This window comes from Pipistrellus hanaki, assembly GCF_964339955.1.
Source record: "Pipistrellus hanaki genome assembly, chromosome: 16".
Classification (NCBI taxonomy): Eukaryota; Metazoa; Chordata; class Mammalia; order Chiroptera; family Vespertilionidae; genus Pipistrellus; species Pipistrellus hanaki.
Window position 1 is genome coordinate 45,040,392 of NC_140518.1, and position 69,953 is coordinate 45,110,344.

General features: G+C 46.1%; 1 protein-coding gene across 3 annotated transcripts; it reads right to left on the reverse strand.

Annotated features, from left to right (window-relative positions):
• Positions 1-18,774: 18,774 nt before the first annotated feature.
• On the reverse strand, positions 18,775-46,479 carry PMP22 (peripheral myelin protein 22). 3 transcript variants are annotated; one of them, XM_084861452.1, is made up of 6 exons: positions 46,311-46,475; positions 43,411-43,636; positions 41,675-41,786; positions 40,368-40,467; positions 27,781-27,921; positions 18,775-20,074 (listed from the first exon to the last, which is right to left on the reverse strand). In XM_084861452.1, exons 3-6 carry the CDS (start codon positions 41,750-41,752, stop codon positions 19,911-19,913), a joined length of 483 nt encoding a protein of 160 aa, XP_084717578.1. In that variant the 5' UTR covers positions 41,753-41,786; positions 43,411-43,636; positions 46,311-46,475; the 3' UTR covers positions 18,775-19,910. The 3 variants fall into 3 exon arrangements, with proteins under 3 accessions (XP_084717578.1, XP_084717580.1, XP_084717579.1); XM_084861454.1 differs by lacking the exon at positions 43,411-43,636 and having other exon boundaries at positions 46,311-46,479; XM_084861453.1 differs by lacking the exon at positions 46,311-46,475 and having other exon boundaries at positions 43,407-43,580.
• Between the last annotated feature and the right edge of the window lie 23,474 nt (positions 46,480-69,953).

The following is a 69,953-nucleotide window of genomic DNA, read 5'->3' on the forward strand; positions in this document are numbered from 1 at the left end:
TCATATCCATCAACCTCAGCCAATGTTTTGTTTTCTTTTGTTGTCTGGACTTAGGCCTGTTAAAAAGAACAAAATTTAACTGAACAAGTTTTAAAGACCTTACTGATTTTATTCAATACTTTATGAATCAGATAGCATCCCATCTATAATAATAAAAAGGTAATATGGTAATTTCACCAGATGTCATTCCAGATGTCCTTCCTCACAAAGCTGGGACTAGAGAGAAGCCAGCCCTGGTCCCAGGTCCAGGTGCCTGCAGGCAGCCTGAGGGAAGTCAGGCTAGTCCCAAGTACTATCCAGTGGTTGGAGGAGGGAAGCCCAGGTTTCAGGTGCCAGAGGAAAGCCAGTGCCAGCAGCCGGGAGGAAGGAAGGCCTACTCTTGCATGAATTTTCATGCATCGGGTCTCTAGTCTAAAGATAAGAGCTCTGAGGAGCTGTCCTATGTGAAAGACAGTTATGGGCAGAAGGGAACAGGACATGAAGTTGTACTGGCAAAAAAATGTGGGTCTCTCAGGCAAGTGACCTCACTAGTCCTGGCCATGCTATTTCTGATCGACTTTTGGTTCCATTTCTGAGAGACCCCAAACTGTAATTTGGTCTTCATTTGTTGATAAGGGACTTAATACAAGTGACTCCATTTGGGGCTTGAAAGTGCCTCTTCTGCCCTGGCATCCCCCTCCAGCTCTGAGAATCTCCTCCTCTAAGATTCATCAAGAATTACCATTTTTCAACATCACCTCCAACCTCAAATAGCTTCTCATTCTTCCTTTCCCACCTATGTTTGATGGCTTTTCTATTGTAAGCAGAGAAAAGACTTGTATTTCATTGCCAATTCTTCCACACTCCAGTAGATAGTATACATTTCATGTCTGATCCTCACAGCCACGGTTCTAAGAAGTCAAAGCTTTGTTCTTTTTTACTGAAGAGCCATGGCTTTTAAATCTGCATTTGAGATATCTTTATAAAGGCTTTTCAGAGCTCAAAACCCAGTGCATTCTTTGTTCTCCCAGAATCCATATTTATAGAGTCCCATGGCTGTATGGCTGTTGGATGGTGATAGCAGTGGCAGTGTCTGCACTAAGAGGGACTACAGAGTAAGTGGTATTGGCATTCTTAAAGGCCAATAAATTAACATGTTTATTTTTTTTCTTTCAAGTACAGAATGAATAAAAGACATAGGAATCAGATGAACATATGTATTAGCTTGATTACTGATTAAAAACAAACAAACAAACAAAAAACACCAAAAACCTGGATTGGATGATGTGAACTAGATAACCAAGTGAGCTTAATCACCTGAATTTAACAATTTTGCCCCCTGGTCCTTGGCCTGGATGAAGCCTAGAGGTGCTCCCTGTGATATTATCCTGTGGAGAAGCTGAGGAGGCTCGTATCTGAGCACAGCCTGGTTCCCAAGAGATCCGGCAGGCCCAGCATCCTCTTCAGCACTCACCATTCAAGTAAGTCATTTCTCCTTCCTCAAGAAGAAGAGATTGAGAAGGGGATGAAGTTGTGGAAATGTTCCTTAAAACATAAAAGAAATTGGAAAAACAGCCCATTAAATACCCAAGTATTATTTGTTATTTACCAAAACATTATTTAGTATCCTAATAAACTTCTGAATTTAATTTGCTAATCTATTTCAATATTTTTGCATCTGTATTCAGAGGTTAGATTGCTGTCTGCTTATATTCTTTGTGCAATCCTTTTCACGTTGTACCCAGACATTGTGGCACCATGATGTACCTTATGCCCTCCATTTGCCCTTTCAGAGAAACCTCCATCTTTCACCTTTTCTCTGCCCTCGAAGGCTGGCTACACAGACCGTACGACTTCTAGTTGGGTTTGGCCAACGAGGGACCCAGGAAGAAAATTGAAGGGTGGAAGGAAAATGAGGTGAGGGCATCCTTTCTCCCAGCTCTTTCCTGAACTGTTGAGGGAAGCTGTCTGGGACCCTCTAGAAAATATCCCACTAGGTTCTGACAACTAGGCTTTTCCCTGCCCCTTCAAACCATGAGTTGGTAACAGGACTGCAGCACCACCCTTCCCAAACCTGTATTAAACACTTCAAGTTGCCTTACGTGAGAGTGACATCACTTACCTGCTGAGGAACTGGCTGATGTCTGTGGTTAATTTAATGTTGTAAAATGAACTGGAGAGTCTTCTGTTTTGATCTGTGCTCTGAAACACATTAGATGTAGCAAGAATTTTCTAGTCTTTGAAGGTCAGGGAACTAATTTTTAGTGCCCTCTTGGCCTAGTATTTGAGGGATGGCATACATTTTTTAACAAATGTTGAATTTTTTTCTCAAATTTATTACTTTATTTAGGTTTCTTCTTCTTTCGTCAAGTTTGATAATTAATATTTCCTAAAAAAAATCTACTTCTTTCAGCTTAAATATATGAGCATGAAATTTTTACACCCGTCTTTACCTGTCTTAATCTGCTCAGAACCTGTGGTCACCTTCCCTGTCTCACTCCTAATGTTTTTCTTATTGTTTTGACTGTGTGTATGTGTGTGTGTGTGTGTGTGTGTGGGGGGGGGGGGTTGTGTGTGTATATTTTCTTATTTAAAAGTTAATTAATTTATTTTAAAAAATACTCTTTGCAGCTCACAAAATCGATGTAATCACTTACCAACAAGTTGGACTCTAGAGTTCGAAAGGCACCACCACAGAGAACTTGTGAACATGAGCCAGTTGACATGTGTGAGGATATTCAAAGCAGATCTGGTGAAAACTGGAAAAAACACAGGCCCAACAACTGCAATAAAACTGGCCAGAAGAATGGCTAATAAACTATGACACATTCACAACAGACTATTATTCAAATGCCAATGAATAAGATGCAGCTATTAAAATTTACCTCAAAGAATCTCAAAAACACAATGAAGAGCAAATTGCAGAAGACTTCTTACCATATGAGTCTATGTTCACAATTGTGAAGGATATATACATATTTGATAAAATTGTTCAGATAAGCAAGAGAATAATAAGCAGAATTCAGGAAAACAATTATTTGGAATAAATAATGGGGAAAATAATAGGAGAAAACAAAGAGCTTCTGGGTAACGTTCTATTTCTTAGCAAAGGATTTACAAGTGTGGTGTGGTTTTTTTTCATAATTTTCATGATAACAAATATGCAATTCATGTACTTTTTATATTCACATAGTTCACTTAAAAATATAGTGATAAACTTTTATAACTGTTCCATGAATATTTGTTGAATAGTCTCTGTTTGAAGTAAAGAAAGTTCTACATCTTATAATGTATCTCTTTGAAATTTTGGCTATCTGACTTATCTACGGTTTTTAAACACTTACTCTAGGATTGTAAATTTCTCATTGTGCTTTTAACTATTCTTGCTTTATATATTTCATTGTGATGCCATTTGGCACATAACATTTTATCATGTCATTATCTTTTTTGCTCAGTGATTCTTTTATAAACAACAAAAAGAAACACAACACTTCTTTTTCCTTTATTGCCCTTTGACCGGATTTTAACTCCATCTGGTAGGAACATTCTTGCTCTGCTTTATTCTATTTACACGACCTCATCTCTTACTTTAATCTTTATGTGTCATTGTTTACTTTGCAGTTGTTTTCTTTTCCTTTAGTACATAATGTTGTTCTTACAGATTATTTGGATGTTACACAAACTTTTATTATTCTGCTGGTAGCAACTTCTAAGTAATTTTCTACATATCACTTAATGTTATTCAAAATTTTAAAAGAATTTATTTTTTTGCTGTTTACTAACATTGAAATGGTTCATTCTTGAAGAAGGTAAGAAATGCAATTTGTGTTTACTTTTCCCCTTCCCTCCAGATCCACATATCTCAGTCTGTGATGATCCTAATGTTTTAGGTGATATTTTTTCTAGTAAATTTAATTTCTAAATTATGTAGCTTCTCATTGATAACTTACTTTTCACACTTTTGCAGTTTTATAATAATTGGTTTACCTATTTTCCTGTTCTCATTTCATTTGTATTACTTCTCCCCCATTATAAAATTCCTTATTATTATTCACTATCCCACTGAGTTGTAAAAATAGTACTTGACAATCTTTTTAGAAAATGTATAGGAACAGTATTGTTGGTATGTATAATATGTGACATTACATTGATGGGAATTATTTGGTTCATAAGCATTGTCCTTTAAAACTTTCTAAAACTTTTAATGTTGCTGAGAAGGTTGATGACACACATACTTTTTCCTTCAGAATTAATGAGAACTTTTCTTTTAGAAAAATTCATATAGGCTATTTTCTAAACTTCAAAATTAAAAATTTCAACAGGATATATCTATATATTGGTCCTTTTTTTGACAATTCTGTCTGCTACATTGGAGGTTGTATCCCAGGCCCATCTGTAAAAACAAGTTGATGTCTCTACGCTCAACAGGAGGAGTGATGCTGTGCTCATGGACATGCTCACACGTGGTTTGAATTGGTAGCTGTTGCTGACTTCACAGATTCATTCTGGTGAGGTTGCTGATTATTAAGGGTTGAATTGTGTTACACCCCAAAATTCACTCACTGAAGCCCTAACTCTCAGTCCTTCAGAATGAGACTACATTTAAAAATAAGGCCTTTAAAAGAATGATTAAGTTAAAATGAGGGAATTAGGCTGAGTCCTAATCCATTACCACTGATGTTTTTATAAGTGACGATTAGGATACCAGAGAGAAACTAAGGATGCTCTGTACACACAAAAGACCATGAAGACAGCCACCTGCAAGCCAAGGAGAGAAGCCTCAGAAGAAACAAACCCTGCTAATACCTTGATCTTGTACATCCAGACCCAAAAATGCAAGAAATAAATTTCTGTTGTTTAGTCCACCCAGTTTTCAGTATTTTATTATAGTAGCCCTAGGAAACTAATACATTTATATTATCCAATATTTTTGTGGCCTGCTAGAACTTGCTAAAATGGTTGTAGTTGTTTAAAACCAAGAACACTGATTCCACACATATTATGTAACTAGAGGCCCAGTGCACAAATGTGTGCACTGGTGGGGTCCCTCAGCCTAGCCTGCCTCTTGCAATCTGGGATCCCTCAGGGGATGTCAGACTGCTGGTTTCAGCCCTAGGGCTGGCCTGCACGGATCGGGCTGAAACCAGCAGTTCAATATCCCTTGAGGGATGTAGTAGTAGGGCTGGGCATTGCACCACTCCCACTTGATAGAGGTGGGAGAGGTTTGCACCACTTCAGCTGCCCTTGACAGCCCTGAGCCCAGCTTCTGGTGCCCATCTGGTGCTGAGTGGCACTCCCACTGTGAGAGCATACTGACCACCATGGGGCAGCTCCTGTGTTGAGCGTCTGTCCCCTGGTGGTCAGTGCATATCATAGCAATCAGTCAACTGGTCATTTGGTTGTTCAGTGTTTGGTTGCGGGGCTTTTATATATATAGGTTGTAAAAATGGTATCCCTTTCTGATATGACTGAGTGATTTTTTTAAATATATATTTTGTATTGATTTTAAATAGAAAGGGAGGGGGAGAGATAGAAACATCAATGATGAGAGAGAATCATTGGTTGGCTGCCTCCTATACATCCCCTACTGGGATCCAGCCCACAACCCAGGCATGTGCTCTGACCAGGAATTGAACAATGACCTGGTTCATAGGTCAACTGGGCCATGACAGCTGGATGCTGAATAATTTTTTATTAGACCAATTCTCCTGTTGATTACAGACATAAATTCTGGACAAAATTTTAAAAATAAATATTTTAAAACATATTTTAAGGCACTGGAGAGAGACTAAAAGTAGGCATGTTCTGGAAGGGACTTGACATTTGACAAATCGGAATAACACTGGATGTTTCCCATTTTTAAAACGTTTAGTCTGAAAACAGGCCCCAACTTCACCATGTGGAGATGGCCAAAGCTTTAATGAAAAACCTGCCTCAAAAGCGAAAAGAGTTTGGCAGAAAGAGCTGGAAGCGTTTGAGGAAACCACAACCACTAGAAAGTTAGGAAGGAACTTTAGGAAGGACAGAGTCAGAGGAGAGGGCCACAAATTCTGTGTATATACTTGGATTAAATTTCAGGCTAATTTCTGAACTGCACATGTATGGACAGATTCCAACTAGCTTACCAAGAATAAAATAACCGAACTGAAATTTGAGCTATTGTCCAAGGGACACAATCTGTACTTTTAGTCCTACCAAATAAATTGCCCACTAAAATGAGCAAACAGAAATCAATCCTTTTCAGAGGAATATAAAAAAATTCAAGAGTTTTTACAATACAATACTTGTAATGTCCAGAATACATTTAAAAATATTTGACATAAATGAAGAAGAAAATGTGAGTTATTCTTGAGACAAAACAATCAATAGATATTACTCCAAGATGACCTAGGTGTATGAGTTAGAATTTTAAAACCCCAGTATAACTATGCCCTTGGGAGTAAATGAAAATACACTTACAATGCATTTAGAGATAGTATTTTTTTTAGCAGAAACATATTAACAGTAATAACAGAACCTAATGGAAATTCTACAACTAAAAATATATTTAAGATAATTATATGGACACATACATAAGGATACATGGAAGTCTGAAGTAAGAAAAGAAAATGAGCAATTGCTTCCATAAGAAAGTATTCTCTTTCAGTCTAGGTGGTGTGTAGCCCAGAACATGGGAGAGAGCACTATGGCCCATGACCCCAAGAAGGATGCCAGAGACTTCATGAGGAGATAAACCAAAGAGGTGGGATAGATCTATTGAATCCACAGGTGATAATTGCCACCAAAGTTAATTATTTTGCCAAATAAAGGTTTTTAAAGTTTGCTTTCTACCATCACCATCTTTTTACTTAAAAAAAGAAACATACAACTGAGAAGCATATAATTTCAATTCTTCCCCCCAAAAGGTATAGTTGGAAGTCTTATATTAATATGTCAAAAGGGGGAGTAGTAGAGAGAAGAATATATCTAAAAAATACCAATGCAATAAAACTACAACTCCAAATGTCATTTGGTGGTACTGTATCATATGCAAATTGTTTCCTGACACAAGCCTTTCCATTTGAAATCTGTATTTTACATTATGATGTGTTTTGTTACTTTATTTTTATTTTAATACAGTTAAAATGCAAAAATCACTTCATGCCATTTTTTTTTAATGAAACAATGTCTTTCATGTTATTTCACTTAATTTAGTATATTCTGAATTAACAAAGAATTCTCAAGGAGAAAAACTCAACCTCTTCTTGAACTATTTTACCTCTCAGCAGGAAAGAAAGCAGGTGACAGCAGGAATGGTTCAGATGGGAAGGGCTGCAGGAAGGGGGCTGAAGATGCTCCCCAGTCAGTGGCTTCTCACCTGTGGTCCAGCGTGGCTCTGAGCCAAAGGAGGTTATTGTCCTGTTGACAACTTTTATATAAGTTACTGTGGTAAAATATTTAGTACCCACTGACCTGGTGTCCTGAGGAAATAGGATGCACAGCTGGCTGCTGACTTGATCAGTAAGATATCTACCTGGCACCCAAGTTTGCATCCTGGATTTCAGCTGGGCCAACTCTAACACTGATGAGTTAGAGTTCAAAGACTTTTGGTTCAGTACTTCATAGTTTTCTCAGGACCCTCCATGGGCTACTTCAATCTTTCCTGCCTCCTAGGCTTAACTGAGGTCCTAATTTTCTAGCATCAGCCAGGTCCACTTGTCTGCTCAAAAAACCGATAGTGTAAAATTTATATTGCAAGAAATCTTCTGAAACAGATGGCTGTTTAATAGGGAAAAAATATATGTAAACTCTCCTAGACCAGAACCCTGTAGCACTAATCTATTTTTTTCTTTATTTTCATGTCTTCAAATTCATGCCTTCTAAATTTGATGATTTTCAGCACAAATCAAAATGTTTACTGCCTTCAAGTTTTAAATTTGACAATGGTTTCATCCTTAGGCAATCTTGAATTGTTTTCATAACTCACATTTTATAGATGCAATGTCATCATGAATCTTATTAAAATACCAGTTGGAAGAGATTTTTTTCCCCTAAGTTCTCTTCATTTTATAGAGTAATTTTGTTTCAAAGGAGAGATTTGCTTTATATCATATTGCTTCTTTTCTTGAACAACTATGTCCTTTCAATGATTGTGATTTATGTGGGCTTTTTTTCTTCCAACCTGTCAAAGCATATTGATCTAGTATTTAGAACAGAGATGATTTTTCCAGGAATTTCCTTTTTAATCTTTAGCCCTTCTGGGAAAAGGAAACTGCTTAACTTTATTCTACTATCACTTTGTCAGATCAGAGACCCAAGAGTGTGAAAAAATAAGGGAGTTTTCTCCCTTATAGGATTCCTCTTTCAGTTTATTGTGAGTAGTTGGAAGTTTTGTGACCAACAATCCCAAGCCCTCAAAAACACCACTCTTGCCGAAACCAGTTTGGCTCAATGGATAGAGCGTCAACTTGCAGACTGAAAGGTCCCAGGTTCGATTCCAGTCAGGGGCATGTACCTGGGTTGCAGGCATATCCCCAGTAGGAGGTGTGCAGGAGACAGCTGATCAATGATTCTCTCTCATCGATGTTTCTAACTCTCTATCCCTCTCCTTTCCATTCTGTAAAAAATCAATAAAATATATTAAAAACAAAACAAAACAACAACAACAACAAAACACCACTCTTTTGTCAGGACCCACGTGGTAGCTCCGCTGCATCCTGTTGGCCAGGACTGCGCCAGGGACATGGCTGGAGAGAGCACCATGGGGCTCTTTCTGCAGTGTGATCCTCCAAGCCAGGTGCCCCTCCCTGAACGTGTAGCTGAAGTTAGCGTCCAAGCCCATCCCCTGTGACCACCAAACCCAGTGTCCATCCTCTTTACCAGCCATCTCTCATCTAAGTTAGAAGGTATCAAAGAGGTTTGCACTTACTTCTTTTTTTTTTTTATTACTTTATTGATTAAGGATCACATATTTGTCCTCATCCCAAATCCCTCCCCATTCCCATCCCAAATCCCTCCCCATGCATGCCCCCACTCCCTGTTGTCCGTGACCACTGGTTAGGCTAGTATGAGTGCACACAAGTCCTTTGGTTGACCTCTATCCCTTATCCCCTCCTCCTCTCCTACCTTCCCTCTGAGATCCGACAGTCTGATCGATGCTTCCCTGTCTCTGGGTCTGTTCTTGTTCATCAGTCTATGTTGTTCATAATTTCCCCTAGATGAGTGAGCTCATGTGATATCAGAGATATACTTATAAGAACTGAAAATGAGACAAGCAATAATGGTTATGCTGAGAGGCAAATGAATCAGTCTATAGTGAGTTTCTTTCTGGGCCAACAGTTCTTTTGAACCCCATTTTTTAAAAAAATATATTTTATTGATTTTTTACAGAGAGGAAGGGAGAGAGATAGAGAGCTAGAAACATCAATGAGAGAGAAACATCGACCAGCTGCCTCCTGCACACCCTCTACTGGGGATGTGCCCGCAACCAACGTACATGCCCCTGACCGGAATCCAACCCGGGACCTTCCAGTCCAGAGACCGACACTCTACCACTGAACCAAACTGGTTTCGGCTGAGCCCCATTTTCTATGTCAAACAGTGATATTTCAGTTCTGGATGATGGACAAATGGTGGTGATGCAGGTCCGACCCTCTCTGGTTTGGTCCTGGGGATCCTTCAGTGACACACAGCTGCTGTCTGCTTGTATGGTTAGGCATCATCAGCGTCTTCCATCTCTGGACTGTTTCTCTTCTGTCTTCATGGCTGGAGCACGCCTGTCAATTCCTCTCTGTTGCAGGAATCCACATGGTCTCGGAGTTGTTTTCTAAAAAGATACAAACATATTCTCTACCAAAAGTTAATAAAGGGATATTTTCTATAAATTTGACTTGTGATCGCAAGTCAAGGATGGCAAAAAGGATTGCACTTACTTTTTAAATGAGCTTTCTTCACAAGTAAACCAGATTAGTGGAATATTCTCTTAAAACAATTGGATATTGAGCAAATGTACTTTGAGGTTTCCAGTATATGGTTTCATGCTATGTAGGTACAATTTTTTCCTTATTTTTAAGTAAATTTGATAATTAAAAAATTGAGGCTTAAGGATGCACATAATTAAATATATGTGATCCAATCGTCATCTTTACTCAATTATAATCTTTTAAAGTGCATATGTGAATTTGTCTGACCCTTTCCTTAGGAAACCACATCTTCATCCTTTGTCCATGTGGCTTAGTGCAGCTAACCCCATTCCCACTACTACAGAAGTGGACCTGTGATGCAGGCCTGGCCAATTAGATTTTTAGTCCCATCCACATTGGTCCAGAGACTGACACATGATCCATGCTTGTCCATTCAGAGTCCTCCCCAGACCTTTGTCTTGCAGGAGTTTTCAACAGGATGCTCCTCTTCTTCTTGCATCTGGGGGGCTCCAGAACCATATGGGCTGGGAGCGCTGGAGGCCGTCCTGTAGCCATGTGGAGGAAGCCCATCTGAGAAACGTCCAACCACAGGCAAGAACTTCCAGGGATAAGGAGAGAGGCGGCATCCTGAGGATGATAACTCTGTTACCATGTGTGCCTGTGTTGAGAAACTGCAATCTTCCTCCATTGTCTCCTTGGCTCTCACTGACCACCATCGTTACACTTCTGACACCGTGTGTGAGGGTTTCCCCCACTAAGCAATTCTCTGTGATTGCAGCTGGTGTCCTACAATTTAACTCCCTTCTGACTCTGTCCACCTGGAGATAGCCTCAGACACCAGACACCCCGGCTTCAGATGCCATTTGTAAGTTGTAGGTTCCCAGGTTACCCCCAGCACAAATCTGACTTGGCTACAAATCAGAGGTTCCCATGACTCCCTCTTCAGGCTCAATTAATTTGCTAGAGCAGCTCATAGAACTCAGAGAAATGCTTACAGTTACCAGTTTATTAAAGGATATGATAAAGAATATAGATGGACAGATAGAGGAAAAGAGCCAAATGATCTTGGAGGGTCCCAAGCACAGGAGTTTCTCTCTCTCCATGGAGTTGGGATGGGTCACCTCCTGGACTGGATGTGCTCACCAACCTGGAAGTTCACTGAACCCTCTACAGTTGGGATTTTATGGAACACCACATACAGACATGATCAATTATTAACTCCATTCCCAGCCCCTCTCCCTTCCCTGGAGAATAGAAGGTGAAACTAAAACTTCCAAGCTTCTAATCTAATAGGGTATGGTCTTTCCTGTGACCAGCACCCATCCTGGAGCCATTCAGGAGCCCATCCAGAGTTGCCTCAGTGGAACAAAGGACCTTCCTATCTCTCAGGAAATTACCAGGGTTTTAGGAGCCCTGTGCCCCGGGGGCAGGGGACAATATACACCAAGTGGCCAGATTATGATGATCGCTGAACCCATAATAATCTGGCCATTCAGTGTATACACTATATAATAAAAGGCTAATATGCAAATTGTCCCCTCGACCAGGAGTTTGACCAGCAGGCACAGACAGGCTGGCCAACCGCCCATGTCCCCTCTCCCCTGGCCAGGCTGCCCGGACCCCACCCATGCACGAATTCATGCACCAGCCACTTATATATATATTTATGCATCGGCCATTAATATATACATATCTATTCATGCACCGGCCGGCCACTAATATATAATATAGCTGGTCAAACTCCTGGTCGAGGGGACAATTTGCATATTAGCCTTTTATTATATAGTGTATACACTGAATGGCCAGATTATTATGGGTTCAGCGATCATCATAATCTGGCCACTTGGTGTATAATTTTCATTATCTCATAGTTCCTGATGCCAGATCTGTGTCCTTGGATTTTCCAGTAACAAATGCTAATAGATCCCCTGTCTTATTTAAGCTGCCCTCCATCTAAGATTCTGACAGTCACAGTCAAAGTAGTCTGACCATTAAATAAGTTGATTTCTCTTACCATCACTAAGCATTTTCATAAAATAACCTTTCTTTATATTCTATCTGATTTATTTGAATTATATGCCCTATTCCATACGTCCTACTCTAGCTATCAATCACTCACTATGAATAAACAAGATAATGAGAATAGAGGGCTGAATGAAATTAATATTTACTTAGCACATATTAGGTGTCAGGGACCTAATTTAATTTTGCAATCATCTTTTGCTATTATATTTAATTCTCACAAATTCTCACAGTGACTCTGGAGGATGATGTATATTCACTGTTTTACAGATAAACATCATCCCCCCCCCACACACACACAGTTTCTAAAATGAATTCTAAAGCCCTTTTGCCACCATTACTTGCCCTCCTTCTCTCCCTCTTCCACCACTTAATTTGCATCACAAGAATGAAAATATAGTGAAGTCATATTAACACAATAGGATTAAAATAATGCACAGCCACATTTGGGTTTCATGAAAATCCAACTTTTATAGCATTTTCTTCTTAATTTTGACACACTTTTTTTTAAAATCTTAAAACCTTTATATTGGGATGTCTGAAATTGATGTCATATCTAATGGATGCTCTTCTTTTTCTTGAGAAGATTTTATTAAAGCAATGGCATATCCTCCATTAGAGGCATGTGGGAATTAGGGGGGTAAAGTAATGAACCTTCCTATACTGTTCTGTTGTGGGATAAAGAAGGCAAATTTGATTACTTCCCTTGCTCAGCTGACTTGCCTAGATTAGATCCTTAATAACAATTTACTTCACTGAATAGATAAAAATGAAGAAACCATGATTCAAGATTGTGTGTGTGTGTGTGTATGTGTGTGTGTGTGTGAGAGAGAGAGAGAGAGAGAGAGAGAGAGAGAGAGAGAGAGAGAGAGAGAGAGAGAGAGACTTGCCCTTGGTCATCAGAAGCAGAATTTAAGTTTTCTAGTGTCTAGCGAAAATAGTGTGAGTCTTTCCTGAGCCTCTGCCTGCCAGTCTTCCTGGCAAAGCATCAACATGAACCCCAGATCTGAACAGGGTCAATTCCAAGGTGAGAGTTTAGAAATCAGATAGAGGAGCTAGTAAGTTTGCTCACAGCTCTGGGTCCTTGAGGCAAAGTCATAATCATGGGTCAGGCCTGTGACCTAGATGATGACTCTCAAGCAGATCACCAGGCAGATAGGAGGGAGGACAGAAGGCTCCACTCTGGAGAGCCAGATCTCTTGATCTTCTGGGAGATAATACTTTTAATTTTCATGAGCACAAGACTACACCCCAAACCAGAAGGGGTTTGCCTAATCCATCATGCTCTCCGGCCACACAATGGGACCCCTGACAAGCAGAACATCAGGAGTAAGAGAAATGGACATCATGAATGCTCATGAATTGCAAATGCTTCTTCATTAAGGGATGCTATCTTGCTTGGGACCATCTGCTTGATATAACTGGGCCCAGGTCCTCAGGCCAGAAACATCTGCCACTTTAATAATTTCACCTCTTAATTAAAGTACAACCAAAAGGAGGCCAAACATAGCTATGACCCTGGACACATTAGATATAGCCACGCAGAGCAGAGAACACATCTGCCTTGGTCCAGCATCAATAGGAACACATAGGTATGCAGTTCATTCAATAGATGTGATAAAACACATTTGAGCGAGTGAACCTGCTTCCCCCATTGTCTTTATGCATCACATCAAAGACATTTTGTCTTCAAATTTAATTGATCTTCCACTGGTAGGGCCTCCTGACCAGTTGTCTTTTAGTTGCTCTGCCCTGAGGCATCTTGGTCAAGCAGTTAATGACCTATAAATAAACACTTTAATGCACTAGTAGAGATGCTATTTAAAGAAACCCTGAACTAATTCTTTTGTACCACAAAGAATTCTTTTGTAATGCAAATAGCCCCCCTTAATTGACCTGTTTTGTAAGTTCAGATTTTCATATCAATTTCACATGCAGCATCAAAGAAACAATGTGTGGCAACACTCCAGCACTGCACAGGAAGGCACCAAATAAATGGCGGGTCACACTATTATTTCTCACTTTGGGATGCAACCGCTCATTTTGAACTTTGATCAAATTGTAAGTATGCCACAGAGATTCTGGGTATGCATCTCTCTACCCCATTCTATTTGTCTGTAACCTTTCTAAGAGCATAGATGCTTAAATGTCTTCTGTTTTTTTTTCATATAGCTATCCTACACTGAGTTCTGTACCCTGGCAGTGGATGCTGGCAATGTGGTTAAGTGAGAAATAGGACCCACTCAACAAGTATTTATTAAGCATTGTTTTATGCCCTTAGAATGCAGCCATAAACACACCAAGGTAATGACTTTAGAGAGCTTTGTTCAAATGAAATAGAGAACCAAATACACACATATCTATACTAATAAAAGGGTAATATGCTAATTAGACCAGGAGACCTTCCTAGGGAGACCTTCCAGACAAAGCCATGGTGGTGGGGCTGAGGTAGAGGAGTTAGGAGTGATCAGGCTGGCAGGGGAGGGCAGTTGGGGGCAAGCAGGCTGGCAGGGGGAGCAATTGAGGGTGAGCAGGCCAGAAGGGGGGGCAGTTGCGGTGAGCAGGCTGGTGGGGGGTCCTGGTGAGGGAAAGCAGGCAGGTGGGGGCGAGCAGACTGGCAAGGGGGGCTGTTGGGGTTGATCAGGCCAGCAGGCAGAGTGGTTAGGGGCAATCAGGCAGGCAGGCAGATGAGCAACTAGGAGCCATCGATCCTAGATTGTGAGAGGGATGTCCCACTGCCAGTTTAGGACCACAGGGATTGGGCCCAAACTGGCAGTTGGGCATTCCCTAAAGGGTCCCAGATTGGAGAGGGTTCAGGCCAGGCTGAGGGACATCCCTCCTGTGGATGAATTTTGTGCACCCAGTCACTAGTATGAATAAATAAAATGTCAGTAGTAAATGTTAACTATGAAGAAGAATGAAGCAGGTGGAGAAACTATTTTAAACTGTCTTTCTCAAGGAACATCTCTCTTCAGAGGTGACAGCATAAAGCTGGGAGATGCTGGAGAATGCCATGAAGTAGGCAGAATAACCGCAAGTGGAGGGGCCCTGAGGGAGAAGGGTGTTTGGTATTTTGGGGAACAGTAAGATCCATGGGACAGAATGATTAAAAGCAATGGTGATAGAAAGCGAAGTTCAAGAGGCATGTAGGGCCCAGGTCACATACAGCTTGATAAATGGTAGAGACTTAGTCCTAAGAGGTGTTTGTATAATGTAAAAGGATGATGCCAAGCTCCATTGACTATAAAAGGCAGGACTTGTCATATTTTGTTCAGCCCTTTATTTTCTGGAGGGAAAGGATGAAGCAAAGATTCTGAAAAGCATCACAGCCTCACAAGCCTCTAAACATCCACTAAGTTCCTAAAGCCACAAATGTGTCAGTGAGGACCCTAAGGCCCAAGGTCCTCATTTGAGAGTTGTAACCTGAATAAATTCTGGTATTCTCTATGATCCAGGTTCAAGAAAGTATCTACCAATGAACAGTATATAAAAAGTTATTCAAAAAACCCTGGCCAGTATGGGTCAATTTATTGGACATTGTTCTATTGTCTGTGTCCATGGGTTATGCATATATGCATACAAGTCCTTTGGTTGATCTCTTCCATCCCATCCACCCAGCCCCACTCTTCCTCTGAGATTTCGCAGTCTGTTCTATGCTTCTATGTCTCTGGATCTGTTTTGTTCATCAATTTATTTTGTCCATTAGATGCCACATATGAGAGTGATCATGTGATAGTTGTCTTTTCCTGACCAGCTTATTTCACTTAGCATGATGCTCTCCAGATCACTCCATCCTGTCTTACAGGGTAAGAGATCCTCCTCTTTTACTGCTGCTCAGTATTTCCTGGTGCAAATGTACCACAGCTTTTTACTCACTCACTGTGATGGTGTTTGATGTGTCAACTTGGCTACAATAAACTACAAGGACAGAAGGTAGAACAGTAGTCTTTTTGTAACATATATATATACACCTTCTCCCAGTTATTTAATCAAACACTAATAAGGTGCTACAGTAAAAGATTTTGCAGATGTGATGAATGTTCTTAATCAGGTGGCTCAAGAAAGATTACTGCAGTGATCCTGATTCAATCAGTGAAAGCCCTTTAAGGAAGGGCTTAGGCAGTCCCCGAGCCAGACTTCAAACAGCAATTGAGTCTAGAACTGTTTTTTCTCTCTCTCTTTTTAATATACTTCATTGATTTTTTTACAGAGAAGAAGAGAGAGGGATAGAGAGTTAGAAACATTGATGAGAGAGAAACATTGATCAGCTGCCTCTTGCACACCCCCTACTGAGGATGTGCCCACAACCAATGTACATGCCCTTGACTGGAATCAAACCTGGGACCTTTTAGTTGATGTTCTATCCACTGAGCCAAACCGGTTTCGGCAAGAACTGTTTTCTCTTCATAAAAAATCTTTATTTTTGAAAGTATTGCATATGTCCCTCTTTCCCCCTCCCATTTACCCCCACCCCCTGCCTTTACCATCCTATTGCCTGTGTCCATGGCTTATGCATATATGCACTCAAGTTCTTTGGTTGATCATCTCCCACCCAGCCACTCTGGATTCTCTCCACACAGCTCTAGTCCACCCTGCCCTCCCTCTGTGGAAGCCCAAGGTGAATGACTGCACATGAAATTTTGTGCATTGGCCCTTTAAGAGGATGCCTGCATTTCCAGTCTTCTCTCCCTGGCAGACAGCAACCCCACTGCTTTTCACAGCCAGATGTTATGTTATTATACCTTTCTCAGTTCTGGTGCTCTGAGCTGGAAAGCCCAGCTTTAAGATTAGACCCCAGAGTTCTCAGTGGCAACCTCCCACAGCTGATCTCTCTTTGGAACTTCAGCTGATGCTTGTGGGAGTCCCGCCAGCCCTCTCAAGCTTCTGCATTTTCTACCAATCTCTATAGGGTCTCTACTTTCCGTTAGCAGAGATTTGTTCTATGGCCTTGCAGGTAACATATCTTGGAGGACAAATCTGTGTACATGTGAGCAGAATATATCTTCTGTGGTTGTTAGGTAGAATGTTCTACGGATTTCTGTTAAATCCAATTGTTTCAGAGGGCTTTTCAAGTATTTTATTTCTTTGTTGATTTTCTGTTCAGTTGTTTACCACATGAATGGAGTATTTAGGTCTCCAACACTTATTTGTCTATTTCCCCTTCATTTCTGTCAGTTTTTGCTTTATATATTTTGGTATACTAATAGTAGGTGCATAAATGTTGATAACTGTTACACCTTCCTAGTGTATCGAGCTTTTTATCATTATGAAATGTCCTTCTTTATGGTCCATAAAAGAAAGTCTATGAAGTACAAGTTCAGTCAGTCCTAATGTTATTGCACTTCACAGATGTTGTCTTTGCTTACAAATTAAAGGCAAAAGCCTCACCAGCAGAGTGGTGGACTTGATGTATTGCAGTGGTCAGGCACTGACCCACTGTCCCTGAGGTATGCCTGAACACATTTGCAAAGCATGAGCTTGGAAGTAAGATTCCCAGCTTCTCAGTCACTTGTGTCTCACATGCATTTAGTGGCCGTCTGTGCCACTGACCAAATCAGTCGGAGTCAGAGGCAGAGTGTGCCGGTCACCATGGAGACCCTCAGAAGGAAGAAGCCCCAAATCATACATGTCCAAGGGCAGGGGAGCATGAGGAGACTGCCAGGGCTTCCTTCAAGGTCCTTGCTGTTCAGGTGTGACCAGCAGCACCACAGGCTCTACCTGGAAACACAGAACCCCAACCCCCACCCCAGACCTACAGAGCCAGGCTCTGTACTTCACAGGTGCTACCTTAGCTCATAAAAATCTCATAATCAGTAGGAGTCATAGAGGCTGTCACCCTGACTGTACACTGCATCACCGGCAGGGAGGGTGCCCCCCAGACACAGGGATCAGAATCTGGAGTGGGCCCAGCATGGGGATTCTAATGTGCAGCCCAATCCTGAGATTACCCAGAACAATCATCTTTGCCCACGCCTCTATGGTAACATTTGTAATAAACACTAATTTATAGGGTACTTTCTATCCACCATCATGCCAAGTATCTCACACTCACTATCTCCTTTTAGCCTCTACAATATCATCAACATGACTTGGCATCTGCATTTAAGAAACATGTCCAACCTCAGACAGCTGGTAAGGGGCAAAGGGCAGACTGAAACCCAGGCTGCCTAATGCCTATGTTCTTCATTATAATGCTTGTGCCTCTAACTAAAATGTGACCTTTTGAGATTGAGAATTATATTATTTTTCTCTTGACCTCTGGCTCAACATAGGTGCTCAATAAATTTTTAAGAGAATCAAATGCATCATTAACCTGGTATATCGCAGATGCACAATAAAAGGTCAATGGGCAAAAGCAGGAGACACAGCCCAGAACCCGGAGGATGACATGGTCACCCTTTCTCTCCCTCAGGACAGTGTTAGGAGCTCAGCTGATGCCAACCAATGTTTTATCTGAGTCTGACCTCAACTCACCATCATGCAGACTTTCCTCCATATCACGCCGCCCTTCTTTCTCAAGGGTAGGGATCTGAGCTGCTCATGCTAACATTCCTCACTAGGTGAGCGCATGAGTAGCGCTGTGGTCCCCATGTCAGCCATCAGAGAGCAGAGTACGAGAGAGGGCTGACTAAGGGTACTCCAGTCCATTCATCATTGCCATTTCCGCTGAAGTTCTGGGCTCTGTGCAATCAGCAGACACTGCTCAGGCTCTGGAAGGCCTGAACAAAGCTATGCTTTGGGGACTAAACTGCAGCGTTGATCATCTGCTCAACTTCCTTTCCACTGCAGTGCTCCCCTCTACCCTGACATACACCTCACACTCACACTCACATTCACACCCAGGTCCCCACAAAACCCCAAGAGAGACCAGTGAGTTACTCTGATGTTTATTTTAATGCATCTTAGTCCACACAATTGATATAAAATCAGAAAAAGCAAAGCAAAAACAAAGAGGTCTGGAGTCTTAGCATCAGAAGGGCACCATATATACATCTACAGTTGGTGGCCAATACAAGTCATTGCCAGACAGTCCTTGGAGACAGAGAACAGCCTAGACCCAGTGGAGGCAAGTGTCTAGAGACTGGTCCTGACCCTCTGACCGCAGGAACATGTGGGCGTGATAAAGCTGTGTTTATGACTTATTATCAGAGTAATGATAGCAGCCCAGCCAGGTACAAAGGCAGTTATAAACCATTTATATTACACAGAATTATTCAGTCTCCATTCTACTTTATGGTGTAAAATTGTTAATTGAATTTCCAGTGAGTAGTTTAGAAGATTAGTGATAATAAGGAATGGTAAATACATAGCACCATTTCATAGGTTTTTTTTTTGTCACTGATTTCTCATCTAGACATGTGACCAGGACACCCACTTCAGGGGCAAGCATTCCAAAGCCACAGCCGTGATTTTGCCAAGGGCTCCAGTTTGAGGGTTTCGTCCACATGCGTAAGGCCGGGTGTGGGCGTGGGCAGTGTGTGCCTCTGTGAGAACACAGGTCACCACTGTGAGAGGGCTTCTGGCCATTGGGGCTTTCTACCCACACTTTGGTTTTCTAAATGAGGTGGAGTGGGAGGGAGGTATCGTCTTTCAAATGAAAGGGAAGGGGCGAGATGGAGTTATTTTATTTCTGGGTAAAACAAAACAACAAAACAAAAAAACAAAACAATAATACTGAGCTTGATTATAAGGTTAGGATGTAAAGTCCCTTAGCTATTTCTTTAAGGTTTCAACACAAGGCTGATGGTCAACATATAAAGCAAACAATACTATGTACATATATGTAAAAAGTGTTATAAATAGGTTTTATAAACCGTAGATATTATATACATCTTCAATCAACACTAACCCCACCCCCCAACTGCACTCTGTTTGGTTTGGTTTGAGTTTGGGTTTTTGGCTAGCTTTTTGGGTTTTTCTGTTGTTTTCTTTTTTTTTTTCTTTTCTTTTTTTAGGTTTCTTTCCTCCCTCCCCTGTGTCTGCCCAGAGCCTGATGAACTGGGCACCTCAGTCGCGTTTCCGTAAGATCACATAGATGAACCCGCTGAGCAGAGCCAGGGGGAAGGCCACCCAGGCCAAGATGTAGGTGAATCCGTAGGTGTAACCAGTGTTGTCGTGCCATTCTGTGTGTTTCACTGTGTAGATGGATGCTGCGCTCATCACACACAGACCTGGGGAAAGAAAGGGACAATCTGAGTGAGTGAGGGAGACATCACAGGGGTACCCCTCTCTACTCCCGACTACAGGGTCCACAGAACCTGGGCACCTTGCCCACACTACTCACTGCCCTGATCACTCACACACACACACACACACACACACACACACACACCAGGCCCCCACGTGGGCTGCAGGGAGGCAGAGACCGCTACATGCGGAGAGCATGTAGGACTTTGGAAGAACCTGCTACCGGGTCCAGGAGTGACAGCAGGAGGCTTGAAGATACAGGGACACGAGAAACAGTCAGCACTCCACTTCCAAGCTACGTGACCCAGGCCATCCATCATCTTTGCCATCTTTTTTGCCCCATTTCTCTTGCTTTAACTGTCAACCAATTCCCAGTTTCCACAGAGTGGTCAGCGAGAATTTGGGTTGCAGATAAACCTGCCTATCTCCTTACAAGGGTGGTTTGGCAGGGGAGCTCCTGGAAACCTGTGACACTCTGGAAATGAGGGGGCGTTTCCTGGAGCCAATGAAAGTGCAGTGACACTTCATTGTTATCAGACTTGTGTCATGGCAACAGTGTTGGGCTCCAGGCAGAGCACAGGGGCAGGACTCCAGGCTAATCCCCTCAGCAGGACTGTCATTAAGACATTAAGTAGACAGAACATACAGAGATGAAAAGTGAGGTGACCAGGAGGAAGGACAGGACATGAAGAGGACACAAGCTGCAAGGGGAGGAGACTATCAAGGGCAAGCTCATTGCACCGGGCCCCTTTCAACAGTTCTTGGATCCTCCAAGTGTGGATTTGAAGCCAAAAGAGGGTACAACGATGTCACATACACAGGTAGGCCAGGCCACCCTCTCTGGCCACCACTGAGGCCCTTGGGTGTGGGAAGGAGAAGAAAATGTCCACCTTGGTCCTCGTGAAGCAGGTAAGTTCAAATGCTATCGCCCATGCCCACCATGGCAGTCAGAAACCCCTGTGGGGAGGGATCCAGTGACATCAGCACCCCAGCCTGGAGCTGCACAAAGCCTGCTCTGTTTGCCCCTGAAAGCAGGGTCTTTGAAAGGCTCTGAGTGACTCTATTATGAATGCAGCAGGCCGTGTGGGATTCCTGCGGTTCCAAAACTCCCGATAGTCTGGACCACCTACATCTAACCTCACTGCTATTTGATGGGACACTGCAACTTTGTTTGAACACAGTGCAAAATTGGAATTTGTCACATTCACTACCCTGATAATATTGTCCTCTGTAAGTCAGAGCAGAACACTCCTACTCTACTGGCCCCCGTAGAGAAAGCCAAACAATAGTCTTAGAACTACAGTGGGATCAGATCCAGGATCCTGCTACCTACGGAAAGTCTGAGAGGCAGCGAGGACATTTGTGTCAGAAGGGGGAACTGAAGCTGGCAAGTCTGTGTTAGAGATACAGTTTTGATCTGCTGGGGACACACTATTAGCCTTGAGGTCCATGAACCTCAGTGATCTCACATCATGCTCCATGACTCACTTCTCTAAAGTGCTAATTCTTATCTTTAAAAAATATTGAAGTTGCCTCTTGTGCTCTAACCTAGCTACCCAATGAGGGCAGGGCTATAAAAAGAAGCATGGCCAAAGGAGAGAGGGAGGTTAAAGAGAATGCTGAGAGGCCACGACAATGCATATTGTGTTGGTAAAGCTTCCAAATGGGGTGTGTCTAACCAGCACTGGTGTGGAAAATTCAATCATAGCCATGTGGACCAGCTGTGCATAGACTTCACTGGCAAAGAAAACATCAAAGAGAAAACATTCCATCAGTGACCAAGAGGGATAGAAAGAGGCAGGATTCACAAGTGTGTTGCCTAACTAGATGGTTTACTTTATGACATTTACCCAAGTGGAATCTCAGAAGTAAATGAATTTAAGTTTTGCTTTAAAAAGCAACAAGCTTAGATACTTACAAAGTCTAAGAGAGGATACACACTTCATAATTATTGTTGTCAGTAGACTGGAATTTTAGGGAATACATTATTACAAGGCTTTCTGTTCATAAAACTAATATTGATAGTTGTGTCCTGGAATCGAGAGCAGTTAATGCCATAAAATAGTTCCTAAAAGTCACACATTGCTCCCCATAAGCAGACTATGACTCAATTTCTCAGTAGCCAGTACATGGAAATTAATTTCTGAAAGTCCCCCAGGTGAAGGTCAGTGAAAGTCCCCCATGGGGAAGGTCAGTGAGGTCCCCGTGGTGAAGATAAGGGAGATCCCATGGTGAAGGTAAGTGAAGCTCCAGCTCTGCTTTCCCCACAGGTGACAGTCTGTGCTTTGGCAGTAACATGCCCTGCAAGGGTCCTGAATCTGAGGGCATAGGCCGTTTTTAAGTGGAAGGACACAGAACCTGTCCAAACAACACAAAAATGCTGCCCATTCACAAGTTCACAGGAGTTTCTACCTGTCTCAGAATGGTTGGCTCTGAACAACTCCCAGAAACTTCTTCCTTGAGAGTCCCCCTGAAGAGGAGATCTCAAGCCTCCTTTAGTGATGAGAGTAGCTGCAGCAATTAGAGCCCAAAACTTTGGGAGGGAGCAACCAAGGGGCCGAATGCAAAGGGATAAAGAAATGGTGTGAATTCTCTAAACTTCCTTATCTTTATTCTGATTGGTTCAAGAAACATACAGTGAGTACCTATTGTGTGTATGCACTGTTCTAGAGCATCTAGATAAAGAGACCCAGCCCCCACCTTCATGGGGTGAGCATCGTTCAAAAACAGACTTATCAGTAGAAACCTCCAATATTGTCTGATGTGACTTCAAGGGAGGGTGAGAGAAATGCACCTGAGGCTCTGAGAGCATGGATGGGCGCTGAGCTCAAAATAGGGACTGGAGAACCTGACAGGGAGACAGTGCTTGACCTGGGACTATGGGATGTGTAAGATTTAGCCAGGTGAAGAAAGGTGGAAGGGAATTCAGGAAGATCATGAGCAACACAAGGAAAACAGAGAGCTTGAGAGAAACCACCAGTAGGTGATGATAAGAGTGTCCCATGATACAGGAGGAGCAATGCAAGATGAAGCCGGAGAGCTCATAAAGCCAGGACAGAGGGGGCTTCAATGGCATGTTGAAGTTGTGGAGGGAAGTACTTCTTCAGCAGAGGAGAAAGGATACTCAGATGTGTGTTTTAGAAAGATCATCCCAACAGCCATGTGGAAAATAGATGTAGGGGTGGGGACAGAAAGTTGCATGAATTGGCTCTTGCACAGCTGCAGTGCTGTTAGTGAGTAAAAGATAAGAAGTGGACACAATATCTATGAATGCTATCTGCTGACAGGATGGACTGGGTATGGAGCAAGGAGAGGGGGCTCTGGCATGACTGGTGGATTAACTTAAGTAACTGGGAAAACATTAATGGCATGAAAGCCGAGGGAATAAACAGTTTCAAATAGTGAATAGAAAACAGCACAGAAAGGATTGGAGGAATTCAGCCAATGACTTAAAAGTGGACCTTGGTAACCTGTGCAAAGCAGCTCGTTTGAGAGCCTGCAGCAGAAGCCAGAGTGAGACCAGCTGGAGAGTGAACGCCAGGTGAGACCCGGAGCCGGTGGGGAAGGTGCCTCGTGGTGTTGGTGTAAGTGAGTGAGGGCCTTTGTCTCACCAGCCCCATCCTCAGGGTGTTAGGGTGGGGCAGGAAGAGGCTGGGTGGTCTGTCCTGCTGAAAGCTTTGACTCTATGTCTGATCTACACAAGTCTTCTCTGTGCAGCTGGCCCAGTTGCCATTTCAGCAGTCACTTGAGCCCTGCAACCTAGGACGTTGCCCCCCGCATCCTAGGTTTGGGGCATAGCCAGTGCAGCATCTGGAATGATTCTCTCATAAGGAGGGTGCTGAATGTGGTACCCAACTGAAGCTGCCTTTGATCCACACTCTTATTCATCTTTCAAATTATTTCATCCTAAAGCCCTATATCTGTACCTATATCAACCTGACAGGAAACAAAACAAGGAGCAAGTAAAACCCACTCAGGAGTCTCCTTCTCCCATGTTTTCTGTTCCTTTTAATGACAATGAACAGTAACTACACATTTGACCTGAGTTTGATTCTGCCTACAGAACACAGTCATGAGTCATCCAGCGAGTAGGTTATTCTGGGCCTTCCTTTATGTGGTGTGCACAGAGCCTATGGCTGGTGTAAGGAGTGAAATCAATAAAAACATGCATAGCTCCTTGACAGGTCTGTATCTACAGGATGTTCTTGATGTTTCCCCATCTAGCGCAACCCAACGCAACCCAGCTAGGGCAAGGGTAACTTCTATCTGGGACCAGGTGACTACAGGCTCTGCAAATGAGAATGACACCAAAACCCAGACACAGGATCAGCACGGCTTTTCTCTAAGAAGGAGGGAGGAAGAATCAGTGGCTTCTGAACAGGAGGAGCTGTCTGTGAAGAAATGTCCCAGAAGAACTGGCAGTGGGATTAGAAGCTGTTGAAAGGCTACACCCTGTGGTTCTGACCCTGGAGGAACCTCAGAGTCACCCAGGGAACGGCCCCACCCAAGAGCTCTTAAGTAGGACTCCCCAGGGATGAAATCTGAGCAAGGGAATTTTTAAAAGGTAAATCTGTTGTGCAGCTAAGCTCGAAAAGCACTTAACTAGGTAAAGATGCCTCTTGATGTGTCTTTAGGAAGCAGCCAACCTAAGCAGTATGTAATCAAGGAAAGACAGCTCTTAAATGTGAGATGTGTGGCTTATTATGGAATAGAGAAAGGATGACGCAGCAAAGCAGGTAGACCTATAACCACCCTCAGAGCTGTAATCTGGAGCAAGGCAGACACAGCTCCCAAATTTGAGTCAGCCCAAGAGCTCCTCACACCTTTCACTACCTTCCCCGCACCCTTAGGTGCCCGATCTATAAAGATCATAGCTAACCCTGCCCCCGTCCCCCAAGAGAAGCTATGCAGAGACAATCCAGCCTGCACCTGTCACCTGGGAGTCTGCTGGCTTCCGCTTAAAATGCTTTCAGCTTTGAGGATGCTTCTACCCTGTGTGGACCCTACCTACTGTGGCAGGAACACTTCGATTCACATTCCATGATTGTGGGCTACTTGCTTCCCCCTCCCGCCCTCCTTTCCCCTTTCTGTTTTTTGTCTGTTTCAGCTTTCCTGATCTGTTCCTCGACATCAAGCTGTAACTTCTCAGGCTGTCCCCAGTTCTCAACTCCAACAACCTTTCCTACTTTCCTCTCTATTGCTGGTTTCTTAACTGTGAATTGGGAAAGGCATGTGACAACGTTGATTTAAAGTTGTCACGCATTAAGAGTCAGGAAGTCAAATCCCTAATCAGTTCAGTTCTCAATTTTAATGGAAAGACCCTACAGCAGGTTCAAGTGCAACATTTCAGAGACCTGAGGTTCCTAGAAGACAAACTTACAGGTCCTGTTGGCTGGAGTTAGGACTTACAACTTACAACTGCTATTTTGGCTCAACATTTCTAATTCAAGATATGGATAGCTAAACTGACAAACTCATAACTGAAAACCTGGTCTTGTGAGAGATAAGCAGCCAGATTTGAAGGGGAAAAAGGAAGAACAACTTAGTGCTTTTAAATTCAGAGGTTTTTATAGAGTTTTAACAAGGCTTGCATTGGGTTCAGAGGTGAATCAAAGCAGTGAAGCAAGTACGGACAATAAATACACTTCGGAAAATGAGAAAACCTCAACTCTTAAGAGCTTTTTTGCGGAACAAAATACTTTAAAACAATGCAGGGCCAGCATTTGCGACTTCATGGTCATTAACTCTGACCTTATCAGGACTGGCTGCAGAGGCATTGTCACAGGATTTAAAACCGAGCCAGCTCAGCGGGAGAGGACAGGCTGCCAGCTCAGAGGGGCCCCTGCAACAGTGGTGGGGCCCTTCTCAGCCAGTGCTTTCAGTCTAAGCAGTTCTGAAGGTGTAGGCTCTTACTCATCACAGATGCCTGGGGCCTTAAGAATAATAAATGATGCAAATTTGCATGGATTCTCCATTGTAAATCGGTCAGGAGAAAATAATGCAGAAAGAGTTTCTAGCTTGGACTTTGTGCTCCTTGGCAATGTTGGTGTATTGTGCGTCTCTAAATGTAAGGAGGCGCCTACCTGTAGTCAGTCCCTGTGGTCTGAAGGAGTGGAAGCATTCAGCTGATTCTCCCCCAAGGCCAGCTTATTCATCAGCAGAGCACAAGCTTACAGATCAAATATAAATATTTTTGAAACTTCTGCTTCCTAGGTCTATATTACTTTATCTTGAGGACACATCCGTTGGTACAGTGGGTATAATCATCGTTTGAATACCCATCAAACTTAAATGGTGAATCAAAGGAATCCCAGACCATGAAATTGCAAATCGCCTCTGGAAACAGAGTGAGTAATGATAACTCTGCTGCTAGCATGCCTACAGACGATCTTACTGCAAGTTAGTAATTTCACCAAGCTGCGCCAATCCAAGAGCTTGGCTTGGTATAATAAAACTGTGCAAGTGCAAAGCACGATTTGGTTTTGAAACCCTAATATTGTGCATATTGAAGCATTATATTTAAGTATTTAATGGGAAGTGGATCTCCAGGTTACTTGATTTTTCCAGTAACTCTCTGGCTTTTAGAAAAGGTCATCAACATTCAACCTCAGGCTGTGTCTGCCCATACAGCCCCATGCAAGCTGTTATATCCACCCATCCATTCATCCACCCAGAATGCATGGGCTGTTTCCAACTCTCCACGTGACTGCTCCTGAGCACAAGCTGGTGACTCAGCACTGGGGACATTCTCACAAACAACCAGAACAAGATGCCATTTGCCTACTAGGATGGCTAGAATCTAGAACATCTCACAGCAGCCAGATGTCCTCTGGTTTACTAACTTGGGCTACAGATCCCACTGCATTTGTCTCTTCTTCCTCTCCGTGTCCCACTGACTCAGTCAATTGGCAGTCACTGAACAAAAGGATGAATTGGTAGAGTAAGACACTGTTTAGAAAAGAGAGACAAAGTCGGAGGATTCGCCCTTCACACTAGAGGCTTCCAGGACTCTCGCATCGGACAAGCTGTCCAGTGGGGGAACTTGAAGGCAGTTTAGGGTGGAGATAAAGATCTTGTGTGTTGTCAGGGACCCCTGTTTGGGAAATGATGGCAGGTTATACAATGGTGACAAAATGAAGACACCTGAAATGACAACAGGAAATCAAGCCCAGGGGAACCAAGAAGCTGGAGTGAAGGAGAGCAGAAGTTTGGTAGCGTGGCTTCATTGCTGCGCAGAGTAAGAGATACACCCAAGAATGCCATGGCTGTTCTCAACAGCATGTCAGGGCCATTCTCTAGGCTGAGGCAGGATAGCTCCCTGGGGCATAAGCTAATCTCTAGGAACCCATCCTCAGGACTGGCCTCTGCTGTATTGATCCCCTCAGCATAGAACTCTGATCGTGGGTCCATACCGCAGCTTTCTTCCTGGTGACAGGGTTAGGTCAAGAAACTTCATTCCAGAACCCTAACTCCTATTTTCTATGGACACCATTCTATGGAAAAGTGGGCAGTTCCCTATTCTAAGGTATATTCACAGGTGTGCACACACATAAACACATGCACACACATCTGTACCTTATGAAAACCATTCCATGAGCAGACTCAGAAAACATCAATCACTCCTGGGCCACGCCTTCCTACTAAATGATCAGGCCCAGCTCCTGCATGCACGTCACATGTCACCACTTACCAGCAAGAATCTGGAAGATCCCAGTGAGGTAAAACCGGCCCCCTTTGGTGATGGTGAAGAGCTGGTAGAAGAACAGGAAAAGGGACAGCACACTGAAGATGATGGACAGGATCATGGTGGCCTGGACAGACTGCAGCCATTCTGGAGGGAAGAGACACGGGGTTAGCACCACCAGCATGGCCAAGGGAGGGCCTTGTCATGAGGAGCATGGAGCCTGGTGCACCATGACTCTTGAGAGGCACAGTCCTCCCAGGCTGCACAAGCCCTCTTTTATGAGCAAAATTGGACAATTCACTTTTGTCCTCTTAAAAGTCAATTGTGGACATTTTAGGAAAGGGCTGTAAGACAATATCTACAGTCCTACCATTTGCAGTTAAATTCAAATTAAAATGTGTTAAGTTGCCTTCCAGTCTTTCTGCCAAATGTATTACTTACATATATGTATGTATGTATGTATGTATGTATGTATGTATGTATTAAAGAGGGTCTGAGCCTCACCCACTGCCTTCTCTCTTCTCAACTTCAGAGGTTTTTGAAGGGCTTACTGGAATCCCTACATTACAAGAATAGCTATATTTTCTATTTGAACAGTAAACCACTGTTCAAAATGTTAGCAGTCCCCAAAGAATATAGGTATCTGGGGGATAGAAGGGAATAAGGAAATGGTAGAAAATTGGAAGAAAACGCTGATGGAGAATAGCTATGAAGATCCATTTGCTCAGCCAAGCTGTATCTGTTCTTGGCCAATCTTGACCCTTATCAGTAACCTCAGCGCAGAGCTGCTTGTGCTCAAATCACATGTACAGGGGACATGGATTACACTTCCTCATCTTTATGGAACCCCCTCGCCTTAGATCAAATCTCCAGGCTTCTATCTGAAATTCAGGCAAGAAAGAGTTCTGGAGTCCACCCTCTACTGCGAATAATGTCATCTCAGCAACTGAGGAGTGGACACATCTGGATCTGCACTCCAGAGGGAAGCCCAGGGCATCTACCTAGCAGAGCTGCACTGGGCCTCACCCACCTATCACCTGTGTTCTTCCTTCCAAGTGCCAAAGACGTGCTGGGCAGCACGGCTCTAACCAAGCAAATGCAACTGAAGGAGGCCTGGGTTTATCCTCTCTGCTCAATAACTGGCCACTATGCAGTGGCTCAGAAAAAAATACTAATGCGGAACACAGCATCACAGCTATGAGATGTGGAGGGTTTATAACCCTAACTGGATATAAACCCAGTTTAGGTTGCAAGTCATAGCTCATGGTGAATTTTAAAGGTGCTGGACAGATTAACTGTTACTGCAGCTTCCCATGAGATTTTCCGGACACAGGGGAAGCTTTAGATTGGAAGGAACAGGAGAGGTCGACTCCTTCAGCTCCTTTGTCCTGAAAGACAGGGATGTCCGGGGACGTCTGGATGAGCCCATCGGCACAGCCAAACCCTGAAGGCCTGACTGCAGCTTGACGTTCTTTTCACTGTGACAGAACATGTGCTTTTTCATTTTTTCAATTTCTTTGTCAAGTAAGGTAAGAAGCTGATGTGGAATGGGTTCTGAGCCATCCTGGCTTCATTTTTCTATATCCCTAAAGAAATGCTTGTCTAGATCCAGCACAGTGGTTCTCCTGATGAACCGCTGGCAATAAAGCTAATGTTGCCTTCACATTATTATTTTTAAGTAAACTAATTACCCAGCACTCCAGTAGGTGAAGCTAGAAACCTAAAGAAATCTGAGATGAGATGAAGATTCACAACTAAAACCCCCAGCTTTGCTGGGGGTTCCTCACAGGCACCTGCAGAAGGAGCGTGGCTGGTGAAGACCACATCCTGGGTTTCCTCTCCAGGTCTGAGATCTCACCTAAGTCTTTACCTCCACTGCCAGGACAATGGGAACTTCTACCAGATCTCATATTGAGAGAAAACTCAAAATCTCCTATATGGTTTTGTTAAATCTACATGATTAGGGAAGACTAAATAATGTAACTAAATCCTTTTTGAAACTTCGTTTACCAATAATTTGAACTTTAGTCCCATCTCCATTACAAAAGAGATATTTTGTCAACAGTTGTTTCTCAAATCAGATCAGAATGAGTAGATCAGGAAGTTTTTATTCAATAAGCTTTTGTTGAGTCAGGCCCTTCGGTTGGTTAACCCCCTGGGGACTAAAGTTTTTAAGAGGAAGATTTTAAACCAGAATCATAATAAGTAAAACACATAAAGTATGTCCAATTACATCATCAATTACAATATATGTGAACGGATTCAAGTAATTCATTATACGATGTAGAATTTCATTTTGAATTACACCATTCTTATGTATAGTCTTATGAGGTACACCTAAATCAAACAAGTCAAAAATCAAATATTTTCAAAAGAAGCACCAGGAAAATATTAATAAAAAAAACCTAGGTAGCCCTAGCTGGTTTGACTCAGCGGATACAGCATCAATCTGAGGCTAAAGAGTCTGCGATTTGATTCCAGCCAAGGGCACATGCCTGGGTTGTGGGCTTGATCCCCAGTGCGGGGTGTGCAGGAGGCAGCTGATCAATGATCCCATCTCATCATTGATGTTTCTATCTCTCTCCCTCTCCTTTCCTCTCCGAAATCAATAAAAATATGTTAACAAAAAAGAATAAGGTGTACACCCAATATTATGTCATTATGTAAATACACATCAAATAACTACATTTGTATACATAGGTACACATTCATAAATGTGTGTGTTCATTGGAAAAGGAAGGAATGAAGTGCTAAACTCCTATCAATGGTTACCCCCATGAACTGGAGCTAGAACAAAGGACAATTTGGTTTAGAAGGCCTTTTATTTGACCTATATCTTTTATTTTTAATAAGGAGATTATTTTCATGTAATATGTAAACAATTAAAACCAATTTAAAAGATGACACAGTAGAGAAGACATGACAGTCAATAAGAAGTTAGAATTCCAACACTCAAAGTGCTAGTGGAGCCCTGGGCAGGACTGGGTCCACCTGCGAGGAGTGAAGGGGTTTTCCTTTCTTAGCCCGTTGGCCATTCAAAGCTGCTGATGGGCAGAGGGGTAAACAGAGTGCCAGGAGGAAGCACGCCAATCTGCCCAGGAGGCTGGCTAAAGATCCCAAAGCACGGTTGGTACTGTCCCAAAGAGAAGCCCATGATGCCCCGAGGTGATTCTGAGGTCTACAGGACTTCTCTCCACAACCTGAACCACTCAGGGGAACTGGCCCGGACCAGCACGACAGTGATGAAAGAGCTGAAGCCACATGCTCCAGGCACGCAGGTGCCTAGGCCCAGGTGAGGATATGGGAGCCCCGACTCTCCCGGGCTGTCACCCGCTCTGGTTAGAACAGGGGTGGGTCTGTTATTTAGCTCTGCTGACCACGCTTTTAATTTGTAGGCTACCATGTGCCAACTTCTGCAATAGCCCAACAGATCAGATGAACAGAAGATAATTATTGGTTGGATGCAATGGAACATTGCAATGGCAAACCTACCGTGAGGCCAATTCCAAGGGGCAGACACCTCCCTAAGGCCCAGGACAAGTTCACAGTCACTACCAGAGACACAGTCAGTGCCCACTGCCACCACCTCCTCCCCCCGGCCTCCAGGGCCTCGTAAACATGGTGAGATTCCCAGTGGCAGCCTTTTCTCTCCATCCTTGGTGCTGGGCACAGGAATGAAAAGCCCTAAAACTCTTTGCAGACCTACTGTTCTCATGTGAGGACCAGGTGAAAGAGTACTAATGGCTCTGGACATGGGCCGCAGCGGCAGGCAGAGCCAGCTCCCCAGGAGACAGAGGGAAGGTTGAGTGGCTCCATGATCAAAGCTCACTTCAAGGTCAGATTCCTGCCGTGGGCAGCTAAGCAACGAAGGAAGTGCATCTGCCCCCTCAGCTGTATTCTTAGCCCAGGCCCTGCAGTCCAGTAAGTCATGGGCCCAGAAAGGATGAAGCCCTTTCATTTTATTTATTTATTTTTTTATCCTTACCTGAGGATATGTTTATTGACTTGAGAGAAAGAGAGAGAGAGAGAGAGAGAGAGAGAGAGAGAGAGAGAGAGAGAGAGAGAGAGAGAGAGAATCATTGATGTGAGACAGAAACATAGATTGATTATTCCTCATACACGCCCTGACCCGGGATTGAACTCACAACCTGGATATGTGCCCTGACCAGGAATGGAACTCACAGCCTTTTGGTACATGGGATGGCACACCAACCACCTGAGCCACCAGCCAGGGTGGATGAAGCAGCACCTGTAAATGTGCATTCACCTGGGTCCTCTGTACTCCCATTGCCAGCACAGAGCCACCCCGTCTTGTCCCGACTCCGCTTGAGTCCCCTTCCTGTCACTTCAGAAAAGCTCTCTGACCCAGTTGGGAGACCAGTTGGAACATAAATTGAAGAGGCCACAGGAGAAACCAGCTGCAAGGAAAGAGGCCATCGGAGGGGGCAAACCCAACTGCCAGAGGCAGCACCACACAGCAGCATGCTGCTCAGCTGATCTCAAAGGCTCGGGACTCACAAGCTTGACCGCTGCCCTCACACCTCCCAGCCCACAGCTTCTCGAAGAGAATGTCATTCCAGAAATAGTCAAGAGGCCTCCATCCTCAACAATGTGGCCTTTGCGCTTGGCTTCGCCCACCCTCTGGAACATGCGGGGCCCAGCAGGTCCTCCCCCAGGACCCCAGCAACCCCCTCCTCCCTACCCCCAATCCAGACCAGCTGCTGGATAGAAATAGGGTTCAGACCTCCAGTCAGCTGTGCTTTGGCCCCTGCAGATGGCGAGCCCCAGTGGAACACAGACATGGATCTGGAGCTCAGAGCGAGGAGGAAGCCACATGAGCACGGGCCTATTAACTAGGGCAAAACCTATGGCTGGCAGCTAGTGGGCACAAACTGCTCGCACAGGGGTTTCGGCTAAACCTGACACAACCATTCAATAAACTGCACTCCCAGGCAAGAGGCTCCTTGGAACTACATAGGCACACTATTTTCCAGCATCTAATTTATAGGAAGCACAATACAGCCACTGAGGTACCTGAAGGACCTGAAAGTCAAGGCCCCTTTTACTCCCTGGTTAAAAAACCCCAGCTGCAGAAGGCTCCGCTTAGGACATATTTCCCAAATAATTGTGGTGGGAAGACTTAAAAAAAAGAAAAGAAAAATGAGGGAGTGGGTTCCTTGGTCAAGTATTTAGCCTCCCTCCATGGACATGACAATGAACAATAAAATGTAAAGCAGCGTTGGGGGAGGGACTGCTTAACTTTCAAATTTTGGTTATCAGAGAACAGCTCAGTTGGAAATGCTGGGTTTGGCCCTCGAAAATGATGGCGAAGAGAAGAAAGACACTTTTAATGGCCTGACCATGAGAGGTTTTAATGGAGAATGTACTTAGAGAATGACTGGGTTCTTTTCAACGTCTTTGGGTTTAAAAGGCATTCTCCATGTAAAAATAATCTAAGCCCGCTGTCCTTTTTAGTCCTAAAGTATAAACAAGGGCCAAGCACCGTGCACACTAAGAGCTAGACCAATATGGCCCACGTCACAGTGTCCCACTGACATGCCCGTCCCCAGCTCACTCCCTGCTCTCCTCTGCACGCCTCCTCCGGTCCTACTCCAAATCCAAGGCCCACTCAAAGGCTGCCCACTCAGGATCCCCCTGTCACCACTGCACCCTGCATGTGAAGAGGTGCTGGGCTGCATGTGAGGTGGCACCCACCGCAGGTCCTCCTCCTCCAGGCCCACTCCATCAGGCAGCCAGGGCCCTGCCCCAGCATGCACTCAGGCAGAATAGTCCCAATGCCCAGGCTACTGGGTTTCACAAGACAACACCCTGGAGGTGCTGAGAAGTTCGACGCTCTATCTGAAAACAAGTGCATAAACGATGCTACTGCCTTTCTTTACATTTAAAATTCACAAAAGATAGGGAGGGTGAGGGATAGGGAGGATGGGTGCGGCAAAGGGAAAGAGATTCCTCGGATCCTCTAGGCATCCACAAGGCAACCCCCACCTAGCCTCAGAGCAGAAGTGACCTGAGATCAGAGGATCTGGGATCGGAGGTGACCCTCACACAGCGGGACTCCATCTCCCCGGCACCAGAGAGCCCCTGACAGAGTGAAGCATCATCCAGAGAAAGGAAGGCCCAGGAGATAAAACCGTGGTCTCCAAATAACTGAAGGAACAGTCCAGGGACCCTAAAGGAATTTAGACTCATTAAGGACAAGCCCTGCAACTGAGGAAAACCCAAGCTAGCACATCACCATGAACAGAGACCACCAGAAGCAGATGGACAACCAAGTAATTTCTTAACTGACACATCGCATGGCATTCCTCCCACATCACAGCCACATCTTCCCAATCTCACCTGCCAACCCCTTCCTGGACCCCGCTCTCTCTGCCCCTCCTCTCCTGTTCTCCCCCGTAATTTTATTCCCCACCGTGACGGGGAACACCCGTGTGGACTAAGAGCCCCACCTCTGAATGTCCAGCCCAGACCTCTGCCATGAGCTAAGGACGTCTAAATCCAAGTGCTTTGATCACATTCCACACAGTCTGCGTAATAGTCAGAATGAGCTTTCGAAACTCACTCACATCCAGCAACTGCTCTGTTTCAAGCCCTTCAGCGGTGTCTAGCTGTGCTCAGTAACACGGTCTTGAAGCCCAGCGACCAGCCCTCTCGCCCCTTTCTCCACCAGCACACGCAGCCCCCGGCCAGCCCATCGCCGGTGGACACATCGCCTTGCCTGCCCAGGCCCTCGGCCCTTCCCACAACCTCCTGCAGTTTCCCTCTGTGCCCTTCAGGGGACTGTCTCCTCTGGCTTTTAAGTCTCAATCCACAGGCCCAGGAGAGGAGGAGGCTTTCTCCCAGGGGGCGACTTTCTGCTTCACACCCGCTTTGTCTCCTGCAAAGCACTCTCCCCATCACAGTATTTACTTCTCTGTCTTCCCCAACTAGCGGTGAGCTCCCCAAGAACAGGGTCTTCGGGCTCTGTGTGCCTGGTTCAAAGAATAAGTGGGTAAGCCACATTGTCAGCTCTTCAAATGCAAGGGGCTCCCTTGACAGGGAGTGAGCTCCCCATCACCGGTAGGATGAACACCACAGGCACCCAGCAGAGGGGTCAGAGCTAGGTGGGACAGGGCGAAGGGATGGGTCCCGAGACCTCCTGGGGCCCTGCCAACGCTGGGCTTCTGTGTGTGCCAACGACTGCCCACAAGGGAGGCTTCCTCCCAGGCAGCTTCTCTCACCAAAAACCAACGCCCGCTACCTCAGGCTGCGTCCCGGCCAGTCCCTGCTCCTGAAATAGTATAAGGGATGCTTTCTGGACTCGGCTGAAACCCTAGGCATGCGATCTGCATTTTTTAAAAAGCAAACTCTGTGAGAACATTCCAAATTAGCTCCTTGCTGCTGGCACCTGGGGAGCAGTGGGGGCGGGGGGAGAGGGGGACGTCACATGATGACGCCGCACCCCACCCCGGGCCGCTGCTGCCGGCTTCGGCAGCCCACAAGGGCCTGTAAAATTACGCGGACAGAGGCTGTGGGCTGGCCCAGGGAGCCACAAAGATGCTAAATTGCCAAACATGGACCCATAAATGCAGAGGGCCTCCGTGTTTTCTAAACTCTGACCGAAAGCTGAGCCACAGACAAGGAAATGGTCTAATGCCCTTGACGGAACGACAAGGCCACTGTCGGGGTAAACAAGAGGACCCGGGGCTGTGGGCACAGACCACAGGAGACCACTGCGCCCTGGAGGGGGAGTGCCAACACTGGCACTCCCCCTTTTCCTAATTTTCCATCCAAATCACTGGACTACTGCTGCCCTGAATGAGGGAACTAATGCTTTTGTCTCATGATTCTACTTTGTAAGATTTCTGACACATTCCGCCTTATAAATGCTCTGGACTGTTGTTCTAAGCTGGAATGAAACAGACATCGGTAGAATACATGTAAGACAGAGCAGGTCACATGAAATCGCAGAAACTAGAAATGGATCCATATGCACCAGACTCCTGACTTGGGTCTAAGGACTGAGGGGCTGGCCCGCTACCCTTCTCCTCGCTCTGTTCCTGCCATTCTGCCTCTGTTCCTCAACCCTGCCAGGCTCCTTCCCTCCCAGTGACCTTGCCCTTGATGGTCCCTCCGCCAGGAACTTCTCTGAGATGTCCATGTGCCAACTCCCGGTCATCCTCAAGGGGTCACTCCTCCAGGAGTTCCCCTCTCCACCCACTCCGCCTGACCACATTGCCCTCTCTCGTTCTCTTTTTGTAGTTCCTACAATTACCCATGTTTGTTTACTGTTTCACCCAGGAAAACATGAGTTCTTACTTGTATCCACAATGTCTACAATGGTACCTGAGCACAGTAGGTATTCAATGAGTCGTTCTGAATGAAAGAACAGAGGAAGGGGCTCCTGAGGCAGGGAGTTCATGACAAGGACCTCAGAGAAGGCTGAGATTCCAAGGGGTGTGTGTGGGCGGAGGAGGGGGGGGGCGTGGGGAAGAGAGCCGAAGAGCTTTCACGGGAAACAGGAACAGGTGAGGTTTCTACAGGCCTCAGCACGGACTGTCCCCAGGACGTTGGGATCAATAAGGGGACTCTGACAGGGTTTAACTCGAGAATGCTATGATTAGGTTTGGTTTCCTAATATTAGCCTGGATTCAATATGAAAAAAATGAATTATAAGGGAGCAAGAAAGGTTAGGAGTTCAGAGGCTGTGACAGCAACTCTGACAGGTGAGGGGGGCCACTCACATGGGAGGGTGAGTGGCCATGGTTCCTGTGATGACTGAGAACAGAGTCAAGGCGGACTCAATGTTCAGCTTGTGGGCAGAGGGGCAGCATCCACCAAAATACTAGACATGTCAAAGGGCAGACGGGGTGGAGGGCAGTGAACACTGCCTGGCTGGGCTGCCTCTGAGGCCTCCCGTGGAGCTGCTATGAGGGTCGGGGGTTCAGGAAACAGTTCCGGACTGGAAGGAGACAAAGGTTCAAAGACACCATGAATAAGACTGCATTAGTGACCACGGAGGTGAGAGAGATGAATATGGAGGGATTCTGCATTCCTGATAGGGGTCCTGTGGAAGGGGGGTGCTCCTGACGAAGCCCCAGATATAGCCGAGATGGACATTTGAAGAATCCCACATCTGCTCTGAAATTGCCTGGGCCCAGCAGGCAAAGCCTAGGAGAGAAGTGTTTCCAGCTGACTTACTGGGAAGTGCTGGCTATAAAATGGGTTTGAATAGAGAAGTCTGCGTCTCCCAAGGCCAAATGACTGCATTCCCAGCCTCCCTTATCACGAGGCGTGGCTGCGTGACTAAGTTCCAATAAAGATAGAAACAAGTATGTGATCTATCTGGGATGTTTCAGCCCAAGGGAAGGGGCCACATTCTCCTTCTCTTTCTATCTCCACCTTATTGCATGAAGCCTGGACGAAATGGCTGGAGCTCTAGCAGCCTGTAGGTCCATGAGGATGAGGGCCAGAGCCAAAAGGCGGCCAAGAAATAAAGCAAGAAAAGTGCCTGACAACTTCAAGAAACTGCCAAACCTCTTCTTAGGATTGCCTACTTTCAGACTTTTTTTTTTTTAAAGAGAGAGAAATACACTATCTCACTTAACCCACTGTCATTTGAACCCGTTATGTTGTATGTGTGGAACCTAATCCTAATGGAACATTGCGTCTCCTGCATTGCTTTCCCCTGGCTGTAGGTCACGTCCTTGCCTCGATAGGGAATATCCTCCCCTTTGCCTGTATTTATTTAAATCCTGCCCATGCTTTGGAGGATGGATCAAATTCCACCTCCCATAGGAGACTTCCCTCCCACTTCCTCCCGGAACCCTCGCACTGCCTGCCAACCCCTACTCCTTGGGCATCTGGCCTAAGCTTCCTGCACAGTGGTTCATCCCTCCAGGCTGACCTCCTGACTCCTCGAAGAAGCTCGGGACCATCAGGGGCATAGGCCTTGGATTCCATACAAGGTTACCATGAATATGCCCCCAATAAGCCTCTCTCACCTCTACCTGCAGCCAGGGGCAGGGTGGGGTCAGAGAGTATGTAAATAAATTCTAAAAGTGGAAAGATAGGCAGGAGTGAGGGCCGTCTGTAAGATATCTACAAGTACTTCTATAATAATATGAAAAGGCAACTTAGGGGAAAGATCTGATACGCCTCCTTCAAATTACATAAAACAGATGTTTGACCGCCATACAGTTAACCTGCCAAGAGGCATGATTCATATAAAAAAACAAAATGAATGGCAACCCGGAGAGGTGTAGTGCTGTAGCCCCCCACACACATAAACCTGAGCCCCTTCCAAAAAAAAAAAATAGACCACACCCTCAACATATCCTGCATAAATTGTTATCAGTAACAAATTACTTTTGATTTGAGTAAAATAAAAATTATGTTCCAAACATTCTAAGTGCAAGTTCAGACCCAACTGGTATAGTTCATTTGTGAAAACGGTCTAATTTTTAAAAATTATATACCTTTTGGGCCTTACTGTCTACCACTGAAATTGTTAAAATCAATAGAAAAACGCAGCAAAGGCCCAGAGAATTCAGAGAATTCAGCCCCGTCAGAGCTGGATCTGTCACACAAGCTGACCAGTCAGGAAGGTGTCAGCAGGGACAATGACTGGGGAAGCTGAAAGGGAAGCTCCCAACGCAGTGGGTCAGCTCAGGTCCAAATAGCAGGGTCTGTTTCAGGGCGTGTCCAGATTTCCTCCAAATGCCCGAGTGAGAGGTGAGAAAGCAGAAAAGCCACGCTCCGGACTACACGGAACCCCAAAATCAGCGTAAATAAACCCACACAAACCCCAGTTATCATACATAACCCCTGCAGGGTGAGCTTGGCACCGAAGGGCCAGTTCAGAGAGAAGTTTTCTGGTTGCGATGGCAGTGCCTCTCGGAGACCTGCATCTGGCATGGTACAGCAGCCATCCCAAACTGCAGAAGATTCCGAGCACAGGGCAATAGCAGGCCCCGAGGCTAATACTGCTCTTTCCTGCAGCCGTGCTTCCACCGCCTGCCTCACTTCTTTTGAAACCCAGCTCATTTCCCCATGCCTGCCCAAACTGCCTCCTTCCGGGCCTCGGAGTCCAGAATTCCATGCCAACCCCGCATGGGCATGGCCAGATGCCACTTGGGACCGGTGCTTGGGGACATGGCCAGGCCCCAGGGAAAGCTGCTTCTAGGCTGAGTCACCACAGTGACCACCAGGTGTCAGTGGTGAGCGAGCGAGCGAGGAGACGCCCATCCTGAGTTTTCAGGGCACTTCAGCTGGCCTGGGAGCAGAGACAAGCAGCACTAGTTCAGATTCTTAGGTAGCATGCAGGAGCATTTCATTCATTTGCAATTCACCATACAACTCAATGTGCAACTTCTAGGATGGTTTTAACTCAACATCCTTCAGAGGCTTAGACAAAAGGGGAAGGGCTGCCCGCTTTTGCAAGCACTGGGGGTTTGCTCTTCTTCCCCCAGGAAAGTGAAGGCACAAAGCAGGGTTTCTGCTCCTTGCCAGTTCTCCCCATAGAAGCCATCACGTGACTATTCTAGCAGTTTCTCTGTACACTGAGGCTCCAGATGTTTCGTTTGTAAGGCGTCAGCCGCAGCTTAGGTGCCATTGGGTGTGGAGCATAGGAGGCAAAACCCAGCAAAGAAACTGGCCACTTCACTGCCTGCTCTGATGAGCTGGAACTGAACCGGTTTCTTCCATCGGGTATAATGTCTTTAACAAAAATATTGAATATATGGGTCACGGCAGTCACTAGAAAGCCTGTATGTTATTGGTCATTTAAACCCAGGGTGTCAGCAAAACCCTGTCATACCTATATCTACTTCCCTCTGTAGGTGAGGACACTTCCTTTGGAACACACGCGTATGCTGAGCCGAGCTCACTGTATTCTCAACAGCAAGCTCCTTTCAGGGTCCACGTAGCCACTAAACATCACCCAGACCCCAAAAAGAATGCATCTCTTCCCCTCGGCCTTTCCACAGCCAGACACAGCCCTGCTGAGCACTGGCCCCTCCGAGGACTTCAGCTATCTGGCAGGTGCTTCCACGGCCATTATCCCCTTAACTTGAATCTAAGTGAGCCTGACTCCCAGTATCTCACACGCCAGGATGCTGAGAACAGAGGAGAAGCACACACTCCCTGATGAAGGACCCTTCCGAGTGCAGCTGAGATTTTGCAAATAGCTTCAAGACCCCATCTTGCCCAAAGAAACACTCAAAGGTTTTTATACCGCATGGCATCACTGGGGCCCCAAACTTGGAAAGACAGTTTGTCACTGAGGGACCAACGCTGGCCCAACTGTCCTTTGGACGATCTTTATTCACAAGGAGCACTACTCTTAGTGATGAGGGGGAGCTCAAGGGCATTCTGTGGGTACAGAGAATGTACAACGACAGTCAGGACAGTAGCTTAGCCAGGGAAGCGACTGTCCCCCCTCCTTTTGTCTTCACTCACGGCCCCCCGTCACATTCCACCCAACCCCAGCCACAACTTCCAAGCCTGTGTCTTCCAAAAACAAGGGCTTCCAGGTCTGGACAAGGAAACAACGTGTTACAGACAAGCTTGTGGGAATAAATTGCCAGTCTCACCATTTGTTGATGATGATAAACAGTGGCGGATGATGCCCATGGAGGACGTGCTGCAGTTCTGCCAGAGGTCCATCGTGTGTCCGTTGGCCTCGATCCAATGCTAGAAAGAAGCGGACATCCTAAATCAGTCGAGGCAGCGAGGGGTGACAGAAAGGGGAGGGAGAAGACCCTGGGAAAGCAAAGGGGTGCCTCTTCTACCTGCCCCCCCGGCCTGCCCTTGCCCTGCCCGGTGCTGCCCAGCCAGAGGCCACTGCCGTGCTGGAGAGGAGAGAGGTGCTGGCCTGGCTCAGACACTGTCAGGGCAAGGCCAGGGTTCGGCTGTGAAAAGCACTTTGCAAATGGAAAAGTGGCACGTGCGTGAGTTAGGGTGTGCAGAGCTGTGTGCTATGGTAGAGGGAGCCTGTGCTCGACCCGGGCCCACCTGCTTCAAGCCTCCTCTCCACTGGACCTTCTGCTGTTTCCTTATTTATTTATAACTCCTGCCAACCTGACAAGACCACCGGGCACAATGAAATCGTGATGAACCCAGCTGCTTATAAAATTCACAAATCGGGAACATAATTATTTCTCAACCTTTGTGACAGACAAGAAGATCCTTGCCTGGGACCTGCCTTATATGAAGCAGTGAGAGCCACAGCGCCTCGATGCCCAGGTCTGTGTCCACCTCCTCAGCCAGGAAAGGAGCTTTTCTACTTGAGCTCAGTGGTTTTATAACCCTCATTGCCCTATATCCTCTTCAGACAGGGGCTCTTTTACTAAGAAGGTGATATATTCACATCACAAAGCAGACCTGGGGCTGTGAACTCTTTTTAAAAAAAAGCCAATTTTAACCTCCCCAATTTTAAGTCCTTATGGGTAAGTTTTGTGAACTAAGCTGCCTATCTGACCTAATACATGTGGGGGAAAAGCAAACCTTCATAATTATTCCACATCCTCAACAAACCTGCATCAGGGAAAAAAAGCTGAACAACTTTACCAAGTAAAGGTCTGAGGCCCTGGATCTGCCCTTAAATTACTGGGCTTAGACAGAGGCCTGAGAGCTAACCTAGTCCAGTGATGGCCTACTTCATACCCCTTCATCTGCTCTGGTTTTCTCAAAGCAATTCAAGAGGCGCCGATTGCCCGAAACTACAAAACACTAGGGAATTTCTGGGACTTCTTGCAAATAATCAAGCAGTCCTGCACTAGGGAGGCCGAGTGAGGGTGGGGGGGACAGGCGGAATCCTGGCCTCAGGAGGCCCTAGCTTTGGGTGAGGACTGGATGCCCCCAGCCCCTGCCCCGCCAGCCTGCCCCACCAGGCACTCACATTGACGACTGTGGAGACGAACAGCAGTACAAGCACTGCGACGTGCAGGACAATGATACCCAGCAGCAGGAGGAGCATTTTGGCGGCAAGTTGTGATCAGCGGAGTTTCTGCCTGCGGGAGAGAGCACAAGCTGGTGGTGAGGCCCACCAACTGGCCTGAGAACTCAGGCGAGGGCGGGAGGGGTGCGAGGGAGGTTCCCGGCCGCGGAATGCCTGGCCTGGCGCTGCGCCCGCACCGCCTCCCGGATGGGGCCCTGCACGCCCGGCGGCCGCCGAGAGGGGGCAGCAGCGTACCGTAGGAAGTCTGCCCAACCTCAGCAGGGAGGGGGTCCCACTCCACAGAACATCCTCTGCTTTTGGAAAAAACATGTTCTAAGTCAGTCCAAGAGAAGAGGTTTTTCCAAAATGACAAGCAGAGGCCAGAGCCCGCCTCCACCCACCCCGGCGCCTCCCGGGGCAGCCCGACTTGGGGAAGGGGTCAGAAGGTGGAGAGCATAGCTCCCTTAGGGAGTGAGAGTGGGGGCGGGGGGCTGGGCGCCCGGATTTCTGAGAGAGGCCTGGGGGCCGCAGGGGCAGGCTGGGCGGGAGAGCGCCTGGCAGGGAGTTGGTTTCCCAGATCCAAGCGCGCTCCGCATTCCGTTGGTCTCCAAGTTTCCACTCAGTTCTGCCAGCGCCCGGAGCCGTCCTGGCCCCGGCTCAGCAGCCAGAGACACTGGCGGGTCGGGGAGAGGCGCGGGGCGGCGTGGGGAGGGAAGAAAGGCGGAGCGAGCCCCGGACCCGCTTCCCGCCAGCCCCGCGCCCCGCGCCCCCTGCCCCCCTCCCGCAGCCCTGGGGCGGGGCCTCCAGCCGCGGCGCCCAGCAGGCCCTAAGCACGCGGGAGCCGGGAGACGCAGGCCTGGGACTGTGAAATCTTTTCTGAAAAAGCCAATTTTAACTTTCCGCTTTTAAATCCTGAAGTTTTAAGTCTTAGTTTTGTGAAGGAAGCCACCCATCTAACGGGGCGGAGCAAATGTCGGTGGGAAGGAGAGGCGGAGGAGGGAAAGGGTCCCAGGAGAACTGCGCCCCTCATTTCAGGGACCTCGGGGAACTGGAGAGGGGGGTGACCTGTCAGAGGATAAAGTTGGGAGACCAGTTGAGTCTTTGGGGACTATTTCGGGACGGAGTTAGGGGCCAGGGAGATGTTTCCTAACTCCGTTTTAAAGTACCCAACTCCAGGCCCCTTCCTTACCCTCCCTAAGCAACACCCTGAAAGAAACCCGGGATTGCACAGGGAGAAATAAGCGGTTTTCTGACGTCTCCCAGGAGGTTTAAATAAATCCCGGTGGCTCCTAGTGCCAGGGAGGGGCAGGAGGAGGAGGCTCGGCATGCAGCTGGAAAGTGGGGAGCTACCGCACCCCGGGATGTCCGCCGCAAGCACAGCCTTGCCAATGAGCCCCGCGTAGGCTCCTTTCCAGCGAGGCGAAGACTGCTCCTCCCCTGCCCCATATCCAGACCCCAACACCCGCGCCCTTTAGGGTTACAGGTCAGCAGCACCGCACTCTGTATCCTTAAAAACCCCGTAGGAACCGTAAGGCACAGACCCTGGTCGGTCTGCCCGCGCCCCATAAGGAAAGCTCCGGGACCTGGCCCGCGGGAGCCGGCGCGGGCTCCGCGCTGTCCGGCCCCATCGATGGGAGATGCCCGGGTTTCTCCTCCGCCTCCTCCTCCTCCTCTGCTTTCCCCACCGAAGCACTCACAGCCCAGAGGGAGAGCGGTCCCGGTCCTCGGAGCGGCCTCGGCGCGGACTCGCTGAGCTGGGTTCTCTGGCTGGCGGCCGGCTCCCCAAAGACAGCTGCCTGCGGGGCTTCGCGCGCCGAGCAGGGGCGGGCGGGAGGCGGCCGGCCGCCCCTTTAACGGGAGCTACGCCCTGTCTGCGCCGCCGCAGCGGGTGTGGCCCTGGCCCGCGTGTGCGGGGGGGCGGGACTGGGGAGGAGAAAGGGCAGAGAGTGGGTGGGGGCCTGAGACAGTTATCAGTCTACAGTGCGCCTCGGGAGAAAGTCAATCACTGCAAAAACGCTGCGACTTTTACGGGAAACGGGGAGACAGCGGAGCCTTCTCACCTCCGCTTCCCCTCGCTCCGCCGCCGAGTTCATGGAAACCCAGCGCTGACCCACAAAGTGGCCCCTCCACCCCTCAGCCCACGGGGGAAAAGCCAGCCAGAGTTCCCCCCGCGGGTGCCCAGCGCTGGGTTTGGGGGCTCACTCACGCAGGCTGAGTTCACTTAGGGACCCAGGCTGGATTACTCCCGGAGGGAATGGGGGGTGGGGGGTGGGGGAGGGCGGGGAAAGATGCCCAATCTACTCTCTGGGGTGTGGGGCGGCAATAGGGAGGGGAAGATGCCTAATCCTCTCAGTTCCTGGCACACCTGGCCTGCTCTGTGGTCTTAACAGGGCACATCTGCACCGCGCGCTCCGAGCTATCCGTGTCTGCACGCAGGCCGCGCTAGGATCGGAGTGAACCGATCTAAAGGGCCCGTTTGGATGAGAGGGGCTGAGGGAGACTCCTGGCAACTATGAGGCAGCCTGTCCTGGGGTCCAGTCCCCCCTAACCTGAACCGAATATGCTCCAAGCAAAGTTTGCCTGGCTTAGCTCCAAGGCTGGAGAGGTGGGGAGTTGGCCATTTGAGGTGGGGGAAGAGCAGCCAGGGAAATCAGCTGATTCATAGCTGCCTGAACTTGGTCAGCCTAGCGTCATGGAGAGGGACTAGCCCTTCCGGGCGGGCGTGGCAGAGATGCGCTCAAATAGCCACTCCTGCAGGCCAGCCTTGGTGTATGAACAGAGAGCTCCAGTGTGGATGTTAAGTGTCTTTGCCTAATAATGCAGCACACACACACACACACACACACACACGCACACACCTACCTACTATAAAATCTCATCACTTTAAATGATTCAAATCATTCCACATTATTTTACTATTTGAAAGTAGCTGCTTATTGTAGCTTATCATATATGCATTCTTATATTTAAGTGAAAATAAGTTATTTGAAAAATTCTTCAAACAATGATTTTTTAAAAAATGTTATATTCTCAGATTTAAAAAAAAGAATCATAGTAAAAATTGTATCCAATGTCCATCATAGGGCAGGCACTTTAGCAGGACTTTACACTTGTGAGAGGCGGTATGGTCCAATGGTTAGGCATTGTGGCTCTGGGCTCAGCCACACCTGATTCCCCTGCTTTCTCAGGGTTCATGAATTTGGGGAATTAGCTGACATCCACTGAGCATCTGTTTTCTCTCTGCAAAGAGGACTAATAGTAAAATGTGAAGCAGCAAGCATAGTATCTGAGACATAATAAGGCCCAATGCCCAGCACATTGTCACCATTCTTATTATGACATCACATGTGACGCTCACAACAAGTTCAGGGGCAAGCCCGACTGCCCTGAACTAAAATAGCTCTTAACTCTCAACCACTGAAAACGCATATGCAAGGAGAATGACTAACGAAAACCAAGTGTTCTTTTTTTCTTTTTTTCTCCCCTCCCCGCCCCCCCCCCCCCCCCCGGGGTCATTTTTCAGTCAGGCTTGCCCTAGGAGTTATTACTTTGCTTTATGCCACTTAGACTTTTATTTAACTTACTATTTTTAATATATTTTATTGATTTTTTTTTTTTACAGAGAGGAAGGGAGATGGTTAGAGAGTTTAGAAACATCGATGAAAGAGAAATTAACTTATTATTTAACCAACATTTATGCAATTACTATGTACCCAGTACAATGTTAAGCACTTTACAAATATTAGTATATTTAACTCAGGATTATTTTTTTTCTCTTCCCTTTTCCCCACAAGTAAACTGTCAAATGAAATAAACATCTAGAAAATGTACACATTGTAAGGCACAGCTCAGACCTTCCTTTCTTTTGAACCCAATATTTTAATCAACACCAGGTAGCAGCTGCGCTGTGGGCTGTGGGCGTGAACACAGCCATCCTCATGGCCTCTCCTGTCTTCTGCCTACTGGGCTCCCAGTGGTGGAGGAGGCTCAGTGCAGGGTGAGCTAGCTCGGCCACACCCAGGGCGGGCCAGGGCACAGCTACAGGTGGGACCTTCTCTCCGACCTGCTTACCACTGCCACATCACTTGCAAGTGTCGCAGGGGTCTTCAAACTACGGCCCGCGGGCCACATGCAGCCCCCAGGGGAGTCTGATCCTGCCCGCCAGGTTTTTTGGGCAGTGAGCGCAGCCAAGGTGTTACAGTAGGGATTAGTAGTTCATATAGTCCGGCCCTCCAGCTCTCTGAGGGACCGTGATCTGGCCCCCACTTTAAAAAGTTTGAGGACCCCTGGTCTAGAGAGTACTGGTTCCCATCAGGAAAAGACCATCTGGATCCCCCCGATTCCTTCAAACCGATGTACCGGGCTTTCTAGATGCCCTAGGAGGGTCGTTCTCACCACCCCAGCCAGAGTGTATGTCCAGCTCTTAACCCAGGATTAAAAAATTCTCTGACTCCGCAGTCAATTCCAACACAAACACAGTTCCCACTGTAATCCTTTCCTTTTGCGTTCTGCAAGGACTGGGGGATTGGGCAACAAACACTCTATAAAGCATAGTAAGTATACGCGTCCCAGAGGCACAGTTTGCAATAAAACTCACCAGCCAAACAGTGTAACCCCTTCTTCCACGAGCTTCCTTTGCAGTCAAACGCAAAGGGTGCAGAGGCAAGGCCCTCCTACAGGGCAGCAAAGAGGCCTGCAGCTGGCAGACCAAGCCCGCTGCTTCTGACCAGGCTCCCAAGATGCTGCCTGATGGTGTTCCCTGTCACTGAGAGCCGAACCAGGCGTCCTTCCAGTTATTCAGGGGCTGGTCCAATGCTGGGATATGTCCTGGTGGCCTGAGAGCATCTCAGCCTCCACTATTTAAAGAGACAGCGCCCAGCTTTGTGCGCTTTGCAGAACATGGTGATCCTAAGAGCCCTGCAGGGCATGCAGAACCTGAAATCAACAAGATGAGCTCTTTGTGTGCCCCAAACCTGGGTTGCCAAGGCTATTCTCACAGGAAGTGCCAGCTTGTGTAACAGCAAAAAGGTCTCCTGAGTTTTCAGTGTCCAGTGAATCCTGTAAAGATGAAATACAATGTGTGGAGGTCCATGTCCATAGTGGCATATGTGTGCAGACAGATTTCATTATTAATCAACAATAACATTTCAAGGAGCTGAGGCATTGCACAGATCACCTCTCATGGTGTCACCCCAGGGCACCAAATGTCTCAATGTCATTCATTATAAAGTGTTGACCTTCATGAGCTAATTCAAGGAAAAAAGCCACCGCCCTCTATTGAAAACATTCTAACCTGCCAGGCAGGATAGGACAGAGGAGCAATCAGAAAGCTGGGAAGAGGTGCACGACGAAGGCACGGTGTTCGCAGGCGCTCTGTGGCTTTTACGCCAAAAGAGCCTGCCATCTCTTCAAGGTCTCCTGGTTGAAAATTCCAGGACAAGGGGACTTGGGGTTACTGAATGAGTTTCCTGAAATTCTGGCAATTTCCTCACCTTTTTTAAGGATATATATTTTATTGATTTTTGTTTAGAAAGAGAGAGGGAGAGAGAGAGAGAGAGAGAGAGAGAGAGAGAGAGACAGAGACAGAGAGAGACAGAGAGAGACAGAGAGAGACAGAGAGACAGAGAATATGACCAACTGGGGATCGAACTGCTGCCTTGTAATGTACCCTGACTGGGAGTCAAACACACCACCTTTGGTGTATGGGATGACGTGTCAACAAAGTGAACCACCCGGCCAGGGCTCTCTGCCTCTTAGCTTAGGGACTCGGAGTCTGGAGCACCCCACAGAGCTCGGGGAAGTGCTCTCAGCACAGACACTTTCTGTACTGGGCTGTGCAGGTGGTCTGGATGGGTCGGGGGACCAAACTGCTCTCTTCCTGTTCTGCTCCCAGCCTGCCTTTCCAGGCCCCAGGAAATAAGGTAGCCTTTTCCTTTGGGCAACTCATTTTATTTTTCCCAGCAGTGGGCCCCAGTCCTGAACTGCTCCTGGTTCCCCTCCAGCTGCCTTCTGCTGTGGAGCCTCATTGGGGGCAAGGCCCAGTGTGGGCTGCAGTGTTCTGCCAGTTACAGTTCACAGTTCACAGTTCTGCCAGACAGATCAGGGTGTGTGTGTGTGTGTGTGTGTGTGTGTGTGTGTGAGAGAGAGAGAGAGAGAGAGAGAGAGAGAGGGAAAGGGAAAGAGAGAGAGGCAAGGGGAGACCTCACTCAATCCCTCCTGGGGGGACATGTGAGCATGGTTTTCAGGCCTCCCAGACAGCCCCCTTCCTAGGGTGCCTTCCACAGCGAGACTCTGAAGGCTGCTGCCCTTCAGGCTGGGATTAAGCCTGGACACCTCTGAAAGGATTGCTCTGCTCAGGGGAAGAAGCATCTTCATTTTGCTTCTGAGGAGGCAGAGCCAGTCTGCTCAGCTCCTCATGCTTCCAGGACTCCGGGTTTCAGGACCTGCCCTCCTGGCCTGCTTTGCTGCCCCATCTCCTGCACTGAAGCCCTGGAGGGCCTGCTGACATGGGCTGTGACCTGTGAGACATGCCCTTGAGCCTGCAAGGACCAGAGCTGGTCACTGCATGCCATCCACCTGGTCCGGCGCCCTTGTCTTCACCCACGCAGGCCAGACTGCCTTCCCATAATCAACCAAGGAAGCACCGTCCTGGTCCTCCAGGGGACTCGCACCCAAGGCATCTGTGCTGAGCAATGTGTCTGTCCTCAGGATCATGGAGAATATCCCATTAGGCCACTTGCCATAATAATAAATAGGCTATTTACCAAATCACACTTGTCATTATTTCCCCATCTTCTAGATGGAGAAAGTGAGAATTAGGCAAACGCCTTGAGGAAAGCCAGACTGGCGAATTCCCACACCCCAGCTTTTCCGCTGTATATGCTACATGTTAGTGACAAGTCACCCCAAAGTCTGAGCTGAAGGTGATGACAACCACAGTGGCTCACAGCTACCTGGGGCTCACCACGGGCCAGGCACCATGCTGAGCCTCTTGCATGAAGCCAATAATTTGATCCTTACAACAACTTTATGAAATACCCTACCGCCTTGCTTTATTTAAGGGGAAACTGAGGCACAGCATGACATCAAGTGAGTTTCTCAAGACAAAGGAATGACAGATTCGAACCGGACATCTGTGAAGTTTTGCAGCCATAGCACATCCATGCCCTTTTCGTGCTGCTGCCATAGACACCGTACCATCCAATTTCCCTTTTACCGAAGATCCAGACACATTACACCTACTTATACATTCACGTTGGAAAGTGTCCCAACCCACCCCGGCCCAACTGCATCAGTCCTGTGAGTCCCCATGTACGCATTCTGCCTCATCCTGCCCCACGAGGCCTCTGTGTCACTCAGTGCCCATGGATCCTGCACAGGGGTGACAGTTTCATTTCCCAAGGCTGCCTCTGTCCTTGGGGAGCGGAACCAAGCAGTCCGGGGAAGTGGGGGCGGCCCTTTCTGAATGCATTTGCAGCTACTCAATCCCATTTCATGGAATGTCTCACTCAGCGGGGACTCCTGGGGACGGACCATTTTCTCTGTGGAGAAACTGAGCTCTGCGACCTGCAGCCAGTTCTCTAGTTCCAGAAGCAGAGGCCCCACCCAGCACGCGGAGGGCGGCTCCGCTGGGCATCTGGCCAGGGGATGCAGTTGTCTGTGGAGCGTCTGCGCTCCGCATGCGGTCAGCATCTGGGAGTGTTTATACTAGCAAAGCCTTTCCTGTTTCCTGGCAGCCACAGCGGGCGTGGGTGTGCTTGGTGAAGCCGGGGCACCACTGGCCTGAAGGGTCCTCAAAAGTCAGGTTACTGCCTCATCTGGTCTCCTCTGGACACTTATGACCTCAAGTTAGAATAGCTGGTTATTAAAAGAGCAAGCAAACTGGAAAAGATGGCAGAGAGGAAGGAAGGGAGGGAGAGAAGAGAGAGAGAAAAAGAAAGAGAGGAAAGCGGGGGGAAGGGGGGGAGAGAAGAGAGGAAGGAAGAACCTGGAGGAGCCAGTTTACCTTCCAAGAGCAGTCCCCTCTATAAAGTCATGTTTGAAGTTATGTGACCTCCAAGTCCCTAGAAGGTGTCCTCAAGGAGCCACACAGAAACAGGTAGAGAGCAGCTAAGACACCCAAACTCACGTGGCACAGGCCATCCCTAAATTACGTGCATGAATAAATTCTCTTGCGGACACGCTGCATCTTTGCTCCTTCACCTGCTGGGGAGAAGCAGCACAGAATGGTTATGCTGTGCCATTGGAACGATATGAAGTACAAAGAATCCTTTGTTCCCAAATGTAATGTTACTTGGGAAAGCCAGATTCCACAGATGCAAGTGGAGGGGGAGAGCGGCCCTTTCTCTCACATGCCATGAGCTAGCAGAGAAAGGCTTCAAGAACCATTTAAGCGAGAGAGCTTCTGAAACTCATTTGTACTTGGAATTGAAAATTCTGAAGCTCTTCTAAGACTCTTCCTCCTGAGGGACATTTTTCTTTTTTCTTTTTCTTTTAAAAAAAAATGTATTTTATTGATTTTTTTTTTTTTACAGAGAGGAAGAGAGATGGATAGAGAGTTAAAAACATTTATGAGAGAGAATCATCGACCAGCTGCCTCTTGTACACCCCCTACTGGGCATGTGCCCGCAACCAAGGTACATGCCCTTGACTGGAATCGAACCCGGGACCTTTCAGTCCCTAGGCCTATGCTCTATACACTGAGCCAAACCAGTTTCGGCCTGAGGGACATTTTTCTACTCCAGCCAGGGATAAGCTCACTGAACCGTCTGGCCACACAACAAGGGATGGATTTTTTTGGGCTTCTCAGAGCAGGCACAACAATGCTGTGGAAGGGAGCCTGGGCTTAATGTCAATGGTTGGACTCATTGTGGGAGGAGGACAGGAAAGGCAACTATACGCCAAGGAAATGCTTGATTCAGGCAGACAAGGCCACACCAAACTGTGAGATATTTGATCTCCTCTCAAAGAGGAGACCCACATGAATATTCTGAAAGGGAACCTCGAAGAACAATTCCCACAATGCACCATTGTACCCATGAGCCCTCAACCCCCTCTGACCTGGAGAAACAGTGGTTTAACATAAAACTTGAGAGCAGATGTTTCTTCATCTCTGAGTCCCCAAACCACTTACTAAGTGTGGCCCCTCAGCTAACACCAGGGAAGGTCACTGATAAAGGCCAAATCCTTCTGAGAAGTTCAAGCCAACACTGGGCCAAGTGTCAAGTATTCTTACTCTTTATTGTTAAAGACTAGGAAATACTCAATCTAGGAAACTCCAGTGGTAATCCCGGGCCTCATGGCACAATCACCTTAGAATTTTGATTCAGAATTAAAATTGTGGAAATGTGTCTTAAAATAGTCAAGGGTATGCAAAAATGTGGCTCTCGAGGTATTTATTGCAGCACTCTTTCTGATGATGGAAAATATGAACATTCTAACTCTCAAATAATAGGAAAATGATTGGGTAAATATTGGAACAGTGGAAAGATGAAATATTATACAGATATTAAAAATAGTGTGAGGACGATTATTTAGTGAAATGAAGAACTACCATGGGGTTAATTGGGAAAATGTTTCAAGTCCCTATACCTATAATTTGTTGGACACTTCCAGGCACTGTGCTACACCTCTCATGTGTTACCTACAACAACCCCAGGAGGAGTGGCCTGCCATGACCCCAGGACAACAAGTGGTGAATGCAGTGCCCAGGGGCACACAGCCAGCAGGTGGGGTAGCCAAACATAAACATTGATACCTGAAGCCAAGACCCTGCATTCTTAACCACTAAACTCCATCACCTGTGTAGTCTTAAATATACCCCAAGTTCCACAGGGATAAAATGAAAGCAAACCCTGAAATGCTGTACAGGTTGGAGGATGCAGTATAAAACAATTCTTTTAACACTGTGTTTTCAAGTTCTAACATAAAAGGGGGAAAATAAATTCACATGGAAGTGAGCATATCACGAGAATAATGGTGATTAATAACCCCACATCTTAGCCTCATGCCTTCATCATGACGAATCTGTGGCTTTCTGGCTTAAGTGGAGTGAACAGCATGGGGCCTGCCTCAGGGAGGGCTGGCGGTGGAGGGGAGAGCCACAAGCAAGCCCTGATTTTTCTTCTGTGCCATTTCCAAATGGAGTTATACATCCAGACACAAAGATGTCATGCCAGGGTGGAGTTAAGTTGCGCATCCTACAATATTGCTGGTAAAATATTGGTCCCTATATTGTTAATTTCTTCACTGTGGGCTGAGATCCATTATGTAATCACTTATATGGACCATGAATTTGGTGAGTTTATTTGTACTTATTTAAATACTCAGTAAGACTTAGGGTAGGGAGTGGCCTGGACCTTTACTGATCTTGAGGAACCCCGAATAAGTTAGGTGACTTTGAACCTGAGAATCCCTACAACCCACATCAAGAGCATCATACATGGTTCAGATGAGTAAAAGTGCACTGAAAATTATGGTCCATTTGACAAAAGGGAAACACCCAACATGATTGTCAGTGGTCCGTCACCTACCACATTAGTCTCATAATCAATCTCTTTCTCGCCTCATTCATCCATTACAATGTGTAACCATAATGAAACCAAAATGCCTATACTATTTGAATTTCACTGCTTTGCAAGATCCTCAATGATTGGGAGACCTCAAGACGTTTTTTGAATCTTCCTTTTCAGCAAGATATTTTCAACAGCCATGACCCCAGGACACCAAGGGGTGAATGCAGTGCCCAGGGGTGGACTACTTGCCATGGCTTCAGGCCTCACTCCTATATAACCACAAATCATTGACACGCACCTGCTTGTGGACCTGTATGAGGGACATATTTATGGAGTATTTTCTAAATTTATCGTACCCTGGAGCGTTTGTTCTCAGATTATCTCTTAGACTTCATTTCCATGAAACTCCAGTGGAAACATGGGAGTTCCCCATGACCTCTCCAGCTCTGACAGTCTGGTCTCTATTGGTGAAGGTAAATTGAGGAAATGGCAATGTTTCCCAAGCAGGGAAGAGAAGCTGTCCACAGAGGCCAGAGAGTCATCACTGTGATCCTAAGTAAGGAACTGAATAGGTGTGGTCTGAGGCCACCTATGCCATGTCCTTCCCAAGGCTATGCAAGCTCTCCCTTGTTATATGTTCATCCCCCTTTTGGGAGGACCACCATGATTCATCTCATGGGATGGCCTCATCCTGGTCTTTGAAGACCATATAGTTATAATGCTATATGAATGATTCATAGGTGGCCACTGTGTATTTGTCCCTATGTTATTAATTTCTTCACTGCAGGCTGAGATCCATTATGTCAAAGCCTATTGACATCTAACTCAAAGTTTTACACATCTAATTATTTTTAAAAATAGCCCATACAAGATTTTTAGCCATTTATAATCTGTATGTTTTGCATAACCCATCAAGCCTCACCTCACATCTGCTGGCCATTGATGAAAGAGAGCCTTGTGGTTATAAGACCCGCAGTTGTTACAGTCTTTCAGAATTCTCTGACTCAGAGATTCCTACCTTGCAGCTGAGCAACATCACCTAAATAGGTAGGCCCCTCTCAGGCCCCCTTCTTTCCCAGGAGTTCTGTTTCCTCCTTTCTGGGTGGTAGGCCCTCTGCTCACTGTAGCCATTGGAGAGTCTCATTCTGTGTGGGACCTTGCCACTCATGCAACCCTGTCCAAGTATCCTGGTAAAGCTTGTTGCTTGTTACTGCTTCTTATGGTCAAGTTTTTTTCCTAGATCACCCCCAAGACCCTCTGACAAACCCATAGAAAGAGGTAAGACATAGAGGAACACTGGAACTGGTAATCTGAGACCCAGTGATGCCACCGGGATTCATGTTGCAGAGAAGAATGGACAATCCCCCAGAGAAGCAGAAGCATTCTGTAGCTATCATCACACTGGCCATCCCAGCTTTCTTAAATAATCCAAATGAGTTTCCTCCAGAGAACCCAGGGTGAAAGTCATAGACATAAAGCACCAGTGGGCCCCCAGTTGGAAAAGCACTGTTACACCATCAAGCTGAGGGAGAAGATCGCTTATGATGCTGGATGATGGGCTGCTCAGCTATGGAGCTAAGGAAAATAATAACCTGCACATTAACCTGTACATAGACTTGGTGGTTGTCCACCAGAGACCAATACTCAGTGCATTTGTCCCACTCATGTGCCTGGTGGAACCATTTTTCATGCAACAGTTCCAGCAGCTGGTCCTTAACCCTTACTCAGTATTGTGAATACTGCAGTAGAGCTAAAATTGGCTGTTAACAACTGCACACTGAAGCATCAGTTCCCAGTCTGCATCAGTGGTTGCTTCTATAAAAGCCATACAGTCAGTCTTACTAAGGTCCCTGGACTTAGCTGGCTTCTTTCATGATGACAGAGTAGGCAAAAGATAATTAAGTGCATCCCAGACCATCCACAGTCAACACCAGACTCTGGGAGAAGGGTATTTTGAACATCTTAACCTCAACTAGGTGAAGAGAAGAAAAACCAAAGGCTCTTAAAACAGTATTTATTCAATAGCTATTTATTGAACAGAACAAAGAATGTCACTTGGCTTCTTCAGTCTTCATTAAATGCAAAAATAGTCACAAAAGCTTCTTACTCCTATATGCATGCCTCCTTGCAATGTAGCAAAGAATCTCATGAAAAGGTACAGTCTATTCCTCCACTCCTTGACTCTGGACCAGGCCCACTGACCTGCTTTGCCCAATAGAACATAAACAGTATGGCATAGGCAGAGACTTAAATGGTGCTTGCTCATTGGTGCTTGTCCACTTACTGCTGGGTTCTGTGGCCCCATCATCTAAAGTTTAGATTCTAAACAGATCAAGGGAGGCCTGAAGGAGGCCTGCTGGATATTGACAGACCACCTGGAGAGCAATCCCAACCATCCCAGCCAACCCAGCTGAGGCACTAGACACGTGAACCACCCCTGGAGAGCTGGTCCTTGTTCAGACCAGAAGGGATACCAGACAAGGCCGAGCCAGCCCTCAGAATTTGGAAAACCAATAATTTGTCTTTTTAAGCCACTATGTTATGTGGTGATTTGTCATACAGAAAAATAAACTGGTACACTAAGAATCCCAGAAGCCTGGCTTAGGTACCAAACATGCCATACTCAGAGGCAGGACTTTGCCATGGGGTAAAGGCAGTGTCCCTGCAGCAGCAGCCTGGCTCCACTCACTCCTGCTGCTCTGCAGCCTGGAGGACGGACAGCAGTCATTGGCTCAGCAGCATCTTGGAGGAAGGAGAGCGGTGAGGTGAAAGAGACTGAGAAGACTCCTGAGGTTCTGTGAGAATTGCTTCCAAGTGGAGACTTTCAGGTATTTCTGAGAATCTTGTGGTTCTAGCGAGAAGCCTGTGGGTCTCCAAGGGCCCTGGGTACCCATGGAGTATGAGGTGCAGCACAGAGGAGGGCTTCTCAAACTAAAGGAGGTGAAACACCATTGTTCTTTTATTTCCCTTCTTCTCCCTTCCCCCTCCTTCCCTCTCTTACTCCCTCCCTCTTCTTCTCCTTCTCTTCCCTGCTCCTTCTTTCCTTTTTTCCCTTTCTTCTTTTTTGTCTTTCTTCCTAATCTATCAGTCAATTACAGGAACCTGCTAGACATGTGATATGCACACGCCCACTGATCCTGCACTAGAACCTCATGAAACATAAACCTCCTAGAAGAGCTTCTAAGTTCTTGTTCTCAATGTCTGTGCTTAGCTCACGGCAGCTGGGAACAGGCTGTGAGCTGGCTGTGGCCACGTGTGGACCACACTTAAAGCAGCACTGCTGTCAAAGGGCTGAGGCTGGCCCTATGGCACCCACACTCCCTGGCCTGAACCACAGACTCTCCTCTGTGGCAGGAGCCTGACTATTACAATTTTCCTTTGAACACTGAACCAAATGGCATTTCTTCAAACCCCAAAGTAATATCAAATAACAGGAAAAGAACCCTATCTTGGGAAAGATGCTAAATAATAAAAACAATAACTCAACATTTAGCACCTCATTGGTTAGAAAAAGTAGTTGTAGTTAAGAAGCATTGTTCTGCAACCACCTGTGAGCCACAGTCCTGATGGTAGCACTGAGCTGAGGGCCAGCCCTGCCCTGGACACGGTGCAGGCACTGCTGGGCAGTGCTCCAGGGGCTGTGGGACAGCACTCCAGTGTGGGATGATGCACCCATGCCCCAGGCAACTGTTCCCCCTCAATGGAGCTGCACTTTCTTAACGACCTGCACACACTAGGAGTACAAAGGGTATAATTTCCAGGAAAAACTGCAGAGTGCTTTAAGGAGTGTCCCTGGAAGGATCTTCCTGAGGGAGGGTCTTGAAGCATTACAATGTTCTTCTTCTTTTATATATACAATAGATGAGGCCTGGTGCACAAAATTCATGCATTGGTGGAGGAGGGTCCCTCAGCCCAGCCTATGCCCTCTGTCAGTCCAGGATCCCTCAGGGGATGTCTCCTTCAACTCACTCCACCTTCCTCCTTGCATCCTGGAGCCTGAAAACTCTTTGGCATTGGAAACTGGGTGCTAACACAAGGTTTACCTAATTTGTTTTATATATATATTTAATATATATTACATATATATTATATTTCAGAGAGGGAGAGAGATATATAAACATCAACGATGAGAGAGAATCATTGATAGGCTGCCTCCTGCAAGTCCCACACTGGGGATCAAGCCCAAAACCCAGGCATGTGCCCATGACCGGAACTGAACCTGCAGGTCGACACTATCCACTGAGCCAAACTGGCCAGGGCCCTAATTTGTTTTTTTTATCTCTCGAGATTACTGCTGCTTGTTGTCTGATGTGCAGTGTCCACTTTCCATATATTTTGCCTGCATTTTTTGTTGTTTGTGTTTCTTTTTGTTTTTTCTTTTTCTGGTCAGAGGTAAATAGTCCCTATCATTCCTTCTTGGCCAGAAACAGAAGTCTCTTTGTTTCATTTTTGACTAGTATTTCCCTCATAGAATAAGTATGGTCTTTTTCATCACTTGACTTTAATCACATGGTAATTATATGACATCTTCTAAGAATCAGCTGCAAAATCCTCCTAAACTTCTCCTGAGACTTTCTCCCTGCCAGTCTGTGCTTCACGTGGAACAGAACCCTCCTGATCACCAGGGACGTGTTCTGACCATGTCCTGAGTCTCCACATTGGGTCCACCCATACAGTATATACCCTTTCTCTCTTAGAAGCTTCCGATTTCTGGGAAGGACAACTGTTTCTTTAGAGGTCTTTCATGTATCCTCATTTTCACCAGTGTCACTAGAAGCTGGATTTTGTTTCAAGATTATTTCTCTCAACAAAAGGGAAACAGGATTTTATCACATGGTGAAGGCAGCTGTGCTGGTGGCCCCCACGGAGAACAAGCATCTCTGGGATGTGGGAGACAGGCAGTCAGCCATCTCCTCCCCAGTTTGGCGACTTGTTCCTGCCCATACATTTCACACCGTGCTCTCAGCCAACCTGTTTATTCTGTGCCTCGGCATAATTAAAATCACTACATGTACAAAAAAACTGTAGGACATCTAGACCATGGGGTGTTAATTAACACACAAAAAGAACTCAGTTACGAAGCCATGAAATGACATGGAAAAATCTCAAATGTTAGTAAGTGAAAGAAGCCAGTCTGAAAAGGCTATACACACTGCATGATTTCAACTTCTGGGAAAGGCAGAACTATGGAGACAATAAAAAGATCAGTGGTTGCCAGGGGTTTGGGAGAGATGAGGATGAATAGGAAGAGCACAGAGGATTTTTAGGACATTGAAACTATTCTGTATGGTACTATCATGATGGATACACATCATCACATATTTGTCTAAACCAGTGGTCGGCACACTGCGGCTCGTGAGCCACAAGCGACTCTTTAGTCTAGGGGTGTCGAACTCAATCAGAGAAGGGGCCAAAATCTAAAATCCAGCCTAAATCACGGTCCGAATGGTTTACTGAACAGTCATAAACTGACAATGTCATAAACTGACAGCGGAGTGCAGTGATGACAGCGCGGTGCGGGCCACATTGCAAGGCCTGGCGGGCTGGATTTGGCCCGCGGGCCTTGTGTTTGACACATGTGCTTTAGTCTCTTGAGTGTTTAGCAAAGGCCAGTTTAGGAGTACCCTAATTAAGATAATAACAGTGTACCTACCTATACAGTTTAAGTTTTAAAAATGTGGCTCTCAAAAGAAATTTCAGTCGCTGTACTGATGATATTTGGCTCTGTTGACTAATGAGTGTGCTGACCACTGCTCAATCCATAGAATGAACAGCACGGAATGAACCCCAAGGGCAAAGTATGAACTCTGGGTAATTGTGATGAGTCAGTGTAGGTTAATGGATTGTAACAAAGGTCCCACTCTGGTGGGAGATGTTGATGGAAGGAGGAGGGACTGTGCCTGTGCGAGGACAGGGAGCATATGGGAAATCTGTTACTTCTCAATTTTTATATAAACCTAAACCTGATCTAAAAATAAATGTTTGGAAATAATTCACTGCATGTAACAGACCTGTGCGACTTCTCAGAGACTGCGACACCATGAATACCACACCCAGTTGTTATAGATCTAATTATACTTTATTGGATTTATTTGTTTATTGGGTGCCTCCTCCTAGGTTATAAGCCTGTGGAACCTTAGGACTTGTCTTATTATTTTCCATTTCCTATGGCTAAGTACAGTCCCTGGCATAAAATAGGCACTTTATTGGTATTTGTTGAACTGATGGATGAAAGTGTGGTTAGGAAGACAAGCGACTCTCCAAACCTGCGTGCACTACCAGGACGCCGGCACGTGGTGGCCTGTTTATAGGCACCACACTGTGGCTGTGGACCATTGCCGCGAGCTGTTTTGCAACTCATTTATTTATGTTTCTTCAAACATTTTAAATTTCCGAATCTGTTGGCACCTTACTCTTGGACCTTGGCTTCCAGAACTGTGAGAAATAAGTTTCTGTTGCTCATAAGACACTCAGCTTATGGTATTCTGTGACAGCAACCTGGACGGACGGAGACATTGACTCGAAAGAGGAGGGCAGTAGCAGTAAGGAGCCTGAAAGTGATGTCAGGGCTCTCGGGGATGGGGCAGCAGCTGTGTCCAACTAAACTCACGCTGGATCTTCTGGGCCAGGTTGCTCAGTGGTCGCTCACATTGATGCAAAAACACGGACTGCCTTGTGCTCAAGGGGTTATGGGAGCAGAAGATAAAGCAAGATCATTGTCGTTCAAGAAAGACAAAGTGACAAGTGATAACGGGACTGAAGGGTGAGGGCTTTTAATTTTTTGATTAGGGAGAGCTTAATACGGGAGGTGGAATTTAAAGGTGGGGACAGATGAATAGGATGAATTGTGAAGAATAAGGGAGATGTTATGAATACAGGTATAGATGGGTGGAGGCTTTCTGGTTGGCTGGAACAGAGGGCTCCCAGAGGAGAGTAATGGAGGACAAGCATGGGAAGGCATGTTGGGGCCACGTGGGGGAGTAACTTGAACTTTGCTGACTGGCCATGAGGACTAGGTTTGAGCTGTGGTTTGGAAAAATGCTTTTGCCCATGGCTGTGAGGTCTATGAAAGGGGCGGTAGAATTAGAGATGGCTAGGGGCGGTAGAATTAGAGATGGGAGGCATAAGTTTTGGAAGAAAGTGAGTTTGTCTAAGAGATAAACTACAAAGAAATATAATTCTCATTTTTTAAAAGAAAGCCAGAAATTGCTAGGTCACTCTGGAAGGAGACTCTGTGTGTGTGTGGGGGGGGGCGAGGAGAGGAAGGGGGCCGGGGGGAGGCCAGACTTGCAGCTGGTGTGTGTGTGTGGCGGGGGGGGAGGCCAGACTTGCAGCTGTGGAAGTTTCTTCCCTTTGGAGTTCCCTCACTCATAGCTGAGCACCACACTGCTCTGTGGGGGGATGTTAGGACTGAATTGTGTCCGCCTAAAATTAGTATGTTCAAATCCTAACACCCAGACCCTCAGAATGTGCTGGATCTGAACACAGGGTCCGTGAAGAGGTGGTCAAACTAACATGAGGTCACTAGCCTGGGCCCTCATCCAGAGCGACTGTTCCATCAGATGAGGAGGTTAGAACAGGAACAAATGCAGCTCCCAGGCCATATAGGGAGAGGGGAGCGTCCGCAGCCATGGAGAAAGGTCTCAGAGGAGAGCACCCTGCTCACCTTTTGATCTCAGATTCCAGCCTCTAGAACTGTGAGAAAATCAAGAACTGTTGTTCAAGCCACTCAGCCTGTGGGTCTTTGCTGTGTCCTCCCTGCAAATGAATGCAGGGGTATGGAAGATGAGTTCTTTTGCTACCTTATTGCACAGCTGAGAGAAGACATTTGGCTTTCATAAAATCTGGGAGACAGCAAAAGGTAAGCCAGCTGGCAAACTAAGATGAAGTTCAAGCTTGTAATGAGTGGCTTGCTTTTTAAGACTCACATGACTCTTCTCGTTTGTGAAACAGTCTGTTCAGGGATCACTGCCGCTGGGTCCTCTACTGCTGCTCCATCCAGAGGTGGGGCTCCAGTGCAGCCCCATCATTTTGTCACGGAGCCTCGCTCACATGAGCCCACAGTGGGGTTAGGACTTAGACCACAAGTGGCCTGTGGCTGAAGTTTGTGGCCAAGAAAAGAGCAGTAGAACCTGGTGTCACACCCCAGGCTTCTCCACAAACCAATCTGGACACCCTGGGACGCTGAATGGCTCTGGTGCCTTGCAGGCGCTGGGAGGCTTGCAGTAGATGACCTGTTGTGAGCTGCAGCTGAGAGTTGTGTCCTGGCACCCGGTGCCTAAAGCAGAGGTGGTGCTTCCACCAACTAGACAGCAACTCTGTCCCACGTTCTCTGGCACAGACTGGCCCTCAAGTGCTCCAGCAGAACCATCTTCTGGGGGGTTAGGTTTCAACATATGAATTTGGGGGACACAAACTCTCAAACTAAAGCAGTCAACCATACTGGTGCCTGACAGAAGAATTTTTCTCTACCTTTTCATACTTTGGTTCATAGAACCAAGCACAGGAATGGCCAGGTCTGGATACACAAAAACTCAGATGTTTGACCATGACTGAGTGTTCATCCTGCACAGCCTTTCAACAGAGCCCGCCAGATCCTCATCCTGCTCCAGGCGGGGCTGACCCTCTGTTCGGGGACCAAGCGCTGTGAACTGGGGATCATTGGAGACAGTGAACTGTGAGAAAGTTCACATTTTAGGGTGAACTGGTGGCACAGCATTAACTCCTGTAGAAGGTTCAGGGTTTGGGAAGCTTCTTTATACCCCAAACTCATTTCCCTTAAGTTTAAAGTGGAAATAATAATAAAAGTGTGTCTTCATGTGCATGGTTACTAAGTTTTATAATCAGACTGAAAAGCAAAAAAAAAAAAAAAAAAAAAAAAGACTCAACTTTGCCCTAGAAAAGCTCTCAAAATCCCTCAGATGCTTATCACTGCATCAGGCATTCCAGAGGTACTTGGTGATCCTACTGTGCCACCTTCTCTTGTTTTTTTTAACCTTCTTGACATTTAAATGACAAGATAGAGGCTAGGTGAGTCTTTAGGTTGGAGATGTGAGACATTTGAAGAGTCCAGTGAGAATCACTCCCTGTCACTTCCTGATGTCCTCACTTGGTGGAAGAGGCAAAGCTGCTCTCTGGCCTCATTTCTAAGGGGCCTCATCCCATTCCTGAGGGCCCTATAATCATGTCTTATTATCTCCAAAGGCCCCATTTCCTCATACCTCTTGGGGGTTAGATTTCAACATATAAATTTGGGGGACACAAACATTCAATCCATAGCAGTCAACCATACCGGTGCCTGGCAGAGGAGTATTTTTCTCTACCTTTTCATATTTTGGCTCATATACGAATAGACTTCGCTTATTTCTCCCTGTGGAAGAGTGTTGAAGAGAACACGTTGGCTTTTCTATACCCACCTCAAGAGGCCTCCTCACAAAGGGGCAGTGGGCATTGGCTCTTGGCAACTTGAAATCCATTATGTCTACTAGTGGGCAGGGCACTGGGCTAGAACCAGTGCTCATTGCCACATGCTCTTTCTGGTATTTTCAGTGGCTACCTGAAGCCAGCTGATTATCCTTAGTCACTAAGTGGGGCCAGTGGTTTTCTTGAGGCCCTTTCTCTCTCTCCATTGGCTTCTCAGAATGGGGGCTCCCAGATTTCAATTCTGAGGTAAGAGTCAAGAAGTAAGTTGCCGAAACTGGTTTGGCTCAGTGGATAGAGTGTCAGCCTGCTGACTGAAGGGTCCTAGGTTCGCTTCTGATCAAGGGCACAAACCTTGGTTGCAGGCACATCCCCAGTAGGGTGTGTGCAAGAGGCAGCTAATCGATGATTTTCTCTCATTGATGTTTCTAACTCTCTATCCCTCTCTCTTCCTCTGTAAAAAATCAATAAAATAAAAAAAAAGAAGTAAGAGACCACCACCTTGTCCTGAGCTTCAGAATCCTCCTTCTCTCCAGATATCACCTGCGTGTTGCACGAGAGAACAGGCTGGCCTTCCTTTTCCCACTTCAAGAGCTACCTATCCCAGATTTAATTACTATGGTTTAAAAATATTGATTCTGAAATAATAATAAGCTAGTAAGAATATATGAATGATATTTTTAAGGATATAGAGAGGTCTTACCTTGCAATAACTTGTTATCAAATCATTGATCTATCACTAAAAGATAAGACATGCAGCAAGAATCCTTCAGGATGATTCATTTCTCACTCTTCCCATTAGGATTTTTCCCCTGCCTTACAAACGTGAGCATGTTTTTTTCTAGGTAGAAGATCCTAGAAGGAGCGTCAGCTCTTTCTTGTGTTTCCTGGCTGCATTTCTGTCTTCCTTTTGGCCCTGCTCAGCCCTGCTGCCCTGAAGCAATTTCTTTTCCCTCAGCTCCGGTGCTACCGGGCTGCACTGTGCTCCCCACAGAGAACTGTTAAAGGTACTCACAACCTCCTCCAGTCCTCCAAGTCTACCTCTGACCTCTATCTCCTTGCTGATGTCACACCAGCCAGCAGACGCTGGGACTCACACGCATCCTCCATGCCACTGCCCTGGCCTGGACTGCCTCCGACCTTTATGGGGGCAACTTCTCTCCCTCCTCCCTAACTTCTCTCATGCACATGGACAGGGTCCCTCCACAAGCTGTTTGACTTTGCTCTCCCCCAGACCCAAAGAGCATGAAATGGCTCAGCCTGTGTGGTTCCAGTCACGGGCCCACATTCATGAAGCACCAGCTGCACATGTTCACAATTCAGTCTGCCATCAGTTCACATCTTCCTGACTTAAAAATGAACCTGTCACCTTTCTGGGGGCTTCCAGAGCAACCGTGAAGTGTCATGAGCATGGTGGGAATGCCAAGAAATAAAATGGGGGCACATTCCAATGCTGCATTGCCCCTGGCGCCTCTGAGACTGCTTCTGGGGGTGGGAGATAGGAGCCTCTGGGTTGCCTTGAAGTATGATTTTTCCTGAAGCCCTACCTTCTATCCATTCTCATACCATCACTAGCTCAGTCTTCCTCCTTTCTCCTTCCCCAGTACTTCCATTGAGAAGTGCATGCCGGCTTCCATCTGGGTCAAATCCAAATTTCTGAGCCTGGCACTCAACACACCACAGTCAGTGCACAAACCTTGCAGCACCTGCCCCTGATGCTGCCCTAGTTAATGTTCAGGTCAAAGGGATCTGGACTTCAACTTCATTCAGTCTCTTAGTAGCTGTGTGGCTCAGGCAAGCTGCTTAGCCTCATTCTCACCAGACCCAAGGACCTTGGAGTGGCGTGGCCGGTGAGATCTGCCAGCCTGCGTGTGTCAGGCACCAGCAAACCTGCAGAGCTCAAGCGCTTGCAGAGCACAGAAGCAGAACTTTACTCCTCTGTGCAGCAGTAGTGGGGACACCTGTAGACTACTGCAGGGAACACGGGGTCCCTCGTACCTTCCTTGGTGCTCTACGAGGTCCACAAGAGCTCCCTTCTTCTCTGCTCTTGGAAGTCAACAAAGTAATTTTCTTATTGTTCACCCCTTTTGACCCTATTTTATTTCTTGGCACCCCCAAAATACTCATTACACTTAACAGGTGCTCCATAAAACTTTGAAAATAACAGTTCACTGGGACTCCCCATTTATAACCCAGGAAAGGATCACTGAGAACCAGAAGATCTGGGTTTACATCTAGATGAGTCCTGTCCTGGCTCTGTGCCATTGGACATCTAAGTAACTTTCCTGAGCTTCAGCGGCCAACACTTTCATGGAGCTCTAGACAGTGCTCAGTAGCCACATGTGGCTGGTTGCTAGCATTTTTGACAGAATGTTTCCATTACTGCAGAAAGTCCCCCTGGACAGTGCCCACTGGTAAAACACCAACAAGACTGGTGTGACTAGCAGTAATGGCACAAAATGTTGCTTATGGGAAATGCCTAGAACAGAAACTTCACTGACCACAGACACACGGCCACATTAAGCAGAAGAGACAGTCAAGTGACTCTGGGATGCACGCCAGAGTATCTGAGGAATTAGATTAGTGGAGATTCAGACAAATAATTGAAAAACCCCATCATACTCATCTGGGAGTTGTCTGTGCTTCTTCAATAATAGGAAGGAAGAAGGCAAAGTAGCCCCCACCTGCTGTGCGAGTCTCCAGCATTAAGCCAAAGAAATGAGGCAATTCCAAACATTATTCTGAGGCTTCAAATGTGACATGGTGGTTTTCAGATCTTTAAGCTTCTTAATTGGTTTAAGAAATTGAGCCTTGTGTTGATGAAGCAAAGGGAATTGGTATTAACTCAGAGAAAACAGAGATTAAAGAAACTGAGTTAAGAGATTATAGCTTTTCCCAACCAGGAGATGTCATTAGATGACACCCCTGCCCTCAATTTCCCAGAGTCTTTTTCAATATATTTCTGTAACATGTTACTTTTAATAATAACCTTTGTGCAATTTGATTTTGCCAGCTGTACTATTTCTAAAGGGTAATGATAATGCCCACCCTTCTGTTCTTTACATCTCACCATAGTGGTAATGAGATTATGTCCTTCCTTGTCTAAAAGCCTTCAATGCTATAGGACAAAATCAAACTCCCCATGGACTGCCTATATATTTTGAAGATCCCAGTGCAAAATAAAAATACAGTGTTCCTAGTTCAAAAATGGTGAAGAATTTAAAGATGGTGACCATAGCCCTAGATAGTTTGGCTCAGTGGATAGAGTGTCGGCCCATTGACTGAAGGATCCAGGGTACGATTCCAGCTAAAGGCACATACCTTGCTGTAGGCTCACATCGATGTTTCTTTCTGTCTCTACCCCTTTCTTCCATTCTCTCTAAAAATCAATTGAAAAATATCCCGGGGTGAAGATTAACAAACAACAGACAAACAAACAAAAAAACACACAAAAAACAACAACAAAAGGTGGTGACCATAGAGTAGGGGTGTCGAACTCAATCAGAGAAGGGGCCAAAATCTAAAATCCAGCCTAAATCGCAGGCCGAATGGTTTACTGAACAGTCATAAACTGACAATGTTAACCAGAAATGTGAATTTAAAATGAGTGGAACAATCTTTTCCTTAACAGTGCTGTTAACCAACTCACATGCTATCAAGCAAAACAGTAATATTGGTATCAAGCAAAACAGTAATATTGGAATGTACCTAAAATGCTCATTGTTTTGTTTTCTGGCTAGATGTCTGACACCATTTTCCCCGGATCAATGAGTCAATGTTCGGTTTTATTTCTTGGGCTGTAGCAACCCGCAAAACAGCATGGAGGTTGTCATCGGTAATGCGTGATCTGTGCTTGCTTTTGTTCAGATTCATTATTGAAAACATTTGTTCACAAAGATAGGTGCTCCCGAACATGGATAGAATACGGGCAGCATGAAGTCGGAGCTCTGGCATTGAGTCAGGGGGCAGTAGAGGGTAGAAGTCCTCAATTTCAACATCCTGAAACCTTGATTTCAGGCCACTGTCAGACTGAAGCTCGATTATCTCCATCTGAAGGTGATGGGGCACATTGTTGACATCAACTGTAAAAGGATTGGCAAAGATGTCAAAGCCTGAGTGCTGTGTTCTAAAGTCAGAGAAGTGCCGCTCAAATTCACTTAGTAAACGGCTAACTTTGGTAGCCAGCCGACTGCAAGGAAAAGTACCAGAAATAGTGGTTGAGATACTCAAACAAACGGGAAAGTGGGCAAGATTGTCCTGTTCCAGTTGGGACTTCCATAGTTGAAGTTTACGCTGGAATGCTGTGATCATGTCAGACATCTTCGTGATGACTTGTTTGCGTCCCTGCAGCTTCAGATTCAGTTGGGTGAGATGCTCGCATATGTCACACATCATAGCAAAATCACATAGCCAGGTGGGATCCGACAGTTCAGGCAAGGGCTTTCCTTTACTTTCCATGAAAAGAGCAATTTGTTCTCTGAGCTCAAAAAATCTTTTGAGGACTGCGCTCTTGCTCAGCCATCTTACTTCCGTGTGGTATGGCACGTCTCCATGCTCTGCACCCACCTCCTGTAAAAACTGCTGGAACTGGCGATGATTCAGGCCACGTGCCCGTATAAAGTTAATAGTTTTAATGACTGTGGTCATTATGTCATTCATGTCCAGAACTTTTCCACACAGCCTCTTGGTGGATAATGCAATGATAAGTAATCAAGGGTGTGTGGCAGTGACTTTTTTGCATTCTTTCCTTCATTAGTCCAACCAAGCCTTTCTTTTCTCCGCACATTGAAGGTGCGCCATCAGTAGTTAGCCCCACCAACTTTTCCCAGGGTAATTTAAAATTATTTATAGATTTCTCCACAGCCTCAAATATATCTCTACCAGTCGTCGTCCCATGCATGGCAGCTACATCCAAAAGTTCCTCAGTGACAGAGAGGTCGGTCTTCGTAGCACGTATAAAGATGGACAGCTGCGCTGTATCAGTGTTGTCTGTGCTTTCATCGATAGCAAGTGAAAAAGCGAGATAACTGCATGCCTGTTCGGCCAGCTGTGATGATAGATTTCCTGAGAGTTCTTGAACTCTATCTGCAATGGTGTTTCTTGACAAACTGACATTTTGAAAACTCTGTATCTGGTCTGGGCATACTTGCTCACACACTTTTAGCATGCATTGCTTCAAAAAGGCACCCTCTGAAAAACACCTTGAAGTACGGGCAATTTCTTCAGCCACTATAAAGCTTGCTTTCACTGCAGCATCATTTTTCGCTGTAGCCTTTGTAAACATTTGCTGCTGTGATTGTAGTTTGCCTTTTAGTTCTTTAACAATTTTATGCTTTTCTTCCAAAGTATATTTGCCATACTTAACATTATGTTTGGTGTCAAAATGACGACGTATATTGTACTCTTTCATCACCGACACTGTCTCATAACACAATATACACACTGGTTTGCCCTCTCTAAGCACAAACATGTATTCATTTTCCCATTTGTCATTAAATTGTCTGCCTTCACCGTCAACTTTTCTTTTCCTGGACATTTTGGGATCAATATTGGCAGTAAAAGATGTAGTTTATTGGAAATCTGCGTTAGAAGGAAAAAGTTGAAAACTGCACAGGGATAGCTTGATTTGGCAGATGGAGTGGAGAAAAAAAGTGTCAGTCAATAAATGCCTGGCTGGGTACAGATAGCAGATTCTGTTGCGATGTTTATGCCTGCACTTTATGCCAGGAACTGGCAGCTTCTGCTGTGTATTTTTTATGCCCGCACACTCACTCTCTCCTCTGCTCTGCCACCCGCACAACCACATAGGATGCCGGACTATAGGTCACGCCTCCTGAATCTCGCGTGACTTGTTATCTATGCGCATGCGTAATATTATAGATAGCAAGTACGGCGGCCTGCGAGGCAGCCGGAGAGATCACAAGCCTCCTATGTCACCGCGTGTCATTGTGATGGAACGCAGCGGAGTGCAGTGATGACAGCGCGGTGCGGGCCACATTGCAAGGCCTGGCGGGCCGGATTTGGCCCGCGGGCCTTGTGTTTGACATGTGTGCCATAGAGCATTAAACCCAGCATGAGCCTTCTGAATCCAGGGGCCTGAGTGACTGCACAGGTCTCTCAGGATGAGACCAGCCCTATCTGATTCAACCTAACTTCTACTTATAGGGAGGGCAAAAGTAAGCTTACAGTTGAGTTTATTTTTGTATTATTATTTATTAATTATTATTTTCTGTACATCCAACTGTAAACCTACTTTTCCCCTACCCTGTGAAGCTCCTGAAAGTCTTAGACTTTTAAAATGTGAGTCTCTCAATCTAAGAACACCTTCGGGGACCTCCCCTCCCTTTCCACACACACACCTTGCATGTATTGATTTCTTACTTTTTTGGATAGTTGCTTAAATGTAACAACTTCAAGAAAGCCTTCCAAGGTCTAATCCATGTCCTACATTTCTATAATGAACTTAGTGTTTTGTGTGATTATTTGACTGTCAGTCTAATCCGCTGGACCATAACCCACGAGGGTGGAGACCAAGTCTGTCCGGTTCATTATCATAAGTCCAGCGTCAAAAGCAGCACTACCAGATGGCAGGCACTCAAGGAGATTCCGTGTATCAGGTAAGTGAATGGATGAGTGAATTGCAATTTTCTATATTCTGTTTCTTCAGAGAATTGGCTGGTGGGTACAGGAGAGAGATGCCTCTGGAGGAGGCCCTAGTACAGTTCCCAGCTCAAATCCCAGTTCCTAGCAGTTTCACATCCTACACCCTGTTCTGCCCTTTGTTTGGAATTCAACCAGCCAGCCAGCAGGGATGCAGAAGAGTAAAGCCAAGACTTGGTTACTTATGGTTGAAGTGTCCTGGCATCTGTTTTGGGTCTTGGTATATTCTCCCTTGGCAATGGATCCACTTGTTTATATTTTGTTTACAGATGTTTTTATTGGTTATATAACATACTTAATCCCTGAAAGTCCTATGTGTATTTTTTAACTCCTGCTTTGAAGAACAGCTTTCAAGGCTCCCAAAGGTCAAACAAAACCATCTTTCCAACAAAAGACATGAGAATTTCTCAAACCACTGAGGAGAGAGAGGCCAGACTGTGGGGAGGAGTCAAAGGAGAATTAGCCTTATCTGTAATGCTGCATTATTTTAAAAGAAAAATGCATTCCTGTGTTATATAATTTTAAGTTACATGACAATATGACATATAGGTCCTTTACTTCATTGAACTGATCATAAAATCTTAAACAGGCTCTTAAAAATTAGGATGTCCTAGCCTGTATATGTACATTTACATAGTTTAGATGTAAAAAGCGAATAGTTGTCTTGACTGTATCTGTCACGTAACCGACTTTCCTGAGCTTCCCATCACTGCATTGATTTTGTTGGCTGGCTTATTTATTGATTTTTTTAGTCGCTTTGATCTGTTTACAGAGCCACTGTGATTTCAGTGACACCAATTTGGTTTTCAAACTTTTATTTGGTCTTGCTGCATCTCAAATTATACGCTAACCATGCTGCCTTCCAGAAATTAATGCGAGAACAGGTGCCACCAAGTCCTTCAAAATGACGAGTTTGGGGTTTGTATGGAGTCAGTCCTTCAGCGACATGTGGCCCCATGTGCTTTGCCTTGTAGCTGTCCTGTTGCCACCTCACACTTAACAGCAGAGAGCATCAGGCTTTTTCTATTTCTCATGAAGGGAGTTAAGGCACATTATCCTGCTGCTGTGTACATGTGGATGAGTGTGTCTGTACTCTGGGTTTGGTCTGGTTGATTTCTAACAACCATGTGCTTCTAAAGTCAGTTTCTAGATCTTAGTTCTCCTGAATGATCTGTGAAACTATGCAGTAGAGCAGTGAATTAAAACTGCTTAATGGGCTCCTGTCTCTACTGGTGTGTTCTTGCATTTCAGAGGTTAGCATCTCAGGCCCAATGTGGTCATCAACAACATCATTTACAGCCGGGATATAATAAACCTCGCTTCCCGGTCTGGAGGCAAGTTCCCGCCCCACCATAGCCTTATTATCAAGCTGATTTGTGAAGTAATCATGTGAGGATTTAGCATCATTTCAGTCTTGCCCTCTCTCGTCTCCCCAAGCTGAAGCCTCTTGACTCTCCACAGCAGCAGGCACAGCAGCTCCAGCCACCCAGGACCAAATCCTGTTCAGCTGCAACTGGCCAGAGCACACAGTTCCACGAGCAGGCACACTCTCTTCCACAGGCACACTTTGCATTATCCAGGTGGCAATCTCCAGTTTCCCCAGCACAGAGTGGAATTCCCGCCGCCTTTATCCCCATGTCTACCCT

Bases quoted from the DNA above. Each gene is read 5' to 3' on its own strand.
- PMP22 (XM_084861454.1), bottom strand. From the start codon at position 41,752: ATGCTCCTCCTGCTGCTGGGTATCATTGTCCTGCACGTCGCAGTGCTT. The intron at 40,468-41,674 runs GTGAGTGCCTGG...GCTTCTTTCTAG, and splicing joins TCGTCTCCACAGTCGTCAAT to CATTGGATCGAGGCCAACGG. The intron at 20,075-27,780 runs GTAAGTGGTGAC...TTCTTTCCCCAG, and splicing joins GATCTTCCAGATTCTTGCTG to GTCTGTGTGTGATGAGCGCA.